The sequence below is a fragment of the Pleurodeles waltl genome, chromosome 4_2, assembly GCF_031143425.1.
Source record: "Pleurodeles waltl isolate 20211129_DDA chromosome 4_2, aPleWal1.hap1.20221129, whole genome shotgun sequence".
NCBI classification, from domain to species: Eukaryota; Metazoa; Chordata; class Amphibia; order Caudata; family Salamandridae; genus Pleurodeles; species Pleurodeles waltl.
Genome location: NC_090443.1, coordinates 378,266,963 through 378,339,051, shown reverse-complemented (window position 1 = coordinate 378,339,051; position 72,089 = coordinate 378,266,963).

The following is a 72,089-nucleotide window of genomic DNA, read 5'->3' as shown; positions in this document are numbered from 1 at the left end:
TTCCAACCAACTACATTTGCCCCATAGGAAGGCAAACACAGGAGATTTATTTCTTTGATTCCTGTTTTGTTGTCTTATTTACCTCAAAAGAAATGGACAAATGTAATCCTTGTGATAGACTGTTCAGCTGGATGCTTTATAGGGAGTATTTCTTTCTTTCTCAACTCTTCTCCTTGTTCTCTCCTCTAGGGTGGACTCCTGCTTTGGGTCCAGCTAGACAACGCAGCCAATACCTCAGGAAGAAGGCAGAAGGAGAGAGTTCTGTCAAGTAGTGGGTTTCTCTATACCGTGTGAGCAGAAAGGGGCCGGGGTTATAGGAAGGGGGAGTGATGGGGCTTCAGTGAGGAAGCACCCTTGCCCTAGTGTGCTGTTTATCTCTGGTGCTAATAGAGTTTTTCCACTCTCAAATCATGGTGATATCTCCATAAACCCAGCGAGCCCTAGTGTACAAACACACTGTGCAAAATACAAACAAAACTGAACCAATCAATGTGCCATCCCAACCTCCCGACTACTCCCGCTCCCTCCCTTCTCCACGCAAACCACCAGTACCGGCCACGTATTCGATCCCATACCTGGGAGAGCCACATCCCTCCTGGGACATGGCTGGATATCACGTCCATCTTCTATCATGTGCTGACGAGCTTGTTACCGCTGTGAGTGGTTTTCGGAAACTGCTCTGGTGCGACAGTAAGGATCACGCCGTCTACGTTCGTCACCTTCACTCTCGGCGACACTTCCCCTCCCCCTCTCGTCACTGTGCTCTCATCTGAATGTACTTGCTCCATATTTCTGGGTTCTTTCAGCCAATCGGTATAACTTGCTCTGCCAGTCCGATTCTGTCTGCATCGAGAAATCTGCTCACTCCAAGTGCCTTTCACATATCTTTTATAAGAGAATGTCACTGGTTTGCTAGAAGTGGAAGAGATGATCAAGAGTTCTGTGAACAGTAACTGTTCATAGAGATGACATAAAGGCTATCCATAGTATCACAAATTATTTATTTCATAGCTCGGTAGGGGCTCAATCCTGCAAAAGCAAATGCTGACATTCTATATAAAAGTAATAATACGGCTGCTAATTTTGATGAGAATAGTGTGTGTGCAAAGAATTAAAAATGACTGGTATTTGTGTGACCAGATATTTAGGTCCAGCATTAAGACCTTTTGATTTGACAAAAATGTACTTCATGTAGTTATTTATACAGGCTTTCCGCCAACCGTCTTCATCCATTGGTCTGTTGTGCTTTTTAGATTTTTCTTGAGTGGGTAACTTTCAGGAGTGCCATTGCAGTGCAGAAGCAGACATTCTGTTACCTTTTTATCTGTTGGCCATTTATTTTCATCTGTTAAAATCAGTACATTAGGCATCAGAAAGATTATATAGCAAGAGCAGCAAATAAATATTTACAAGCAAAAGTCAGTGCAATTGCATTTTTCCAGAGTCCTTGATAATAAAAGACTTGAGGCCTCACTTAGTGGCGGGTGGTAATTGGATATCCATCACACACCCTTAGATATCCAATTCGCTCACCTTTACTACTGCTTCGCCCATTTAGAGAACTGCAAGGGCAACAGTTCTTGTTACTGCAGAGCCACCATCAGGATACTGCTGTTTCATTTTCTGAAAGCAAGGACCTACTTTGATGGTTTGTCTTTACAAAATAAAAGCATTACAAAGGGTTCACCTATGACACCATGTCAAGGCCTTCCTTGTTTTCACTGAAATCACTCCAGCTTAATGGAGAAAGACAGCCATGAGAGCAGCAATTTAGAGCTTTTGCACATGGACCACCACTGGGCTGGCAAAGGTAGTGCTTACTCCACCACAGGCATTTTATGCTGGCTTGCCAAACTCCAGTGCAGTAGTTGACAAGGGCAAGGTTCCCTCAGGTGGAAATTGATGGTTCTTGATCCTGTCCATATCTTCAGCACAATTCAACCCCGATTAGTGCTCATGTGAGCAGAAATTGTATTTTTGTCCATTTCAGCACTAACACGTGGGTCCAAACAACCCAAAAGGTTTTAGCAAAAGTTCCCTTATTTGTGCAAGACTTTGGAGCTGATCTGAGTTTGAGGGGAGTGAGTCAGAAGGCAATTGAGCGTGCTGGGGATCATTACCTTCAGACCTAAGTCTTTTGTGTGCATGGTTCTTTCAAACAAGAGCCAGAGTCCAAAAGAAAGATGTGCTGTGTTTGTATTTGTTTGATCCACAAAGTTATTATCTCTGTGGTTGATATGCACTACATGATCTGGGTAAACATCCACAGTTTTTGTGCGCGTGGACTAGAGGTGCAGGGTTTAGATGCATTTTTAGGTCTGATCTAATTGTTTTTTACACAGTCAAGAATCTGTAAATATTGAAATTATATTTAATCTTTTGACTGTGTTTAATTCTTTCACTGATTTGTGAAATGTCTGGCTCTTAAGTATCTTGGCCAATATCACATTTACCCACTGACACAGAATGGGTAAATCCCTGTGATGCATCAATCCTCCTTTCTAAAAAGTCAATATTGGTAGCGCGTGAACTGTCCACCACCCGGGCTTTAATCATTTAGTGCAAGTGTAGTGACAGGTACCTGTGAAAAGAGTGCTGAAACCATGTGCATGGGATAATGTAAAAACATGACACAAGACTTTCCACAAACTAACAAAACTCACAGCAGTGTTAACAGCAGTTAACAACAAAGTTTCAAGTCCCAGAACACAATCTGATGCTTTTAAAAGGTTAAGGTTAGCTTAAGGTGACACATTTGCCATGGGAGACTTGGCAGCTATGAATGCCCACATTTCAGCAGCGCCGCCTTACTGAAGTTGGACAAGGAGTGCAGAAAAGCAGTGATTGGTATGCTTAAAGCAGCAAGCTTCAGGTGCCTTAGAATGCAGGGCTACAAATCAATCTGGTGTAATTCAGAATTTTACAGGTACCAGAAGGTTCCATGCTGTTGGGAGGTTTGACTACCTCTACCATGTTAATGTTCAATAAGGAGTAGGTGAATGTCCCCTAACTTTATCCAGGAATTTGTTTATTAAAATATTTGAACATAGCACTCTAAGGCCCATATTTATACTTTTTTAGCACCACATTTGCATCATTTTTGGATGAAAAAGCGGTGCAAACTTACAAAATACATTTATTTTGTAAGTTTGTGCTGCCTTTGGATAAAAAAATGGAGCAAATGCAGCGCTAAAAAAGTATAAATATGGGCCTTACTTTTTTAACCCATTAATTGTCCTTTGAACCAGAGTGAATCACTACAGTTAATTTGAGAGATATTGATATGTGAAAGAGAGTAATGAGACAGGAGTGTGGGTGTGTTGTAGGACTCGTACCATGGGGGTAATACTGCTTGGGTTCAGGTGGCAGCACCACTGCACGTGGGTGACTGAGTCAGACCCACACCGACTGGAAGCTGTAGGCCTGAAATTCATGGCTAGCTAGCAGCACCTCACCCAAACCTAGAAAGTAAAAGTAATTTGTGGCAGCCTGACCCATGACACTCCAGCTCCTCAGGGAAGCTGTGGTGGAACAGATCTTACCCCTTTCTCTCATTTAAAAAAGTCTCATACATGTGATGATAGACAGAGGAATGCAGGACAAGGTTCAATGTATTTTATTGTAGCAACTGCATTCTATGTAAAAAGGCATAAGCTACAATTATTAGACAGATGAAAGATAATATGGTTATGATTGTGACCTTTAGAGTAAAACATTTAAACAGTCCCAGCATCCTGACAGAACCCTAAGTCTAAGAATCCCTACCTACACTGTTAGCATTTAACATGAGAGCATAGCAGTGTTAGCCCGTCTGAGTATACTTAGTCTATGGAGGGACACCCCGACCCCAAGCCTGGAGAATACATAGAAGTCTGCCTGTTGTCTGCTGGCAGTCCTCCTGTTTGGCTGGAGAGACAAGGCCAAGATCAGCAAAGCTGCGATGAAGCGGCACACTGCATATGATGGCTGGCTGGAATGTCCCACCTAACCTCCTTAGGCCTGTGTGGTGTTTTTATAACAAAGCATGTTGTGTTCCGAGAAAAGGCCTTATGTGATAATATTTCTAGGTTTAGAAGGTTGGCTCTGTACTCTTGGGCTGGCAATACTAGGTAAACTATCATGTACTGCCTTAAGCAGAGGCTCAGGATGAAATACTGTGCAAAGAAACAGACAACAATGCTTTTGAAGAAAGGCAGTTGATTAGAAAATAAACACATCCCTGCTAAAAGCAAGCCAGGCTAAAATATAATAAAATGAATAAAACAAAATTAAATATGTATCTGGAAGGGCACAGGTCGCAGGACTGAATCTAAAATAAATGTGCCTAAGTAAGGCGCTAAGATGAACCTACAAGAGGTGAGAGTTCAGAACATGGGGGAATATTAACAAGCCCCTAGCACCACCTTGAGCCGTCCTAGCGTAATTTTGTTTTACACTGAGGTGTATTCACTGCACCATTTTTAACTCATGCTCAGAGCAGGCCTTAAAAATGACACACCCATTTTAATAAATGGGCCTCCCTTGGTTTTTCTGCACTAGCGTCAACATTTTTGACGCTAGTGCAGCAATAGTGTCCAAAATGTTGATGCTACTCTCCTAACGACTGCCATGGTGCGCCATATTGTAAATAAGGTGCAACATTGGGGTCATTAGGTGGAGTAGGGGTGACGCAAGAAAATTGGCGCATAGTCTTTCTATGCATAAAACAGTTTCACACAAGTCCATTGGACACACTACAAATGGGAAGCAAGTACATATCTCACATTCCTTTTCCTTTACATCAAATATGCACTTTAGAGCAATCACGGCAACAAAATAAGATGTCTTGTAAACACTGGGAAAAACTCAGTTTTCAGCTATTTTTGGGGTTAGGCAACTGAATAAACACTGATAAACACTGATTTCAAAAGGGTTGGAAACCACTGAGAAAATACCACTGAAATCCACAAAACTAAATCCTGAAAACAGGACAGCCTACCAATCGCATTGCTATTAGAGAGGTCTCTCAACTGTATGTGATTTTGGAATACTGTGTGACTCCTTAATACGTGATCAATTAGTGAGATGTGCAAACACCTCTAAGATTCAAGAGAAGTTATTATCCTGAAACTTATATTTAGAACCTACAATTAACACAGCAGAATGTGCAAGAGAGATAAAGCAACAATTTTAGAAATGCCGGTTTGTTGTAGATTGCAAGAAGTTCAGAAGACTATAAACGTAGAAAAAATGTAAGGAAAAGCATACATATGAAAGTTTTAAACCGATGTGCTACAGAAGTAATGTGTCATTACTTTGAGGTGGAAAAAGTGTCTGTCTTTGCAAATTCCTGTTGCATTTTACTATTATTGATCATACTTTGTTCAATGATTTCTTTGGGGATGAGGGATATTTTCTCAAACTTGCAGCTATAAACTCCGGAAGGTACAACAAAGACCTCATTCCTTCAGTAGGCATTGTGAAGAAGAGAAATTCATTCAAGGAAATTCCACACTAGATGAGATTGATATTGCTACACATGGCTCAGATTCGCTGAGTTGGAGACACCAATAATAACTGGGACTACAACTACACTCCAGTAATGATTATCAAGTCTTTCCTGTAGAAAAAAAACTATAGGTGAAGACCAAATTTGTAAAGATCTTTTAGATTTATTTAAAAAAAAGATAGGTCTAACTCAATATTTTTAACATAGAGTTAAACTTAAAAGTAACACAATGCCCTTGGTCTCTAAACCAAGATCTATTACTAATTTGATGAGAGAACCACTGGATATAGAACTAAATAAACTAACAGCACAAGATTCAAACATCTAGATTAATAGACACCCTCTTCTCAGAATAAATGACATGTTAAGGACAATGGGTGATGCCAGGTGTTTTAGTGTCATAGATTTGTCTATGGCTTATCCTCAGATGGAATTTCACCCAGGCTTAACATTTTTTACTTTGCTTATTACCCCATTAGGAGCATACCAATTGTGCAGGATGCCATTCAGACTGCCTCACGCAGCTTCTGTATTTCAGAAGATTATGACACCATACTTAGGAGGGTGTTACCAAAGCTAAGTAAAATTGTCTCACTATAAAAAACAAAAATGCAGGAGTGTTATGGGTCAGTGGAGTATTTGGGGCACACGGTTTCCAAGGATGATTTAAAACACAAATTCAGCTTGGTTCTAGCTGTTAGGTACACCCCTAAACCCACCAATAAGGATAGCTAAGATCAATCCTGGGACAATTTAGAGTACATGTCTAAGTTTACCAAACATTACTCTGATCTTGCGGACACTTTAAGAAATTTGTTGAGGAAGGGTGTTCCTTTTGCCCAGAGTCCAGAACATCAACCATCTTTTTCTTTAATTTATGAATCCATGTTAAAAGCATCATCTTTGGAAACATTTGATGTCAAATCAAGCCACGTCAAAATACTTTATTCAGTTAATAAAATTCATAAAAGCACATCATATACAAAAGAAAAACAAGAGTAAAATAAAACTCATATCATCTAAAAATACACACCCTCAGTGATGATTAAAATATAATAATAAGAATAAAAAGGCCTTCACATGCTTTCAACAAAAAGCCATTTTTCTATTTCGAAGAGTGCTCGATAAAAACTCACCAGATTAAAACAAACTAGAGGGAGCTGCACCATTTGAAGGAAGATCAGGACAGGTTTTGCCTTCAAAAATCCCTTCCCTCTAAGCAAAGGTAAAACTTAATGCAGTCTCGGAATACAATAATGGTCTCAAAAAAAGATAAAGTGCATTGTATCTTGAGTCGAAAAGTTATCACATGAACATGGCCCCTGTTCTTCCACATTATTATGACCCTGATGTTCTACTAACAGCCAGTGCAAAAGGTTCAGTCTAAAACATGTTAAGAGGAAGTGGTGGTGGGGATGTCACCACTCTCAGGTAGGGTTCCTGTTAGAAGTGGGTTTTTTTGGTTGGCAGTCAGGTTCCCCCCTATCCAAGCAAGGAACCTCTCTCTAGTCAGGGTATGTCACACACAATCCAAATTACCCTATGCCCACCCTCTGGTAGCTTGGCACTGAGCAGTCAGGCTTAACTTAGAAGACAATGTGTAAAGTATTTGTGCAGGAAATAATGCAATAACACAGTATAAACACCACACAGGTTTAGAAAAATATAGAATATTTAATCTGGATAAAATAAGGTCAAAACACATTAATATATCACTTTAGAGAATGATAAAAAGAGTCTTAAGTTCTTAAAAGCAATAAGGGCCATATTTATACTTTTTGACGCAAAACTGCACTATGTGTGGGTGATCTCCTGATATTCTCACTCAACACGGAGGAAGACATCAATTGGGCCAAGTAAATGTTATGTGGAGGACAGGCCTTCCGGCGATGGAAGGGGCTAGTGAATTTAAGGTAATGAGGATATGCTTGACTAGATGTCTTTAGAAGGCACGGGTCAGGGCCAGGTTTACCAATGATGATGCTAACAGCACTATCACAGGTGGGGGGCACTGGGGAGAAGTAGACGACTGGATGGCTGCAGGTACCAGTCAATTGGGGGATCTCTTTCGAGAGGGTTACTACTCCTGTTCGAGGAGTTTTGGGCAGACTTTGATTTCCCGCAGGGCCAATTCTTGCTCCATCAGGCAATCACAATGGCCATCTGTATACAATGGAAAACAGGCCTCACTGAGTCTCAATCTCAAAATAGTTGTAGAATCTTGGCTGTCTCCTCAGACACCTATAAAGCAGTAACTTTCTTATACAGAGCATTGAGAGATGACATAATCCAACCATATTGACAATGTACGACACCATTGGGAAGATGATTTAGGCATTCCTATAGCTGAGAAAGAATGGGACAATATTCTGGAGAGGGTCCCCAAGTTGTCAAGAAATGCAAGGTTTAAATTGATTAATTATTACATACTCCATAGGGCTTATTTTCTCCCTGTGCACCTCAATAAATATTTCCATTCAACAGGTGCTGCTTGTCCCAGGTGTGGGGAGGTGGGGGCGGAACTCCTACACACGCTATGGTCCTGCCCCTTGCTGCACCCCTTCAGAGAAGAGGTAACACAGGTATCATACAATGTTATTGATACAGAAGTTCCCAGTTACTCCATCATTGCCTGTTGCATTGGTTCCTACACACTTCAGAAACCAAGCCTATGCGTAAGTTTCAGGATCTAGCATTGGTACTGGCGAAGCGTGAAATTACTCAAAACTGTAAGGCCCCAGGGGGCCTGAGAGTAATAGTCTGGCACAGGGAGCTAGAGAGATGGGCAGGCTATGAGGAAGCATTATTGTTGAGGGATGCATGTCGAGGCACCCTAGAAATGGCACATAAATAGGAGGCACTAGTAGATGGCCTGAAAGAACCAGAGCCCGAATCCTCGGTGACATCACCGAGAGACTCGCCAAAACAAGTATCATCTTAGCATAATGGAGATTAGGATGCCACCAACCCCCATGCTGCCCCTGATAATATACTTAGGCCCATATTTATACTTTTTGACGCTAAACTGCGCTAACGCAGTTTAGCGTCAAAAACTTTTGCGCCGTCTAACGCCATTCTGAAGCGCCATGCGGGCGCCGTATTTATGGAATGGCGTTAGACGGCGCAATCAGACCGGCGCTGCCTGGTTTGCGTGGGAAAAAAGCACGTAGACCAGACAGCGCCGGCGTAGGGGGAAAATGGCGCATGGGCGTCTTAAAATGGGGCAAGTCAGGTTACGTCGAAAAAATCGTCTTAACCCGACTTGTGCCATTTTTTAACGACGCCCATCCCCCATCAACATGACTCCTATCATTGTAAAGATAGGAGTCATGCCCCCTTGCCCAATGGCCATGCCCAGGGGACTTCTGTCCCCTGGGCATGGTCATTGGGCATAGTGGCATGTAGGGGGGCACAAATCAGGCCCCCCTATGCCACAAAATATTATTTAAAAAAAATAAAAAAATACTTACCTGAACTTACCTGAATGTCCCTGGGGTGGGTCCCTCCAGCCTTGGGTGTCCTCCTGGGGTGGGCAAGGGTGGCAGGGGGGGTCCCTGGGGGCAGGGGAGGGCACTCTGGGCTCATTTTGAGCCCACTTGTCCCTTAACGCCATGCCTGACCCAGGCGTTAAAAAGCGGCGCAAATGCGCCGTTTTTAGCCACGCCAACTCCCGGGCGTCTCTTTTGCCCGGGAGTATAAATACCACGTAAAGGCCTGGGAGTCATTTTTTAGACGGGAACGCCTCCCTTGCATATCATTAACGCAAGGAAGGGGTTCACGCTAAAAAATGACGCACATTCCGGGAACTTTGGCGCTATTCGCCTCTAACGCCATAGTATAAATATGGCGTTAGTTGGCGTTAGTTTTGCGTCGAAATTGCGTCAAAAAAAACGACGCAATTTCGGCGCAAACGGAGTATAAATATGGCCCTTATTCTCAATCACCACTCTATTTAGGAGATCATCAGTACCTTGCACCTTGAGACAGGCCTCCAGATTACGATCTACAAGTAACTGTTACACTGCGCACTGAGTTAGTTGGACTCATTGGAAGGGTGAGGAGGGCGAGGGGAGGGAGATTGGGGGATGGGGTTAAGTTGCCTGGCATTGTAAAAATAAAGAATCTGTTCCCATTTCATAAACATATCCAGCAATGCCGACTTTGGGCGATTTGAGTATGCTTGTACTTTCATATGTTTTAAATCCACCAAAATCTGTTTACAAAAATTGTAGTTCCAATTGCAACTAAGATATTTTTACTTGCCATTCCATAATAAAAGTTAACACTTTTGCAACTATAACAAATCTATCAAGATCATACATTTTAAAAATGTAAGTTTTGGCCCGTGGGGGAGCAGGGTGGAGATATATAAATTCTGAAAACTGAGTAAATCAGAGGGGTTGCTTTCAAAAAGAGAGTTCTGCTGTCTTGGAAGTTTACATAATCCTATACTTAAGTGGTTTCTATTATGATTCATTCATGGGATTGATATTTTTAATTACTAAGGCCAATGGTCACATTGCCATCCTCAATGAGCTCCTAGACTCTACACTTATCCTCTGTAGCGGGGTAGTATGTACAGCAGCACACCATTCTGTAGATAGAAGAAATATGACCACTTCACCTCATCCTGATGGACCTCCACTGGCCTGACTCCCCTTGCCATCCTACACTATCTTCAAACTCAGCTGCATCATTTACAAAACAATCAGAAACAAGCATCCCTGCCTATCTGGGTGACAAACTCAGCATCTCAAATGGGCTCTTGCCGACTTGTAGTCAGGACACCATCAGACTTCAGACGCAAAAGTATAAAACTGAGAAAACAAGATAACATTTCTTCACTTGCTATGCCCTCAAGATCGAAGCAACATCTCTGTTTCAGGGAGCAAAAGTCACACCTCTATAAAGGACACTACCTCACAATGTAGTAAGAGTTCACTTCTGTTCCAAGAACCTTGCTACCTCTTTAATCATTTGTTGAATGCATCTTTACATTTGACCCATTACAGTGCTCTGCTGCCCCGTTGCTAGGTTTGCAGCATACAAATACCACATACATAAATACATCCATACATACAAATAATAGTACGAACTATTCTTGTCTGACTAAGGGCGAGAGTAGGCAAATGTTCATATGACCTATTGCTAACATCCAATAGCCACAAGATTTTTCACTCCTAACAGCATGCTTCCATAATTTGTGAAATTATTAGAAACATTAATGTTTTTTAAGGTTAATTGTAGGTGGACCAGCATTATATCTAAGCACATATACAATGATGGATGATCTGAGTAACCCTACAGAGGCCCTCATGACCCAGTGCTTGTTGGGATAATTATTGCATCCGATAAAAAAATTACACATATGCTTACAGAATGTATCAAGTGCATCTGTACTGCAAGTGTTCCTGTCTTTTATATACACATTGCCCAATCATTTCACAGTGAGTGTGCATCATCAGGAGCTGTGCATTTCTTGTACTTAAAAGCAAGAAAATATGCAATAATGATCAGCAAAGTGAAACGCATTCCTGCAGTTTGGATAAACCACTGTCAAGTAGTCACATTTTCTGACTTACAAAATAGTCATGAAATGACGATCCCTTAATACTGGAAGTCAATCAGCAACCACTTGTTTGTCAAAAGGGTTACTAAGAGGATAATATGGGAAAACAATGTATGTATGTATTTCTTTTAGTTCTACGTTTCCTAGTAATTCACAAATATTCAACTCTATAGTTCTGTTGAATGTGGTAGCCCAACAAAAGGTGGTACTGCATTTTGTTTTCAAACAAATATGAAAACAATATACCATATTAATTGTAAATAGTAGTGGTTTCCCTCTAATTGTGTATAATGTATTGCATCCTATACATGCAATTTTCGAAAAAAATTAAATATGGATAAACATTTAGCTATTTAGAGTCACCTTTAGTCAGTCCCCAATCCTTGCCCTTCGTAATCTAAATTATTCCGTTCGAGTCCATGTAATGAGCCAAGATTGCCAATGCTGTATTCATGATCAAACCATGCTTATTTCTTGTTTTGTGGTCCCTTTATGTTCTATTGTGGTTTTGTTACATACTGCATCTATTTGTCCTCTCGACCGTCTAAGCTACAAAACATGCTACTTTTAGTTTTTGTATTAACCATCAGGGAAGAGAAATCATTGCATCTGAGTAGGAATTTAAGCGTGTTGCCGGGTTTTAGGGCAACTGTAAGCCGATGCAGCCGTGATTACTTTCTCATGAAAAATTTGTGAAACTACATAAATCATAAGGGTGATTTGATTTTACTACTCTAACTCCAATCCAAATAAAATTAGAGAAATTAGACAAATTATAGAGGTGATAATTACTTTTCTAGCTCCAGGATTACAAACATTGGAGAAAGTGTATAAATTAAGGGGTGAGAATTACTGTTCTAATTCCAAACCAATTAACATTTCGGTAAGTGCATACATAACAGAGATGTGATTTACTATTCTAACTCCTGTCCAACAATTATTAAAGAACGTGCTAACACTAAAGGGGCTGAAATTCACTAGTCTAACGCCAATCTCACAAATATTGGGGACATGTAAAATTATATGCTTATCCTTTATTATATGATCCTTTTGTAGTAATGCCATTTTTATCATAATAATATGGTCAAACTATATTTTGGAGTCAATGTTGACCTATCACATCTTCCCATCTTCCTCAGAACAGCAAGGAGGCCACCTCCAACATGGGTGTCAATGAGTCTAGAAAGGTCCTGCAAAACAGTAAGAGATACCACAAGGGTCCTTTTCACCTTCTTATTGTTTCCTGCCAGTTGGTCAAGAGGTACATTAGTGGCTCTGCCATTCATCACCCCTCGGTGGTTAGTAGCAGAATGTATTGAAGAAGCAGATGCCTCTCACAAGAGGATCATGCAAATTCTATAACCAGGTTTTCACACCTGAACCTAACCTGGCCTTTGTGTTCTATTCTTGACAATGCCTGGGAAATGGAAAAACATTTTTGTTTTCCAGTCTGCTGCATGTATAAGTGGTTGAGAAACACCATGAGGAGGCTACGGTAGGCTCCAGGGAAAGTATCCCACTTACTCCTAACCCCTTATAGCATAGATCGACGTATGACAAGGGTTGGTAAAGGGTTACTCTTCAACAGCTTTTTTAAATGACAATGCCAAACAAGAGGACTCATCTCCCATCAGCCATCTGCATAGGAAGTGGCACCACTGGTTTTCCCATAATCTATCTGCACAGGAAGAGACATTACTGGACTTCGCATCATCCATCTGAACAAAAAGTGACATCACTGGTTTCCTGCTCCCCTAATGTATGCTGCAGTGAGAATACATGCAGAGGACATGTGCAGTGGACATGAGCAGTGAGTGTGCCACTAGCGAGCTGAAGGTGCATCAAAGGCATTCAAGAAGCAAGCATGTTTGTGCACATATGTGCTCCGTCTGCACCCAGCACCAGGAACATGGATCTCCACCCACCCAGCAACCAACCCCCATTGCTACTCCACCAAAACCCTCTGTGCCCTGAACCTAGGTTGCATTTCCCAGCGATTCTGCCACACTTTGCCGCCCAAGGTGAAATTGTCCTGGCCACCAGCCATTTCACATGTACTCTCCAGCACCCGCTTCTCTCTGCCGTGCACCTCACACACCCAACAAACGCAACACACATGACCACAAGCATCTGACCTCCACCACACCACAACCCTCCCTGCCCTGCATACTCCTTAACACTCACTCCCTTACTAAACAAGCCACCAGCATTTGGGATCTACCACATGACTGCTCACCAGACCGCTCATCCTGACAAAAACCTAGCTGACTCCCTGGTCAGCCATCACCTTCAAGCAACATGGAACACTTGAGCTTTATATTCCTTATCACCACCAACATGCCAACTTTGGCAGCAGTATCGCAGACTTTTTTGCCCCCTTGATCCTTCACTACAGCTGCTTCATCCTCCTAGGTGACCTCAACTACCATCTGGAGGACCTCATAAATTCGAACACAACCAACTTCCTTGAGGACCTGTTAGACCTCAGACTCACCTAGCAAGTAGAAGGCCCCAAACATGCCACTACACAACTAGTGGCCCTATCTTCACCAGCTTCAGCAACATAACAGTAGACATGCCTTCACCATTCACCTGGTCTGACTGCAACCTCATCAACTTCAGCATTCACATCCCACACCACTGCAGAAAGACCATCACAAAATCCTAACAGTGGAACAGGAACATGATCTCAGATACATCCTGGTCTTCTGAACTCCTACGCCACCTGCCTTGACACAATAACAACCTCTCCGATTCCATCTACAACTTGAATGGCTGGATCACCACTTGCACAGATAACCTGGCTCCTTCCAAAGCCAAGAAAGTTTTGAGAACCAGATCACAAGCAAGCTGATACAGGGAAGAGCGTAGGCTCGCCAAATGCCACAGCAAGCAACTTGAACTCAGATGGAGAAAAGTCAGATAGACACTGATAAAAGCAACAAAAAATCTGCTCTCAGATGCTACCATCAGCAAATCAGAGCCATCAAACCACCCACACTCACTGACCACATCGAAAGCAGCACCAACAGCACCAAGAAAATCTTTGACCACACTGAGAGACTTCACCTCTCTGACAGCAGGCTCCACCATCCTAGCTCCTATCAGGCCCTCTGAAGCCAACTCTCCATATTCTTCTGCAACAAGATTACTAGCATCTATGAAAACCTCAGACCTCAATTGGACCCTTCCACCTTTACAGCACTCCTGAGCATCTTTACCAACATCCAGAGGACTACCAAGAGCACATGGCCAACCATCACCACTCAAGAGACTGGAACGACCAAATAGTCCATACAATGCAGCACTCCCTATAGACCTCTTCCCACACCATGCCTTCATCAAGGAATGGACCCCATCAGCACATCCCTCACCCCAATCCTGAATGGCTCAATCATCACAGCCAAGTACCTGGATGCCTTTAAATATGACACAATATTCCCCTTCCTTGCAAAACCTCCAAATGTAGAGTTGAAGATGCTAGCCAACTACTGGCCTTTCTCCTTGGTACACTACCAGCTAGGCAAAAGTGATGGAAAAGAGACTACACAAATGGCTAGCCACCCACCTCCCTAACATCCAACTCCTCAACACCACTCAATCTGGATTCAGGTCCAATCACAATATAGAGACTGCTTTTGTCGCCACCACTGGCAACTTCCAGATGATCATGGAGAGAGGTGACTATGTGGCTCTCATCCAACTAGATCTTTCTGTAGCATTCAACACCATCTCCCACCCCATCCAAATCCAGTAACCGCCCAAAGCTAGCATCTAAAGTCTCACACTTCACTGGATTTGCTCCTTCCTGATAGGCCACATCCAGTCAGTCAGCCTGGCCTCCTTCATCTTAGGTGCCGTCAACCTCATCTGTGGACTTCCACAAGGATTCTCACTCAGCCCCCTCTCTGTTCAATGCCACTATGACACCACACATCGCCATCATCCTGCACACAGACTCAACATCATATTCTATACTGATGAGAACCAGCTCATGCTGTGCCTCTCTGTCAAGATACCAAACACCCAGACCAGTTTCTCCATCTGTATGACCGAAGTCACCAGATGGATGAAAACCAACTGCCTCAAGTTCAACACATACAAGACAGAAGTAGTAAACTTCAGCACAGACACATCTCTCTGGGACTTCACCTGGTGACTGACGAACTCAGGGCTATACCCCTCCTGGTATCACATGTAAAAAAAACTCTCAATAGTAATCAACAACCAACTCAACATGACTGGCCAAGTGAATGCAGTCTCCTTCTCCTGCTTCCCAACACTCAAGATTCTCTAGAAGATCATCACGTGGCTCCCCATCAAGACTCACAGAACCGTCAACTAGCCCTTATCACCAGTAATCTGGACAACAGCATGAACTCAATGCTTGAATCAATGCTCAACTGTCCAGATGCCTCTACACCATACAAAACTCAGCAGGCAAACTCACCATCAAACTCCCACCCTGCATTCACATCACCCAACACTTCAAAGATCTCCACTGATTTCCACTCCACAAACAAGCACTCTTCAAACTTCTCATGAATACATACAAAGCCTTATATTCAACCTACATCATCAACCACATAAACTTCCACAAACCTACCAGACACCTCTGTTCAGCCGGACTCCTACTCGAACAAACCCCCTGCACATGCAGAACAAAATCTAGTGGTCGTGCCTTCTCCTACCTTGCACCTAAAGCCTGGAATGACCTACCAAAGCATATCTGAGCTCCTCCTCAGTTCTTGAATTCTGCAAGAAACTGAAGGTCCAGCTCTTCACTTGGCCTCGACCCTTACTCAGCCCATACAGTTCTTGTTAAGAGCCAGAATACCCTCCTGAGTTGGTTGCTGAACTATACAAATACACATAACATAATATAGCATAACATATAACATAACAGGAAAAAGTCAAGATACTTTGCCTCTGCAAACACAGGTGACGTTTAACAACTTTCCTGAGGTGAAACAATCTCCTGAGGCATTTCCTCTTTTTATGTATGCTGCAGATTGCAGCACACATAGTAAGAGGAAATACTGAGGGGAAAAGATTTGTCTCCTCGTTACTCCGTCCTCTGGGAGGAGTAGCAGTTTTATGCAATCCCAGGCATACAAACCTTTGTAAATCTGGGATTGAGCGACCTCCATGTGTTGATGCATGCAAACGCCCATGTTTCGCCCATAGAAAGCCTCCCAGAATGAAATGTATTGGAATGCCGCGCAAGTCACTGGATTGCATTACATTATTTAACAAATCCACTCAAGGAAACACAAATCGCCCATTGCTTGGCATTGTAAATATCTACTAGCAGTTTGTGTCATGGATGCCCACAAAAGTGGTGCAACCATGAAGCAAATTGTTAGTAAATCTTGTCCAGGATATTTACCCTACAAATGGTGGGATATTCTGCTTCTGGTATTGTCATACACAGTATGGCAGGAATCAAAAAGGTGCTTGGGCTGAAAGTGTAGGGTGGTTCAAGCTCAGTGATGTTGTGCAGCAGTGTAGGATTAATTGGATTTCACAGGCAAACTGAGCTTTCGAACAGTGGTCAATGTAGATGTAGGTCTTTGTTTCTCGAGGACAGCTGTCAAGCAGCAGTTGTCCAGCCACAGCTCCTCACGACCCTTAACTGAGATGGGCCACAGTTCCATTGGCACAAACCGTAAAAGTTCCCTTTTTTTAAAGTTCAAGAAGCTTCTAAAGTTGTAGAAAAAGTTCACATGAATATGTGAGTTACTCAACTTTGCCACTTCAGACATCTCTATACATCATTAGTCAGGACAATTCCTTTACAGGAACAGTCAATGCAGGGTGAATTGATTATTAATACTTCAAGGCTCACACATACTGCTCCTTAAACTGTCAATTTGTCATGTTATCCCCATTTGAATAAAGTGCTGTGTGAGAAGGACGGGTAAACCGTGGAAAAGCACATGATATGGGATCTAGCACGATTGCCACGAAACCTAATGCAGACGGGGAAACTGGGCTCCAGAATCACATGGTTTGGCTGTGAAAAGTAGGCACTAGCTGGCAGGAAGTGGGTCCCCTCACACCTCCAGGCCCCGGTGCCACTGCACCTTCAGGCCCCGGTGCCACTACACCTCCTGCACTATTGAAGGACTAGTGCATGTTCATGAGGCCTCGGGCTCCAGCATGGGTAAAAACAAGGGGAAAAGGCATGGGCTCAGAAAACAGAAACTTGTGAATGCACTATGCAGATGGAATTTCTTAAACTGTCTGAGGATGACCCAAAGTCATTTCCGTCCTCCCTAAAGTGTACATAAACAATGTTTATTATTCTAGATACAGAGGAGCTTGAAGATTCAAGAAACAACACGGTCAATATAATCAGTATGGAGTACCTCTTTAACTTCACATAGTTTGCCTTTAAGGTTGAAGCTGAAATTGAGCTTGCTTTAAAGTTGACAGCCAAAGCTCCCTGCTGGATCACTGCTGACAGCCAGAGTCAGACAGCATACACAAAGGCATATATTAATGAGAATATGAGCACGAAAATACCTTGGTTTGAAGATGTTTATGAAATATTAAAAGGGTGATTTTTTATTACACCGTACACACCAGCACAGTTGAAGATAAACTACACATATTTTTAAATATACTGTATCCGTTTCTAACCATGTGTCCTGCTTAGAAAAATCACATCTCATCTCAAAGTATTACAAAACCACAACGCCCAAGTAATACAATTTTCCTCAGAGCAAGATGGGAAATATGTCAGTAAAAATAATGAAATGTAAGAGAATCTGGTAGCCAAAATTAAAAAAAAAAATGTGTAATGCCTTTTAGACGATCCTGGTACCTGGAAGAGAAGAAAAAAAGTCATACATTTCGTGTTATCAAACAGCTGTAATAGTGTTGAAAATGTAATTTTCTGACTTTAGACAAGATTCACTAATGTTAATCTTTCAAGAGGTATGTCTCATTCTGTTTCTCATGCTAAACGCAGTGCTTTCTTTATGTACAATAATATAATAACTTGTTTTATTAGCTAGTGCTGGCTTCCACTGCAATTTATTCCATGTGAAAATGTAGGCCCCTATTCACGGAGAGTTCTGCCTATATATTAGGTAGATATCTGCTAGTGGATAAAATTCACGGGTTCCAGGTGAACAATCTCCATCAGAGCCTCCTTCCCCTCAAATGCGCGGTAGAAGTCTCCCATGACTGGATTTATAACCCTAGCACCCTGCTAGTTACTATAAACACAGGGCCAGATTCATCATGTTATTGCATCGCCCTTGTGCCACACAAAGGGGCACAATGGTGACGCAATACCTAAGGGAAAATTATCACGCTATGGAAGCCACCTTAAGGGAACAGGAAACGAACATTTCTGAATTAAATCACTCACACTTCACACTTATTAACCTACTAAACACATTAAGGTAACCCACACCTTAGGCTCTGTTCTCTTCCACTACACAGCATGAGTCTCCATACTTTCTGAGCCCTTCTCCAGCCACAAGAAGGCAACCAGAACCGTTGAAGATAAAGTGGAACTTCTGTGAGGAGAAGACATAACTTGTAGTTACCTTTGTGGTTGACCACTATAAGAAATTATACGGTCTGCCTCGAAGCAACCTCAATGGGGCAGAGAAGGTGGCCAAGTGGCAGGACATTGATGATAGGGTGAATGCATTAAAGGTGGGGGCACACACTGTAGCCAACCTCGAAAAGAAGTGGCAAGCTGAGAGAAGGTGGGTGAAAAAGTTCACCAGAAAAACAGAAGGTCTACAGAAGGTCAAGTCTCTTCCTGGAGGCAGGCCTAGATGCTGTTTCACCCCACTGAAGAATGTGGCCTCACAATGCACCCTGACCAGCTATGTTACCTGCTAGCCTCAGAGCAACTCAGCGTAAGGCCATATAAGAATATCTTCCTTCAAACTATTCTTTCTCACATAACTCATTCCACTCTGTCCTCACTCTATCCCTGTAACACACCTACTGTACAGAGGACAAACTAGTTCTGATAATTGATACAGGTGCTTAATTTTTCCCACACAGTCCCCATTACAAGTTTCTGCAGCTAGGGCAGCCGTACCAACTATATGAGGACTAAATACAGGGGATTTCAAACAGACAGGACAGGAGCAGCAACTGTTCACAGCACCTGGGTTTTCTGAGGTTTTTGTATTTGAGACCTCACATTTAAAATTGATGAGAGGACACATTTCATGTTAAATTATAGTGCAAAATGCCAGATTGTCATTTAGCACAATTTCTCAAACAATTTATGTAATGTGAAAGAAAATTATGCAAATTTCACAGATCTCTGATATGTATGTCTTCTGTCACCCAACAGTCTATCCACCCATGTTGGAAATTGGGTGGGAGGCCATGTCCAAGATGGCGACCGGCTCGGCAGCATAATCTGCGGCTCTGCTCCCGGCCACCTAATCATCCGTCATCCAGGCATCCCCCGACCAACTGGGGGATTGCCGTGTGCCCTGCTGCTCCAGCAAGGCCCTAGGGAGCATCTCGGCTCTGGAATTGAGTGGCAAAGCCACACTACTTGGGCGCTGCCCTCGCCGCGAGGAGAGTGGTGCCCCGACCGGTGTTGCCAGTGTGAGGTCCTACACCCTCCTAGACATTGGGGGAGAATGCGCCGCAGGGACCGGGCGGCCTCGTCCACATTACAGTGACAAGGCACGAGTGCTGTGACCCTCGTGACGGGAGAAGCCAGGGGTGCGACGAGAGCTTACGGCTGGGAGCACGTGGGCTCCGACTCGGCAGCACTTTTCGAGCCGCGACTCGGACTGCGCAAGGCCCGTGAGGCTCCTATTTAATCTATAGCTGCACATGAGCTCCAGCCCGCATACATGAAGGCGCCATTCACTCTCCTGCTGCTCTAGCATCCTATCATAGCAGATATGGGACCGGACTGACGATTTCTGTTCTAAGCCTGTCACCTTGGGGCCTTGATTTGACAGACACATTGCAATATTCTTCACAGACCACCTTCTTGGAGCTACCAGCATCTGCCAGACTCGGGGGGACATTGGGACTGCGCCCCCTAGATTGTGGCAGTCGCTATATTAGTGTGGCACTGACTCTGAGACTTAATTTCTCCTTCCAGCATCGTCTTGAGTTGCCTTCATACCGCATAAAGGCGGGTTGCTTCTGTGCTGTCCCCAAATTCACATTGTGCTACTCCACGGGGACATTATACTATACATATCAGTGCGCTGGCGCCGTGCATGGCAGTTCACTTACTGGAGGCCTCTTACCTAGTTGATATAGCGTCTGCCTCCTCCTCCTTGGGCGCTCGTCTCCAGGGTTGACCTGGAGGGTGCATGCCCGACTGGGTGCTCCTATCGGGGGTCCACCCATGGCCAGGGAGGCCGGATGGGTAAACTGAGACCCTCCAAGAACCCTGGGACGACCATAGAGACGACGGAGACGTCGGCTGTGAACCCGGACTCGACCTCCCAGGCATTGCGCTAGATGGAAGTCACCCTGCATAATCAAACATCACAATTTGAGCGGGTGTTACAGGCCATGCTGGATACCAAAACCACTCTTGAGACAAAGATTGATGCCGTTACACTGGACGTCAACCTCCTGCGGACCAACCACTGGGCATTGGCGGAGAGAGTGACGGAAACAGAGAGCGATATGGCGACGCTGTCCCCCAGTGTGAAGGCCCTTCAGGAGAAGATGACCCAACCAACTACGGAGGTAGACGAGCTCAGACGCAGGGCCGAAAATGTGGAGGGGAGATCAAGGTGAAACAATATACGCCTGGTAGGATTCCCATGGAGAGCTGAGGGCCCCAGCGTGGAATTGTTCTTGGAGGGTTGGCTGACATACACCATTCTATGAAACAAAGTTCCAAAATTCTTTTCAATAGAATGTATTCATAGAGTCCGGGCAGGCCTCCGCCGCCGGGTGCTTGTCCTCGACCATTGATAGCTCATTTCCTCAACTACCGTGACAGAGACTTGGTGTTGCAGCTGTTCAGCAAGGAGGCCCCTCAAACGTTTGAGAACTCATCAATATCTGCCTATCCAGACATCACTGCCGTAGTCCAAAAAAGGTGTGGTTCCTTCTACACAGAGAAACAACGTCTCCGCTGGCATAGTATCAAATATGCCTATGTCTTCCCAGCGTCAAGACAGGGCATATTGTCTCTAACCCATTCCCGATCTCCTGGGGCACTAGGCAGGGATGCCCGCTGTCTCCCTTGTTGTTTGCCATAGCTCTGGAGCCCTTAGCTGCCCACCTCAGAACACATTCACAGCAATGGGGTATACCAGAATTACACACTCATAACATAATCTCCTTGTACGCAGACGATGCTCTGATCTATTTGCGCGACCACATGACATCCGTGAGTTGAGTCTTGGAGTCCTCGGACTCTTATACCGATATCTCCGGCCTGTGTGAAAATAGGTCTAAATCTTGCATTTTCCCCCCTGTTTCCTATCCCCCCGGAGCTCCAGTCGGCAATACCGGAGTATCACCTGCCATGGTGCCATACCACCTTTAAATACCTGGGCATACAGATATACCACTCTTTGGAGGACCTCAGAGAGGGCAATTTGGGCAGAGTTCTTCGCTCCATACGGAGCTCCCTGCCCTTCTGGGGGGCACTCGCCTTGTCACCCATGGGAAGAGTTTCCATCGCTAAGATGCTCATCCTGCCTCGCCTACTTTATTACTGTGCAGCGCTCCTGATTGTCTTGCCACGCACATTCTTTAAGACACTACAGGGCATGGTAACAGATTTCGTGTGGTGTAAAAATAGACGCCATATGGCTTCGTCCATGACACAATATCCGTTGGGCGAGGGTGGCTTGGGTGTATCCAATTTTGAAATGTATTATGCAGTCGTCCAACTACAATGGCCAGCTGTTTGGCTGGGCGAACATTGCACAGCAGAAAAAGCAATCCTGGCTGATGTGTTGCCACTGTTGCCACTGTTGACTTGGTTGTCAGATAAATCTCTCCCCTCTCCACACAGCAATGTTATACTAGCTGCTGCGAAGTCATGCTGGCTATGGTATGTTCATGGTAGGAGTCCCGGCACACCATATTCCCCTCTATATCCTCTGACGCTTCTACCTGCATCGCGGACATTGCTAACACATCATAATATGTCTCCATGAGGGGAAGCAGGCCTTGTTACTGTTGGGGACTTTTATTCAGACAATACATTATTGACTTTTGACAAAATGTTGGTGAGTGCAAGGATACCGACTGGTAACGTTTTATCATATTGCACTATATGACACCTACTTCATTCCACATGGGGCATGGGCGATGTTGAGCCTTTGTCGTCACAGATCCTCACACTGGTCCTTTTGATGGGTGGCACAAGAAGAGCAATATCAGGGTTGTATTCCGTACTGCTGCCGGGTGCACTCCAGGGCTTGGACCATGTTAAATCCCGTTGGGACGAGATGTTACCCGCGCCTCTGTCCTCGGCGGCATGGTTGTCTGTGCTCTCCTCTGTTAGGAATGTCTCTCGGAATGCTAGACTCCGCTACACCCAATTTAATCATCTACACCACTCTTACCTGTCTCCCTCTCGCATAAAACGTATGTTCCCTGAGGTGGACCCGGTGTGCCCCCACTGTGCGGACCCTCTAGCAGATTTCTATCATATGGTGTAGAGTTGCCCTCCGTTATCCGTGGCTTGGCAGCGCATTACTGATGCGGTATCTGACATCACTGCCCATGCCCTGCAGGAGACACGTGAGTCCTGTCTGCTAGGTCTGCGGCATCGTGCCAGTAAGGACAAGCAACTCCATAGATTCATTGATTTAGTATTTATTGTATCCAAACGACAAATAGCCACCCACTGGAAGGCACCACACCCCCCCAATCACAACATTTGGTTGCGAGTCTTGTTACAACAGTCCCATGCGGAGGCCCAGACACTGCGCAATTTACAGTAAGGAGGTCTAGTTATGGGTGGATCGGACATTTGGGATACCTTCATCATTAGCATGGAGACCAAGGACGGCACAAGCCCACCTTAGAATTATTGTAGACATTGAAGCATGTGATAAAATTGTGATCCTCTAGAATTGCATGCTCTTTGTGGTTGGTTGATGGGGTTGTTGCTGCCTTCATGCTCGGTGTGGTGCTAATAGAGGGGTGGCGCGTAGGAGTCCTTGACACACTCATCGCCCTTTCCATTGAGTCTTGGTCCATCCCACTCTTCACTTCATATTACTATTGCTCGACGCCACTCCACAAACACATCATGCCCTTTTGGCGCATTTGGGCACCCAGCGTCCCTCCTCTTTCTTAAGCTCTCTGCCTAGCACCTCCTCCACTCTGTAGAGTGACAGCGTAATTCTAGACAAGTGGCATAGTTTACTGTTGTTGATTTAAATTGTATCTCTGTTTATATGATATATGGATTGTACCAATTCCCGTGTACCTAAACAGTTGATGCAGGAGTGTTTCACCTTGCGTATTACTGTTGAAATAATAAAGAGATTTAAAAAAAAAATGTTAGAAATTGGGTCTCTAGTTGGCAGTGGTATGCACCCTGTCCAAGTAGGGAACACAATCCTAGCCAGGGTAAGTCAACACCTACGCCCTAAATTAACCTATGCTCACCCTCTGCTACCTTGGCTCAGAGCAGGCAGGCTTAACTTAAAAGGCAATGTGTAAAGTATTTGTGCCACATACACACAATAATCACAGGAGGTACACCACAAAAAGACTCCACAAGGCTGTAGAAAAATAAACTTGTTTATCTGGATAATTCAAGTTCAGAATGATAGAGGTTTCATTCATCAATAGTTAAATATTCACTTTACAGGATTAGGTAAAAACAAGGTTGATAACAGATGATGGTACAATAGGTTGTGCCAGGGATTCCATGGCACAAGTGTGCGTTGATTCCACAAACTGCGGTAATGTTAGAGATGTGCTCCTCTCTGTGAACGGCTAAGTGAGTCCTTGGCGCGGTCATCAGAAAAGTAGGTGGGGACTGCGGGGGAACTGTGAGGTGGCTGAGTTTAGCAAGGCCTCTCCGGGTGTTTGAAGAAAGTGAGTGGCAATGCCAGCAAGGCCTCTCAGGGTGTATGAAGCTAGCAAGTGGCAAAGGCTAGCAAAGCAGCTGGGGTGATTGAAGAAGGCTAGCGTCAAGGGTTGGCAGAGCCACTCTGGGTGTTTGACAAAAGAGGGCAGCGAAAGTTAGCAGAGCTGGTGTTTGACAAAAGGAAGGGGCAAGTACAGCAAAGCCGCAAGGGGTGATTGATGAAAGCGGGCGGCGAAGGTTAGCATAGGCGCTCTGGGCGGTTGACGAAAGCCAGCAGCAAGTCCAGCAAAGCTGGTTTGAGTGATTGATGAAAGCGGGAGGCGAAGGTTAGCAGAGCCAGTCCTGATGGTTGAGGAAAGCAAGCAGCAAGGTTCAGCAAGGCCTCTTGGAGTGATAGATGAAAGAAAGTGGCGAAAGTTAGCAGACCCACTCTGGTTGATTGAAGAAAGCAAGAGGCAAGGTTCAGCAAGGCCGCTCAGAGTAACTGAAGACAGTATGCAGCAAAGGAGAGCAAAAGCTGCTCTGAGTCACTCTGGATCTGGTGGATGATTCTTGGGCTACCAGGCAGAGATCAGCGGGAAGCACAGCACCACAGGGCAACAGTTCCTGGGAGCAGTTAATCCTGGCAGAGTGACAATCCTGGCACACAGTAGTCTTTACTCCAGCAGTGTTTCCTTGAGTCCAGAAGGATACTGATTTAAGTGGGTCGTGGACCCAGTACTTATACTAGAAAGTGCCTTTGATTTGGGGGGGTGACTACAAAGAGTTCTTGTGAAGTACACAGGTCCCCCTTTCAGGTCAGCCTCAGATTCAGGCTATCAATGGGAGGTAATCAGCCTCTTTGTGAGGACTCTGGTCACTACCCTTTGAGGTGTAAGTGGAGGCCTTTCCCACCACCCACCAAAGGAAGACCCATCAGTATGCAGATGCATGCAGATGCAACTAAGTATCCTGTGTTGTGGGTGTCTGAAGGGAATGCTCCCCAAGCCATACGTGTATTGGGGATAGGCTGCAGGCACACAAGGCAGTGAGTGCTGAGAAATGCCCACTTTCTAAAAGTGTCATTGCTAAAATAGTAATAATAAATCTGACTTTACCAGTAAAGGAGATTTATTACTACCATTCCAATGGTACTAAACATGATGCAGCTACTCCTCTCAGATCAGGAATTACAGCTTAAAGGTGTTATAAGAAATTGACAATGGTGGCCTATGAGAGGGGCAGGCCTCACAGTAATAAAAATGGACTTTGGGAGTTTTTTCATCATATGTCCTGCCTTTTGCTTACATGGCACCCTGCCATATGAGCTACCTAGTCCCTACTTTAAAGGTGGATTATATTAAAAGAGGAGTTTAAGGCTTGGCAAGAGGTTTTAAATGCCAAGTCCGGGTGCCAGTGAGACTGCACACACATGTTTACAGAGCTACTCAAGTGGGTGGCACAATCAGTGCTTCAGGCCCAGGAGTAGCATTTATTTTACAGGCTCTTGGTATATGACATGCCACTTTACAAAGGACATACAGGTAAATTAAATATGCCAATTGTGGTTACACCAATATTAACATGTTTTAGGGGGTAAGCGCATGCACTTTAGCACTGATCAGTGGTAAAGTGCTCTGAGTCCTAAGGCCAACAAAAATATCCAGCAACTAAACAGGAGTTAAAGGAAAAGTTGCTGGGGTAAGACCACCCAAGGATGCCAGGTCAACCCATTTTCCCTTTGTAGCCAATCTGCGACTCTGTTATCCTTTGTCTCTGTACCCAAGCCTCCGAGATGTCATTGTGTTTTCAGCACAATAACGATTTCATTATTCCAGATAATAATATTATTTGTATTTGTATTTTAGTATTTATAAAGCGCATTCCAGCCGTGGCATCGAAGCCCTGAAGAGGACACTGTGTTGTTCATGTATTGTGCATCAAACATGTCACAATGCCTTCATACTGTTTGTGTTGGGATGTCTCATTACTCTATTCATGTCTCTCTTGTCAGCTACAATGATACAACAGCCCCTAATGCACACACTGAAACCAGCTTCTCAGGTGGCAACATGGAACATACTGGCAATAGCAACTAAACCCTCTTCCATTTGTTGATCAGGTAGAGTGCGGCCAAATGACATCCTCTACTGTATGTTATCACATGTATTTTCACATCATTATTTCACCTTCTTACAAATGTATGTTTTTGACTCTTAACTGTTGTGTATGTGCTATACCTTATGTCTTATGTACATCTATCTGCATTGATATCATATGTGTCACCTACCAGTGTTCTCCTCTCTACTCTGTACTCATATAATGCAAGCGCCGCATCACTCTTCTCTCCAGCTGCTGGATTGGGCAGACATTTGCAGCACTGTCTTCGATGCTCTAGATCAGCAGCTAATGTCTAGGAGCCCACTCTTAAAACAAGCATCTTTGGCAGTAGCAGGTGAGATGCTAACATGCAACATTTGTAGGGCATGCATGGTTAAATTAATGATGTAATTTGAGTAGGAACTCTGTCATGTAACTAAGCTAAACTGACAATTCTTACTCTCTCTTTCTCTCTTTCACACTATGCACGTTTCTACTCTTTTTGACCTGCCTCTCTCGCTGAGTGTTCTATCTTTTGACTCTGTGCTTGTTTCGTACTCTGCACTCGTTTCTGTACTCTTGTTCTTTTTCTCTTGCTCTACTTTCACCTCTTTTGCCCTCTCCTGCCTTTTACCTTTTGCCCTCCTACTCTGACATCTCATGGTGCTGGTTTTTCTTGCACCTCCTCCCACGCTCCATACCTGCTTTTCTGCACCACCACTCCTTTCCAGTGCTCCTGCTAACCCTGGTGCTCCTCAGCTCTCTCAGAGGACCTACTGAATGGCGACCTTAGAGAAACCTGCCGACTTCCAAATAGTCACCCAACATTGCCAAGACTATCCCAGCAGGGTACAAGCTTGCATGCCAAGGCTGCTAACACAGACCAAGAAGAGGAATTGTGACAATATTCACAGAATCATCCAACACAACAACAGAGAACTCAACCTCCTACATGGAGCACCTACACTTTACCTGCACCTCAAGTTTCGAACCTCACCATCTTAGACCCTGAGAGAAACCCTCATCTACCTCTTTTAGTGACATCACTGAATTCATCCCCTCCCTTCATGATTGACTCCAGCAACTTCATTCTACTGGGAGACTCCAATATCTGTCTGGAAGACTGAAGCAACACAAACAGGAGCACGTTCTAGAGTCAAGGAATAGGAGTCTGATGCAACATGTCAGAGGACCCACTCTTACTGCCAGACATATCCTCGACCCCGTCTTCACCACTTTCATGGGTATTGAAATCACCTTAACCCTGCCTCTCACCAGACCAAACCTGCACCAAAAGCCTGGCCAGATGCAGGTGGAACAGTATTTTGGAATCCACACCCTGCATTGGAATCAACCAAACCCTACCTACAACCTCAACAGCGACATGTTGATGAGTGGATCACAACATGCGCCAACTCACTGGTACTCTGCAAGCTCAACACACAGAGGAGGACACAGAAGCAGGCCAGCTAGCACACAGAGGAACAAAGGTGGAGAAAAAAACACCTTAAAAACAACAAAGAGATATATAAAAGAGCCATGAGATGATGCCACTAGCAAATCAAAGAAACCAAGAGGAAGGCCCTGGGACAGCACATATACAACAGCTCCAATAGCGGCAAACAAATCTTCAGGATCATCAAAGACTTCACCTCACCAGCCTCCACCCCAAACAGCATTACTCCCTCACAGAAGCTTTGTAGCAACCTCTTGAAATTCTTCAGCAATAGAATCAAAACCATCTACAACAACTTCGACCTCCAACCAAACCCCTGCACTCTCACCCAGAACCTACTCAGAAACAACCACAAAAATACTCTGCATTCCTGGGAAACACTCACTGTTGAAGAAACAGCCAACATCACGAGGACCATCCTTTCTGAGGCGTCAAAGGACCCCTTACACCACCATACCTTCAATATGGACTCCCCACCTATCAGCGAAGTCCCCACTTGCATCCTGAGCAACTTATCAGCACCAACATGGTCCCGGATGTCTGAAAATACAAAATGGTCAACACACTGCTAAAGGACACTTTTGTAGACCCCACTCAATTAGCCAACTGCCACCTGATCTCCCTTCTACCCTACCCAGCCCAGGTCATGGAGATAGCTGTCAACAAGCAATTGGACCACTACCTCAATGCTCACTAGCTCCTTAGGCACCTTAGGCACTACACAATCAGGCTTCAGGCCCAATCACAGCACAGAGACTGCCCTCATCGCAGCCACTGGCAACATCAGGATGATCCTTAACTGTGGAGACACAGCAGCCAAAATGCTGCTCGGCCTCTCTGCAGCCTTCAACATGGTCTTACCTTTGATCAGAAGGCTACATGAAATGAGTCTCCAAGGACCTGCCGTCAACTGGATCTGCTCTTTTCTCACATAAAGAACACAAAGAGTCAACCTGCCACCCTACACGTCAGAGACCAAGAACCTCATATGCGGAGTCCCCCAAAGATAATTTCTCAGTCTGAGGATGTTCAACATCTACATGATCCCACTGGCAAACCTCATGAGATCACCCAACATCAATTTACTCTCCTACGCAGATAACACAACTAATACTCTCCCTGTTGAATGGGACACCCACTACATAAAACAACTTTACGACCTGCATACCGGCAGTAGCCACCTGGTTGAAATCTAACTGCTTTAAACTCAGCACAGGAGTAGCAGATGTGGTGATCTTCAGAAGAAAATCATCCGCTTGGAATTCCACTTGTTGGCCAGCTGAACCCACAACTACCCCCACTATCCACACAAGAAATTTGGGAATCATTCTGGATGACAAATTGGACATGACAGCCCAAGTTAACACAGTGACTTCCACATGCTTCCACATTCTGGCGATGCTGCAAAAGATCTTCAGGTGGCTACCAGAAAATTCCAGGAAAATGGTTACTCAGGCCCTAATTACCAGCAGACTCGACTACCGGAACCCACTCTAAGCAGGAATTACCAGAAAGCTACTAAACAGGCTACAAATCAACCAAAACAAAGCAGCAAGGCTAATCCTTAACCTCCCTCACTGCACCCACATCACCTCACATCTTAGAGTACTCCATTGGCTCCCCATATACAAACGCACCAAGTTCAAACTGCTCATACACACATACAGAACATTACAGAACACCGGGTCGGTCTACCTGAACAGCCACATATATTTCTACTTACCTCCCAGGCTTTTCCGCTAAGCAGGGCTCTCACTAGCACACGTATGCCACATCCACAAAGCCACACCCAGAGGCCATGCCTTCTTCTACATCTCCCCCCAAACAATGTACAACCTCCCACACCACACCAGAGCCTCCTAATCGCATCTCAAATTGTGCAAGAAGATGAAGACATGGCTTTTTGCATAACCTCACCAATGAGACAGCTGCCTAAACCTCCTGCAAAGTACCTTGATACCCTCACGGGTGATTAGCATGCTATAAAAATATACATAACATGCCATAACATAAGGGAACATAACATAACTTATACAAAAGTAGGAAGGGGCCAAGTGACACCCTGACCAACTACCCTGTGCCAGGCCTAAATGTGGCATCTCCTGGCATCCACTGTGGAAGATCAGAAGAGGGTTGACCTGCTGTCTGTGACCTGCAAGGAGCCCAGAAGAACTGAAACAGTTTCTTATTCCCAGGTCAAAGAAATGGACTCCAGGGGTCAATTGACTCGCCTCTTGTGCGGCTATAAGGAGGCAACAAGCTGCAAGTGGCCTTTCCTGGAAGTACAAAGCTGACCAGCGCCAACTGGACCTGGACTGGACTCCTCTGTTGGCTTCTGGCTGTCACCCTGGGAGTCTTCAAGTGCCTCCTCTGAGGTCCTTGGGGGACCTTAGAAGTGTACTCTGGTGGTTGATTTAAAAACTAAGGGCCAGATTTATTATAGACAGTCAGGCTGTTGTTTCACCAAGGGAACAGAGCAAATTCCTCTGTTGCCCTGGCAGAGGTCCCAACTGCACACTTATAAATGACTGCTGAGCTGGAAGTCATTTATAAAAAGCATTGGCAGGAACCACAGTCATCGCAGTTTCTGTCAATGCATTTCACTGTTTGATTCAAGGGTCTGTCAACATGACAGAAACTTGCACCAAACAGTTTTCTTTTTTTATTTTCAAAAAGAAAATCCTGAAATGTGATTTTCTTTTTTTAAATAAAGACATAAGGCTCCCTCATCATGGTAGTCATCTCCCAGGGCAAGTGGTGCATTATTTACTTTTACTGTTCTTCCGGACAGTAAACAATGGCTATATGTTTTCCCCTTCTACCAATAGGCAATTCTACAACAGCCCTTACTCCAACGGGCCATAGGAGAAGTTTGTCTGTGGTAATGATGTAGTAGTCACCGCCATAACCATAACCAAACTTAAGGTCTATCCGCATCTAAATTGGGTGGATGGTCATCCATGTTGATGGGGATCGAAGTCAGTTTGGAGAATACCCTCAATCATTGGAACAGTATGGTGAATACAATTCTGCTGGGTAGGACAGGAGTTGTGCTTATCTTTGTACGGCACTGAAGACACTGAAAGAAGGAGAACAAGGTGCTTATTTCACAGTATTTATGTACCGTTTTAAGGAAGAGGACATATATTCCTATCATGGCCCCATCAGATTCAGCCTTTTCACTAGCCTTTAAAGGTGTGTCAAGAGCAGTTGACGTTTCAAGTACAGTGTTGACTAATGGCAGTCCCTGATCTAGTGTATTTATTTATTTTGTATTTATTTGCTTATCATTTAGGAGTGCCAGCGCACTTCACAGTTCACATAACAATATTATCTAATATATGAAACAGATAGTATAGAACAAAGAGCACCAGAAAAGCCAATATGTTGCATCTTTCAAAGGCTGAGATATTGACTTTGCCATTGTGTTTATTAATTTCCATTAACACAAGAATGCATGCATCATGAAACATGACAACCTGTGTTCGGAATTCTAACAATCTGTTTCTTTTAAAGGAAACCCATCCCAAGATCACCAATAATGTGTATGTTGTTATGACGTTTGTGTCCACATCAGTCAAAACACATGGCAGCAACTGTATATTGCTAAATTAAGGCCCATATTTATACTTTTTGACGCTAAACTGCGCTAACGCAGTTTAGCGTCAAAAAGTTTTGCGCCGTCTAACGCCATTCTGAAGCGCCATGCGGGCGCCGTATTTATGGAATGGCGTTAGACGGCGCAATCAGACCGGCGCTGCCTGGTTTGCGTGGGAAGAAACCACGTAGACCAGACAGCGCCGGCGTAGGGGGAAAATGGCGCATGGGCGTCTTAAAATGGGGCAAGTCAGGTTACGTCGAAAAAATCGTCTTAACCCGACTTGCGCCATTTTTTAACGACGCCCATCCCCCATCAACATGACTCCTATCATTGTAAAGATAGGAGTCATGCCCCCTTGCCCAATGGCCATGCCCAGGGGACTTCTGTCCCCTGGGCATGGTCATTGGGCATAGTGGCATGTAGGGGGGCACAAATAAGGCCCCCCTATGCCACCAAAATAAAATATAAAAAATCAAAAATAAAACTTACCTGAACTTACCTGAATGTCCCTGGGGTGGGTCCCTCCATCCTTGGGTGTCCTCCTGGGGTGGGCAAGGGTGGCAGGGGGGGTCCCTGGGGGCATGGGAGGGCACCTGTGGGCTCATTTTGAGCCCACAGGCCCCTTAACGCCTGCCCTGAGCAGGCGTTAAAAAGTGGCGCAAATGCGCCGTTTTTTGCCACGCCAACTCCCGGGCGTCTCTTTTGCCCGGGAGTATAAATACCACGTAAAGGCCTGGGAGTCATTTTTTAGACGGGAACGCCTCCCTTGCATATCATTAACGCAAGGAAGGGGTTCACGCTAAAAAATGACGCACATTCCGGGAACTTTGGCGCTATTCGCCTCTAACGCCATAGTATAAATATGGCGTTAGTTGGCGTTAGTTTTGCGTCGAAATTGCGTCAAAAAAAACGACGCAATTTCGGCGCAAACGGAGTATAAATATGGCCCTAAACGTTTTAAAAGTTAAAAACAAGTGTGCACCAATGTAAAAAGGAAGTGAGCAGTCTGGTAAAACCTTCCAGTTGCTAGGCCGTAAGACAACAGAATAAATATATAAAAAATATTTAAAACTGGGAGCCTAGGCTGGGAAGCAGGACAAGGAGTGGAACAAGGGACATTGATGAGAGGGAGAAGGGAGGAAAAATAAAGCAAATGGGTTGAAAGCAGAACAACTACCAGGAGACAGAAGAAAAAATATGTACTTCAATGAGATCTCATTTCGAACGGAGCCTCGGCTATGCCTGTGCTGCCACTTGTAAGTGCCCCTCATAACAGCTGACCCCAATTTGATTACTGCAGCCCTTGGAGATCCTGTAGCTCAGCTTCAGCAACATCTTTAGTCCCATGGGACTCTTTCCTCACAAATGTAGAAGACTCCTTCAATAGGCTTTTAGTTGGTTTGAGTAATGGGTTTTTGAGCCTGTGAATGCCACAACAGCAACTACTACCAATCCAGGGCCCATCCACTACCACTATGTTAATCTCAGAGGCGCCTGGGAAGAGGCAGAGCCTGGCGACGGCAGTGCTGGGTCTGGTAGGCTGCAGCCTGTGGTTGTCATCCATGGATTAAAGACACTAGTGCAGTACTTTTGAGGTAACATAGTGCTGAGGCTCACAGAAATATTGGGTGTATCTAGGCAGTTTAAATTTTGATATAATTGTACTGCAGGGGCAATAATAGGCATCAGAGAGTATGAATGTGGCGATCTGGCTGTCTCTCCGATACTATGATGGTCGAGAGGCCGCCGACAATCCGGGGGCCCCTCGACAGCTCTATTATGATTTCCCTGCTGGGCTGGATGGCACAGACAGTGGGGCAGCATTGGCTTCGGCTCTCAGGGATAGACGCTGCCAATGCCGCCACACTGTCTGCGCAGTTAACACAGTCGGAATGAGTACTGCAGCTATTGCAGACAGTGCGCATTCTGAGTGTGCTGACAAGGGGGTCCTTGCACTGCCCACAGTATGAGCATGGGCAGTGCAGGCCCCGCTGTGGCCCCATTTCTGTCTTTCTGCCAGCCTTTTCATGGTGGTGACACATCATGAAAAGGCTGGTAGAAAGGCAAGTCATGATCAGCATCTCGATGCCACCACGGGCACCGCCATGCATGACCACTGCTTTCCCCACCACTGGTACCACGGGATCTTCAATCCTGGCAGTGTCGGTGGTGTTGTGGCAGTCTGATCGCCAGCATCCTAATCTGGCAATTGGACCACAAAGGATGCGGCAGTCGGACCACCATACTTATAAGGAGGCCCATAGAGACTAACCAAAGGGTCAAAGTTTAGGATGGAAGTCAAATCACTTGATCACTCTAAGAATTGACAGCCTCTTAAGAGAAAGAACTGACCGGGCAATTGATTTATTACGGGCTATTTCACACGTGGCAGAGTTCTGTGTGTCCTATTTACGAAGGTAAATTTACACATGAGTGAATCTGCACATGTTAATTTATACTGTAGTCTGTAGAAAATGTGCTTCTTTTGCTGTTCACCATTTTTGGGCCTTTTTTACAAAGGTAAATTACAGTTTTGTATATGTTTATGATTGTTTGTTATCCACCAAAGGATTTAAGGGTAGTACCGTTATGAGTGCAGAGTCTCTGCACATAAAAAGATACATCTTTTTATGTGGGGTGACTCCACACTCCTAGAGATACTACTTGTAAATACCTTCGTGAATAGCAAGCAATCATAAACTTATACAACAGTGTAAGATTCACTTTGTGATTCAGGCCCAAAGGGTGAAAACTTGCTACAAAGTGTGACTTACATGGCTCCAACCCCGAAACAGGAGCCAGAACCAAATTTATCAGTGTAAAGTTGCTAATATTAACTTTTTACACCTAGGCAGAGGTCTCCAACACCGAGGCAGAGATCTTCTTATGAGAAAATTTAGCGACATGTAACAAAATGAATAGTGCCTCATTACAAGTTTGCTGGCCAGAAGACCACCAAACTCACAGTGGTGGTCGAACTGCTGCACACCAGAATACAACCCTGGTGGTCGTACCTACAGGAGACCTCTGTCACCTCCAGGATCACCGATCCCGATGGGCTGTCGGCGGTCGAAGTCGTGGTCAGCCACAGCAGCTCTGAGTTCAGCACAGCCATGCTGATCACAACATCCCTTTCCGCCAGCCTTTCCATGTCGGAGTCCCTACCATGAAAAGGCTGGCGGAAAAACAGTGCTGGGGCCCAGGGGATCCCAAAACCTCGCCGCCACACGGTTTCCACTGTGCTGACCAGCGGAAATCTCCTAATACGGAGGTTTTGCGCCAGTCAGCCTGGTGGAAACATTGTAATAGGGCAGGGGAAATATCCAGCTTTGCGGCAGTCCCCCCCCCAATGGGTCTGGCGGGCCGATAATCGACCCACCAAACTCGTAATGAGGCCCTTAAACTTCAAAGAAGTGTAAAAATATTTTCATGCTAAATATTAATGTAAATATATTTCATATATCTGTTTTAAATGTAGAACAAAATATAAAATGCCACAGCACTTTTAACTTAATCTTGAATTAACTATGTATTTAGTTTAAGTATATTAAATTTAAATTATTTTTCAAAGATATTATTAAAAAAATCCCAACAAAATTTAAATTGTTTGATTTATTGATTAATATATAACAAATGAGAAGAACTCATGTCTGAAATCAATTTAAATGAATTTAATTATTTTTTGAAAAATGTAAAGTTACATTTTATTTTTGAGTTGAAAGGTTATTGAAATATTTAAATAAATATTTACTGTTTTTTATACTTCATTTTATGGCACTAAATTAAATTTACACATATTTTCTAAAAGTCCAAATATATTAATGTATTTTAACATTTTTTTCTACAGGTTTCAAAGTCCCTGTATCCATTATCTTCTATGGGAGGGTGCTTCAGTGTCAGTGGTGAGCCATGAGTGGAAATAGATGTACTCCAGGTCTGAGCTAGAGTACATTTGCGACATTTTTGGCTCTAGTCATTTTAGAAGTGAAATTTATGGATAGGAATGGGGTTACTCTTTTGTGGGTGGTGCATGTTATTCCCTAAACCCCCATTTACGCCTCTGTAAACTCCTCCTTACGCCTCTGTAAACTCCAGCTATTTATCCATAGGAATTCCATATTTTCCAGCCACTCCCACCGTCCCCCCACATTCATAACAAGAACATATATGGACATGTGAGCAGATTTTCAAAATGGAGGAAGAGATCCCCATACAGAGAAGGCGGAAGAGGTAGATGGGGAGACTTCCACATGTAGGTTTGTGAATATCATTCTGTGACATGGGAGCAGTGATATTGTAGTACTGCTAAACATACGACAAAATGCAGTTTGTGGATAGGCCCCTGAGTGTCTTATCCCACACAACTTCCTTGAGAAAACCTTTCACTGTTCAGCCCACTACCCTAAGATTTAAGTACTACAGGGGTGAACTTGTTGTACAGTTTTCATTGCTCATTGTAGAATAACGAGACGCCCAAGGGAAATGGACTCAGTCACCACGATTGACTCCCAGTAACTCTTAAGTGTGCCTGGTCTCTCAAACAGTTGCTTTCAAATACTGATAAAATATTTGCCACACAATGAACATTTTCGTTGCTTATAAGAGCTTTTCCAGATGTGTGTATTTACAGGTATCCACAGAAGTATTCATTGTTTGTACTGTGTGGGTGGGTTAGCCTTTATACAGTTTCACTGTCTTGTTTATTCATGAGAACTCTATTTCAACTCGGAATGCATGGAAATATGAGCAGGTGTGTGCTTGAAGCCCCACTGCTGGTGACATCGGCCTGACAGGTAGATGTCTGTCAGGTCACAGTTAGAATGATCAGTGTGAAGTTGCCGTTAAACTGGAATTCTTGGCAGCTGGTAGGTGTGCAGATGTTTGCAACCACACTAGGTATCCTGCGGAAACCAAGACCTAAGAAGTTGTTAAAACTACCGTGAGGTACTTCTCATACTAGACAGAGGACTGGGCAAAAGATGGAACCTGAAATTACAAAATCGGAGATGAACCTTCATAAATACATATGGTACTGCTAAAAGATTGGTGTCACTCATTTTAAGAAGCCATTCGACAGGAAGGATTTTTAGAACACTGGAATGTTAGGAGCTCCATTGAAGAAAATGAAGTGGCTTAGGGCCTATAGTGGCTGGTACAAGCCTTCTGCTCCAATATTCCATTGTTTGTTTATCTGTTTTCCCCTTTTTAATTCAGAAAATTCTACCCTAAACGAGTGGAATATTCTAGTTGCCTCATATCCCTTTGGCCTCAGGCTATAACAGTTGCTAAATGCCCTCTCCCTCATTACAGGGTCTCACTAATGGCTCAGGCCTATAACTCGGGTTCAGGGCCATTAACAACTGGTATAGCCCTTGTTAAGGTGCAATACGGCTATAGTCAATGCACAGATTAATCATGAAGTATGTGTGAATCTATAAGGAAGCTCAGTTTCTGTGCTGATCTCAAGAGGTGAGCAACTTAAAATCTAAGGTGCCAAATTTACTAACATTTGGTGCAATGTAGTGAGGCTATCAACAATGCATCATAGGAAGAGAGAATAACAGAGCCACGTCTTTTAGGATATAGGCCCAGATTTCAGAGGACCGAGTGCCTCCTTGCCTCATTTTGTTTTTACGCTAATGTGGCCCAAAGAGGCCAAAATCACTGCACCAGATTTACAAAGTGGTGCAATGCATGCATTCCGCCACTTTGTAAACCCTTGCACCACATTATGCCTGCGTCAGTCATAATGAATGCAAGGGGGGGTGTTCTGACACAGAGAGGCCTGACAAAACGGCGCAATGAAATTTACAACATTTTACTGCGCCATTTTTTCCGTCATTTTAACGCCTGCTTAAAGCAGGCATTAAAACGACGCACCCATATTAACCTATGGGCTTCCCTGTGCTTTGGTGCACTAGCGTGAAAACTTTTGACGCTATTGCAGCAAAGCGCCACAATAGTATCAAAAAGTCTGAGGCTATAGTGCTAACGACCGACATGGTGCGCCATATTATAAATACAGTGCAACCATGGAGTCATTAGGTGGCTACTTTACTCTACTTTCTTGTAGATCTGCCCCTTTGTATATGTGTGTATGTTGTACAATGGAACACATAAGCAAAGTTGGAATCATTTCTAGACTTAAAACCTGCTCTACTGTTACACCAGCATAAAGAAGTGTTACATTTTGACAACATAGGGGCCAAAAAATGTTAGTAGATCTGGATTTGCATCAAAACCCATGGGTGGCTGCATGGAAACACCCACTTATTACCTGTGGAACACCTCCCCCCCACAACGTTTGTAACACAAACCCAGCTGAAAGTATTAGTAATCCTCCCCCAAGGTGTCTAGTGTAAATCTATTTACTCTTTTGAAATCAAGAAAGGATATGTGATATATTTATTGTATTTTAGGAAGTCTCTGACTTGCTTCCCTCGTCGTAACATCATAAACATGTGAAAGTTTGTGTTTTAATCATCTGTCAAGTAACAGAAATGTATTGTCTACTGTGTTCACGGAATAAGAGCAAGGTGCATTGTGGCTCTCAAGTTGTTGCTTCTATGAATTACATCATCAGTTGTTGGTCTTCGTATCTCAGCCCACTTATACAAAAAAATCTTTCACTTTTTAAAATTCAAAACTGTATTAAATGGCATGCACATAGCTTTGTTTGAATTTGCTCTGAACCCATAAATGTTCCTCATGGATTCTTAGATCCTGGCAGTCTGGTGGTGGCGGTGATCCTAATACGCCAAGGCAGCGCTGCAAGCAGCACTGCCCTGGGAATTACAACCACGTTATCTGCCAGCAGTTTCATGGCAGTAGTACCGCCACGAAATGTCTGGCGGAATACAGGTGCAGGGGGCCACATGGGTGGTCCCTGCACTGCCCATGCACTTGGCATGGACAGTGCAGGGTCCCCCCCTGCCAGCACCACCTCAATGTTCACTGTCTGCGTTTCAGTGAACATTGCAAAAGTGCTGGTACACCATGCAGGCGACAGCATTGCCACCAGCTTGATTATGAGCCAGAGACAATGCTGTAGCCTGTTTTCAGCTAGGCCAGTGGACGGAAACTTAGGTTTCTACCGCTGACCTAGAAGGAAACCCATAATAGCTTCGGCAGGGAGGTCGCCGCATAAGTGGCAGCCACCCTGTCGGGAGTTTGGCAGACTGGGCTTTCCGTCCGCCAAACTCATAATGGGGCCCATAATGTCGATATTGCGATATATGTTGTGTAAACAGGTGCTTTTAGTGACAAAGATGTGCTCTGCATGGACCTTCTTTTTGCAGTATCCTCTCAACCGCTGCTTCCGTTGATACAGTTCAGTTTTAGACTGGCCTTTCGGGCAGTCTTGCACTCCTAGATGGGCCTTCTTGAAAGGGAGAATGTGTGGGGGCTGTTTTCTTTTGGTCACATGGGCTAAGACGGGACTGAAAAAACAACCCCAGATTTGCCCACCTCTGAAATATTTTAAATCTTAGTGTGAGGAATGGGGCCTTGGAGGGGTGGGGTTTTTCACCTAAAACTTCCTGAGGCACATTTACTTACTAGGACCCACCTTCCACAGCAACAAAGAAAAAAAGCCACCCATGTCCTGAGGAGGTTTCACGCCACAGAATAGACATTAGTTGACCAAACACTCAACACAATGAGCTGGAAACCTGCTTTCTACAGCGGTTTCCAGCCCATTGTGATCGTGTGAAAAGAGCAGATATATTGTGTGACAGTAAGTGGCACTATGTGAATTGGAAGGCCAGCATCCAACACACTGACACTTTCAAGCTCACCCATCTGGCACTGCCAGACTCCCAGACTGAATGAAAGGTCATTTCAATGCTGCAAAAGTCCCCCAGTTGGTCTATATAGGCTGCATGTGACAATTCCAGCTATATAGATGCTGTGAATTATATCAACTTCTTCGGATTTGTTTTATTACTGGTTGATACTTTTGATCATTGATCTATGGATGTGTAACTGAGATGCTGCGAGAACTTTACATAGATCAGTTATCTTTCTCCTCTGGCTGTTTTGATTGCTGAAAAGTTAATAGGATAAAACAGGCCTGACGTGTTCCTTGCAATATGCCTGAATATTGTAAATAAGAGTACTGTCTGGGTGTAGAGTTTCTATTAATTACTGCAATATTTCTGTAAGTAATATTTAGGGCACAATATTTACATAAGACAATATTCTGTCTAGATATTTACATGGGGTCCAGATGTATGAAGTTTCCATTCACAAAAAGTGGCCACAAATTGTGCATCAACTTTTTGCAAATGGGAAGAATTTTTGTGAACCAACCCATGTACCAATAAGTCAGTTCATAAAATTCTGAATCATAGGTTCGGAAATTGCACAGCACTATGATTGGTGGCCTTCACAGGGATGGTGACATGCTGTGATCAACAGGATACCATGTTTGATCATCTTTTACATTTTTTAAATATAGATTTAAAGGAAACGAGCTACATTTAAAAAAAAAAGACTTTTTAAAAGTTTGTTTGAGAGTAGACAGTGGTCCCCTGGGTCACCACCTCCTCCCCAACAACGTATTTTTATATTTATAAAGTGAATGTGATCCCAGAGGAACCCTTTCCCTTTTACCTTTTTTGAGCTGTCTGTAACATTTCAGTGTTATCAAACTGGATTTCGGTTGCAAAACATTAATATATATATGACGTTGACTCTGTATCTGGAAGGAATGCCTACAATAGTCTCCTCCCAATATCCATTTGATATCAATTTTAGGAGTCAGAAAAACCTTTCTGACTCCAGAAAGGGGATTAGTATGTAGAAAAAAACATTTTAGCAGCCACAAGCCCCAAATATCAGAATTTGCTTCCACCAAATCTGTGACTCCTTTTCCTGTTCTTTTCTACTGTCACAGCCACATCGTCAGTTTTACTTATTTGTAACTTTTTAACTTTTTTTACACTATGTCTTTGTTGAATTATTGACATATAAAATATTCCATCCACAATGTTGACTACCACTAGGTTGTCAATGTAGTTAGATGTAGAGTCAAGAATACTAAACCTATACTTACCTGTATATCATAATGTGAAAATGCATTGGAGGCTGACATTATAAATGATTTCATTTTAAAGGTTGATATTTCATCCACGATGATGTGACATAACCATTCACAGAGAGAACAAATCTTTTTTTGATTCACGAATGTACGATAAAAGATAAACAAAAACAGAAACATTAAGAACAGATCATAATAACATGAAAAAAAAACAACAACCAATAAAACAATAAATAAGACATCCAGGAACCATTGCCTCCGGTCTTGGATCATAAGCATCTCGTACTGCCAAGAACTTTTAAAAGCATGGGCAAGAAATATTACAAAAGGGAACATAACAACTGTACAAAACCCATTATAACAAATTAATACTCATTATTACAAACCATACATTATCAAAAAAGTCCAGGTACCATCCCCCAACAAAGGAAACTTGTCCTGTCAACTAGCCCTAAGTTTCGCGCAGCTTGCTTACACAACTTAAAAATTTGGCGACACTCACACAAGTGTGAATGTCCCTGAGCATCATAAGGCAATACATAACCGACCTGACATGTATGAGCTTATTTTTTTAAAAAAGGCAATCAAAAACATTTTCTCGGTAGAGAGTAATGAGGAGAAAACAATATAGAGTGCTTGTGTTTTGGTGCAGACATATGGTCACATGTGCAAGCACCCAATGTGCCCACAGTGGACAATGCCTTAGAGGAGCTAATAAGATGAACTAAAAGATTATACCTAAGTCTAGTTAACAGCTGCCGGTGATAAACATGAATTACCCTAGTAAAATACCACTCTGTAGCAGGTACTGTTTTTATCATACATTAGGAATGGACAGACACTTTCAGCAGTTCATTGTTTTCACTGGAGGCTTTTACATGGGTATAAAAAGAGCATTAGGCCCACTCACAATCTGCTTTGACAATTTTCTATGGAGAGGAAAATAAATCAGGGTGGCCCAAGCTGGTGACTTTCGATTTGACTTATCCAAACCAAGGAGCTACCTTCCTGTTGCCTAAAGATAAGCAATCCTTGATGATAAGTTGATTCAAAGATGGCTCACTCCTACACCACACAGAGATCCACTGTAACAAAGCCCTTAAATAAATGAGGTCTAATATACGTTTAAGGCCCACTTCTTCATGAACATCAAAGGTGGAAGTACTCCGCGGGACACCCAAAACAGGACGAACAATCCTTATAACCCCAGATGTCACTACCAAAGATTTTAGCCAACAAACATTTAGCAAAATAAATTTGAAGGAGGGGCTTGACTAACTTTCTACGTAACCAAGCAAAAAGGTCCATTGACAACCCTCAAATCTGAGCTAACAGAACTCTTTTAAGCCTAAGAAGATGAACCCCAGGTATTCTTGTTATCAGCAGGATGCCCACATAATTGAAAGGGGATACTTGGTCGATTTTACTCTTATTACAGTAAAAAGTATTAGGTTTGGAGGGCATTCGACCAATAACCATGGCATACAATTTGTACTGGTTTATAGAGATCCATATTGGCTAAAAACTCAGAAAAGATGTCAAGCAGGAGTTGCATCCCTGCTACCGTCCTAGAAATAAGGATGGTATCATCTGCATAAAGAACAATCTGGACCTCCTGCTGGCCCATCCAGAGCATGTCACAATTCAGCTCAGTTAGCACCCTTTCCAGGTGGTTAATATAAACTGTAAACACAAAAGGTGCCAGGATGCATCCCTGTCTCTCAAAGTATAGGTTCAGGGAACGACTGATGATATTATGGCCCAGTCCTGAACCCATATTGCAGCTCCCAGATTATATTCTTCTTGTCCCATGAGGAGAGCCTTTCCAAAATCACCGGACCCACAACCTTGACGGTGGTATCAATCAGTGAAATGAGCTTATAGCATTTCAGATAATCTTGATCACCCTTTTTAAGCACAGGGATAATGATAGATTGTGTCCATGAGCTGGACAGGCCAGGTGTTACAGCAGCATTTAGGACCCAAGTTAACAAAGGAGATCAAATAAGGGGGTCGGACCTAAAGAGGTCAGCAGGTACATCATCAGGGCCTGGGTCCTTGTGACTAGCCAGTCTCAAGATGGCTCCTGTTACCTTCATAACAGAAAAATAAATGTTTAACCGGGTTACTGAGGGCGAATGCATGGCAGCTAACCCAGGCTCAGAAGAGTAAATCTGAGAGAAATGGTCAAACCATTTCTCTTTGCCCATTACAAAAATCATACAGGGGCCGACCTCAGCCCCTAAAAAAGGACAGCTAACAACCTGCCGGAAAGTAGCACTATCCTGAGAATCACAGGAACTCACTAATTTGTCCCAGGCCTCGTCCTTTAAAGCCTCTTTCCTATTCGTAGTACCCACCTTATAATGTCTACAACATGACCTCACCTCTGCTGCGCCTCGTGGGATACAACTGAGTGCCTACTTTAGATCCTGGTGCTCTTTGGAACAGGCCCCATCAAACCACTGAGTTCCCCTATCATGAGTGTATGCTTTACTTGGGACAGTAAGAGTGGCCATAACCTCTGCACAAAGAGCAGAAACTGCACTCAACATTTGTTGGGGATCAGTATCCGGGCTTAAACAGTGTTCCAGCACCTGTCTACTCTGAGAACACAGATTACTAAAAAAATAATCCGGGAGTATTTCAGACCATTTTAATCTCCTATCTTGATCCCTCAAAACCATAGGAGAGGAAGGAGGAGCTAATAATGACTGTTTCATAAGTAACATCCTAAGGACAGAACTAAATGATTATGGTTACTCCAACCAGACTCCAATACCCTGGACTCTTTTTTTTATTATCTTTATTTATTCAGCAGGTGGTATTGGCATTGCATAAATTCATCCAACTTTACATCAGAACCCTATATATTGATGCCTGACATATTTATTAGAACACAATGTCCATGGATAAAGTCTTAGACTTACTCCCTCTGCTACCTCTCCCGTCCACCTAATCTACCGCCAAAATAGTAATTTTTGCCCATATCCCTTGATATCTTTGCATTGTTCCTATCCGTTGGGCATACAACTTTTCTTTGACCGTAGTTGTTTCCATTTTCGCTTCCCATAGTGCGTATGTCGGAAGATTTGATGATTTCCACGCCTGAAGAATAAGTGATAAGGCTATTATAGTACCCACAAATACCATTCGCCTGGATGAAATAGGAAGATCTGTGATTTGCGTAATGCCCAAAAGTGCCACCAATGGGCTAGGGGCTATTTCATAGGCTATCAAAGTACTCAACCTCTGAAAAATCTACTCCCAGTAATTTGCCAGAAATGTACATGAAAAGTACATATGTACCCAATCCCCCTGGAATGTTTGGCAGCGTGGACAGAGAGAGACCTGATGTCTCTGGGTGCATTTCTCTTATCCTAGCGGGGGTATAATAAAGCAACCATTTAGAGAATAAAGTGATACTTTTAAAATTTGCCCCTCTAAATGCTGTATGTGACACCTCATTGTGCTTTCTCCAGTGCTGTACCTCTATCTTACATCCTGTCATGTTTGCTATTCGGATCAAGTGTTGGGAGATTGCCGTAATAGACCCTGCGTCCTGAAGTAGTTTATACCATTTACCGATACCTATTTGAATGTCGTAAAAAACCTGAGCAATGTCTTTGTTAGCGCCGTTCAGTGGTTGTCTTGTTGCGTGTAAGGAATGCTGCATTTGACAGTAGGAAATTTCTTTATTTTCTGGAATATCGCTTGCACTCACTACACACTGTGCCCATGTTTTGAAATGATCCGCTAGGTAGAAATCTGCTAAAATCTTAAAGCCCAGCGCTTCCCATTGCTGTAGGTTGCTTTGACTTATTTCTACTCCTAACATCCAGATGTCCCTTACTCGTAGCGCCAAATATGTCTTATCAATTTGGTACTTAGCATATGTCTGTAATATAGCGAACTGAATCATAACTGGTAATTTATATCTAACCCTTTTTTGTAGGCGAGGGAATTTTAGAAAGCGTGTAAAATGAGTATTGGTTTCTTCAAGCATCTGATTAAGATAGAAATAAAGTTTTGTTTTTTGTGCTGCTCTTGACGCCCAATCCAATAGAGCTGCTTCACAATAAGTTGTAATATTGGGAAGAGCTAGTCCCCCATCTCCTGCTGCCAAGGTTAACTTAGCCAGCCGGAGCCGGGGTTTCTTATGATTCCATATGAATTGTTTGATTAATATGTCAAGCTTTAAAGTAGTAGGGGGAGGATCATCATTTTAACCAGTGCAGTCCTTCCTTTAATGGTCATAGTAGTTTCCTGCCATTTAAGAAATAGTCCTTGAATCTTTTTGAGAACATTCATGTGATTCAACTGGAGCAGATCTGGTGAGCTCCCAGACATGTAAATGCCTAGATATCTAATGGGGTGAGAAGATGGAGGTACAACACGGATATCTTTCGGCAGGACCGATGTATCAGTGTTATACAACAAGGCCTCTGATTTGGATTGGTTGATTTTATACCCCCCTAGCTCTGAAAAGGCCTTGATTTTTTGCAAACATTCGGTCTATATTATACTGATCCGCGCGAAGATAAAAGATCATATCATCTGCAAATAACTGCACTTTGGGGGACAGAGGCAGTGGCGCCTGAATATGTGAGTCTTGTTGACTCGCTGCAGCCAGGGGCTCAATAAAGAGTGCAAAGAACACTGGAGAAAGGGGACAGCCCTGTCATGCACCATGTGAGATTTGTACTGACCCTTCTATTTGAGTATTGACTGAAACTTTGTTGTGGGCCCCTCTATAAAGTGTCCGTATTGCCTGATTAAACTTCCCTGGAAAGCCAAACTTTGCGAGCACTGAAAATAACACTTGCCATTGGACTATATCAAATGCCTTTTCGCAGGATGGGAACTATACAATAAATAGTCTATTGTCTGTACCAAAAAATTCGTATTAGTGGCCAATAACCTACCCGGCATGAATCCGCACTGGTCCTCATGTACCAGTGCTTGTGCCACCTGAGTTGTGCAAACTGCCAGAATTTTGGTAAATAATTTATAGTCCAGATTTAACAGGCTAATTGGACGATATGAGCCGGGATAGTCAGACGGTTTGTCTTTTTTGATAAAGTTAACCACTATTGCTCGTGAAAATTCGGAAGGAATTTCCTCTCCTGCTAGTATTGCACTGAATAAGTCTACTCATATTTTGGCAATTTGCTCTTCTAGAATTTTATAGATTTCTGCCGGAAGGCCGTTTTCACCTGGAGCTTTACCATTGGAAGCGCCCCTTATTATTTTAATAACTTCTTGAATTATAATTGGCGATGATAATATATTCTGTGCTGCTGCGTCTAATCTTGGTAAAGTTACTGTATCCAAGTGTTGTGTAATTTGGGAGTTATTTACTTGTGTCTTTTCTGTATATAGTTTGCGATAGTGTGAAAGAAATACTTTTTCGATCTCTTTGGGGTGTGGGACCGTTCTGTCCTGCTCTTCATCAAAAATAGCTTTTATCAAATTAATACTGGATCGCTTTTTGATTGACCAGGCAAGGAATCTGCCTGCATGCTCGCTTTCTTCATATTGTCATTGAAAACTAGTATGTCTATTTAATATCTCCCTTGAAAGAAAAAAAATCCCTTAGATTGGCGTGAGCCCTTGCCAGCCTTAGTGCTGTCCCTGGATTAGAAAGTAATTGATTTCTTTTTAATGACTGTTCTAGCTCATTTTGCAGTATAATACTTCTTTCGCGGGCAGTTTTACCTAGAAATGCCTTGAAGGAGATTGCCTCTCCCCGTATGAAGGCTTTGGTAGCCACCCAGATATAAAAAAGAGGGGCGGACGCCTTGTTTGTCGCTAAAAATTCCATAACTAATACTTTAAGTTTTGCTACCCAGTCTTCGTCTGCCAAAAGGGATCTATCTAGGTGCCATTGCGAGCGATGCTGCTGATTACCAGGCTCCTTAAAGTCATTAAAATCGACCCAAGGAACAGAGTGATCCGAAAAAGAGTTTGCAAGTATTCCTGTTTGCTGCCATTTTAATGTGAATGAAACTAGAATATAATCAATTCTTAATGCCGGTTTGAACCTTTTGGAATAACATGTGAATTCTTTAGCATAGAGGTGGTCAGCTCGCCATACATCTACTAAGGCTAGTTCATGCATCAGTTTTGCAAGCAACTGAGAAGTTTTTGGTTTATTCTGAGCTTTGTTCTTCCGTGATGTGTCCCACAAAGTATTTGATATAGTATTAAAGTCCCCTCCTATTATAAAACAGCCTTGGAGAAGAGAGTGCTGTATATACAGTGCCTGCATTGGCTTTATATCATCTTCTATTGGGCCGTAGTAACTTACAAAGTGGACCTCTTTGCCTGCCAATATGGCAGTAACTATTATCCATCTCGCTTGAGGGTCTCGCACAACACTATTTATTCTCCCTACAAATTTTCTAGAGAACAAAACTGCCACCCCCTATACCGCAGCATCCGCATCTCTCTATCCGGGAGGACCGCTTTATAGATGAGTTCTGAGACAATATTAGCCACTGATGAAGCTGCTTCGATCCCCTCTGGGACCCCTACAAATCTGAGATTGGAACGCCGGGACCTGTTCTCTACTTCATCCAGATTTAACTGAAGGTCTTCCAGTTCAGATTGAATCTGAGACGTTGTCTGTTTGATTCTCTGCATCCTCTAGGTCAGAGACCCTCTACTCCACCTGAGAGAGGAGAGAAGAGTTAAATGAGTGTTCAGTTGAGTAAACTGATTTTTTGTCTCTCTACGAGCCTGTTCCTGGGAGAGTTTTATAGCACGAAGTTCCACCAGAATCTGTCCCATCAACTCCTCCACCGCTGACGAACCCTTAGTTCTGCTTACTAGGTAATCTGAATTAAAGAGGTTAGAGGAAGAGCCCGGAGGTGACTCCGTATTTGTATTAGAATTCACTCCAGATGAAGCGGCAACTTCTACACATGGTCCTTCCGTCGCAGAGTCTAGAGCCAAGGTGAATGATTCGCCAGTGCTTGACATCATTTCTTCACTTGAGAGAATTCTCCTCTCCATCCCTCCTTCTTTTGCCCCCCTCGTATTCGATATAGGTGCTTCTCTAAGGTTGCTATTAGAGCTTGAAAACAAGGGATATGCAGGTTTCACTGATTGTTTTGCATTCGCCTTAGGTTGGGAGGGAAAGTTTAAGATGGTCCGGAGGGAGGGTGACTGGTGATGCTGAATTGGGTGGTACTGAGGGGGATTCAATGGCTGCACCTACCGGGAGGGTAGAGAAAGATTGAGAGGGTAGTTGAGGAGATGACTCCTTAGATCATAACAAGCACTCAGCAGACCCTTCCATGGTATTAAGCGCAGACATGAAAGTGGGACCTGGGATGGGTAATAAAAGATCCTGAGTCTGAGGAGATTACCTGAGAGGGCTATCGGGTCCTGTTGGCTAGAGCTTTGCCAGAGCCTTCCCGAAGCTGGGGTCAGGGTCTTAGATTTATGTCCTTTCGGAAATCTGCCCATTGTCCGAGATTTACACCCTGTATCTCGTGTCATGCGTTTCATTGTAGTGAGGGAAAAAAAATGGTGAAGTGGAATGAGTCAAGGAGGTACTGGAGGAAATACTGCCATATCCACTTGGGTAGGGACCATTTCTGTTGTGCCCCAATGGTGGGCTAGAGATATGATTGGCTAGAACCCAATCCAGAAGTCTAATGAGCCCTCAGAAAACGTGTACTTTGTGTAGTTTTATCTAGAGTTTTTTTTCTCTCTTTTTTCCCCTTTTTTTCGGAGGTCTTAAAGCAATGCAAACCAAAAGTCAAAGAGCCCCTTCCAACATGCCTACCAAAAAGGGGCTTCACTCCAACCCCCCCTCCTTAAGCACTTAACTGGACATCTGGAGGCTGCACACTCCCTCCTTCGGTGGCCGTGGGTGGGAAGGAGTTTCCCTTCTTCCAAGACAGCTGCAGAACAGAAGAACGAACATGAGCCGGAAGCCAGCCCCGCTGAGGCACCTCTCCTGGAAGCGGCGCGCGTTTCCCAATCCAGCGTGCCTGCAGGCACGAGATAATCCATTCCCCTAGCCTCCCGCCAGTAGCTGTATCGGGAGGTGAGGGGGGGGACAGCTGTCCATTCAGCGTGCATCGTGTCGGTGCTCTGAGCGGCGTTGCAAGGCTTGCCGCTCGGTGCTGTGCCTTGTCCGGTGGCTGTAGAACCATAAAGCTGCTATATTTTGCTGGCAGTGAGGTGAGTTTCAGCAGCGCGTCCTGCTGCCACATGTTGCTCTCAAGGTCCCTCACAGACGCGGAGCATGACGGGAGCTCCCAAACCCTCCCTCGTCTGGAATATTCCTCCAATACCCTGGACTCATTTAAAGAAGTAATTAGAATGTAATCCACTATCATCTTATGGCCCCTGCCCACATAACTAGGAGCATCCAGTGTACCGGTTACAAGCAAATTCAATGACTACTAAAAAATTGTCCTGGTTGCCCTTAGGTGAGTGTTCAAAAAGAGAATTAGAAATTTGCTCTCCCATAGTGACATCCAGTGAAAATGGGCAAATCTGTTTACAAAGGTGAAGATTAAAATCACCCATAATAACTAGTGGGGTGACCCCAATGGGACTTGGGGTGGATTACTGAGACTGAGAATTCCAGGCATCCAAGGGCATGCCCACAAAGGTGATAGTATGAGAACTGGGTGAATGGCCGTTAGACTTGTAAATATTAAAAACCAAGACGTTCGATCTCTCAGGAAAAATCAGAAAAACTGCACCTAGGTTAGGAGAGTTAGTGGTAAATGCAACCACAGAGCATTTCAGTGATAGGGATTTCAAGGTACATACCCTCCCTTTGCTTGGCCCGCTGGTCATGGAGTGGCAGGGCAAAATAAGTGGGTAAAACCACCCAGAAAAGAAGTCTTCCTTCTTGACCAAGTTTCTTTAAGGGCCAAAACACTGAATTGTTTAATAAAAGCAAGCTACATTGGATCCTTTATTTTCTCCTCCAAGCCTGCTATATTCTAATACAAAAAACTGACCTCTTCTTTGGTGTCACCCCCTTCAGGTGTGGAGAACCTCCCCTACCTTTGACAATCTTAAGTCAGGTTTCCCGAGACGTTCAGTTGGGGATAGTCAATCCACTTCTCCCAGGGAAACAAGGGGGTCAAAAGTATTCAAGAATGGGAGCGACATTGCCAAGTTGTACACAAGCCCCTGAGGAACCCCCTGCTGACCCCACTCCTTCCATGCTTCAGTAGGTTTTAAAGAAACTGCTTGGTAAAAAGGAAACAAGTGGTTGAATCCCAGTGTGCTCATTCTGGGTAACCTTGTTTTGACAAGAAGCATGAATTCTACCTGCAACCTGAGTATTCCCAAAATTGACCACAATATAATCACCATGAAATGTTTTGGGAACTTTTTCCCATCCAATCAGTTCTCCAGGCCATAATGATTTGCTTAATGGATATTAGGCGCAAACCCACACTTAAACCTCAACCAATAGGAGACTTTGTTTCTCAGTTGGTGAAAATGTCCCATACCAGGGTTCTTCAACGGGGACACATCACCCAGAGCAACAACAATCTGGAGTGCAGTCAGGGGGGAAATCCAAATGAGTATTGTTAGGTAGGGGTACATTAGGTGGTTCTAATTTGGCATTAACTACAGGGTTCGGAGCAGCACTACCTTCTAGATTTCCTTCAGGTCTCATTACGTTGCCCGCTGAACAATAATCCCCTCCTGATTCCCCTGTTTGCCTAATTCATTTCCCCCTTGAAGCCTACTACCCCCCTCCAAGTTTAAGACAGCTGAGCCAGAGTAGACAAGGGGCTCAGATAGGGGGGCAAAGAAGAAGCCAAGACCGATGCCACCCCAGTGGTTAGAGCCACCTACGGTTCGATCACCATCAACTGAGCAGACAGGGATAAACTCAGTTTAGACATTTCATGCTCAATTTTCCCCAAATAAGCCAAAATGGGATTATGCTTATTAGTCAGAAGATCAGCAACTTTTTTCCAAATAGCATCACTTACGTCACTTATATCACAAGAATCTATGGGGTTACTTCTTACACCAGTCCCTGCATTCAGTATAAGGGAGGATGTAGCTAGACATGGACTTTTTTGATTTACCCCACCTTCAGTTCTCTTTCTTTTGGCCGTGATACTTCTGGTTTTAACTCCCTGCTGACGGTTTTGAGATGACCCTTCCTGAGGTGTCTCAGTCGAGAGTTGTTTGAGGGCTTGTGTCAAGGCCCCAGACGAACATGCCAAGGTTTCAGCCACCCCAGATTGTAAGGCCACATCTGGTGTCTCAGCCATAATAGGGTCATCCTTTGTAGCCCCTACCTCTCTGGACAAAGAAAAGGGTGGTGATGAGAGGGACAGATTGCGTTCAGCCAATTCAGTCTCCCTATCAATGACCCCAACAGCTCTCTGAAAAAGCCTTCCAACATTGGTATGGGTGTTCTGGGTATGGGCGTAACAGGCTTAATGAGGACCTCAACCACCTTGAGCTTAGCCATAATGAGGGGCCACAACAGAGATGCAAAAAGCGATCACAGGGTGAATAACAGGATAATAAGTGACCAGCTCTACCTTGTCCATAATGAAAGAGGAGTGGCCCAGCCCAGTCTTCGAATGGCAGGTGAGACTGGGGTCACGGGCCACCTGCTGGAGCCCTGTGCAGTCTGGAACATGCAGTCCCTCTGGTTCTGTCTGCCTAGCTCAACCTGCGCTGAAGGAATTGTAAGCACGCTATAGAGTGCTAGTCAGATGGCAGGTGAGACTGGTGTCAAGGGCCGCCTCCTGGAGCCCTGAACAATCAGTCCCTCCACTTCTGTCCACCCGGCTGGACCCACTGAAACTTCTCCTACAGTAGCAGGAACCTTTTAGACATATCAGTTTGGTTCTGGTCCTTGTCACATCCTCTGAGGCTGTAAAGCCTGGACTGATCCCCCAATCCTCAGCGAGAGAGCCTGAGGTCTGAATGTGATGATGACTTCACTCAGCAGCCTAAGATCAACAATCTCCAAGGCGCCAGCATCCAGAACCTTCCTTACCTAACGCAGTAATGGAATGTGGCACTTCAGAACAATGCTCCTTCTCCTTCACTTCAGCCCTTGTACCTGTTGTAAGAATATGAATGTTTCCTAAATCAGGACTTGCCTAGGCGGGAATGTCTTCCATCAACAGATCCTTTGGTTTATTTTCAGTATCAATACTCTTTGCCAGCACCGCTGTTAACATCCAGATGAACAACAACAAGAACCAGGATAAATTGTTAACCTAATTAATCTTGCCAGGCAATGGCATCAAGATGGAAAGCTGCACATGGCCAGCAGCCATATGGCTAACAGGCGCACAGACATCATCAGCAGCTATTGTGTAGGTTCTGTAACCACTATTTTTCCTCACTGCTTTTCCATGTTATTTAGTGCACTTAGCGGTGGTGCCCTAAAGCAGCTGCCTTAACACTTCACATAGGGGTTCTAAGCTTGGCTAGGGCAGCGAAAGAATTTCTGGGGGTGTTAGCTCGGAAATAAATGAGAAAGAGGGTTGGAGGCAATTAATGAAAGGCATTGAAAGTGTGGAATGTTTACATTTCCCCAAAAGTAATGCCCTCTTAAGAGGGCAGTGCTGGAAATTCCCACTGCTGGAAAATAAATGGGTGAGAGTCCCTGTAAAACATATGAGTTTGCACTCAAACGGTTTCCATTAAGGAAAGGGAGAGAGTTTTTCTTCACTAGAGTTATAGGCAAGTATATGTCTCATTTGGGTCTCATATTCCTGCCAAAATAGGTACATTACAGTCAAACAGGGTACCTTGACATACATTGAATTCATAAGAATAATATTTCCAACTCCTTTCAACAGACAAGAGGAAAACTATTTCCTGAACCGGAACAGATCGGTTTGACCCAATGACGCATTAATCCTTAATGTAATCTAGCATTTCTCACATCATGCATGCCATTTGTAGTTAAAGCTTGAAACTTCTACAAATCTGGAGACATATTTACAACACCCCTGGGGCACAATAACACCTCCCGGGAATCCGTTTTCTGACGCTCCGTTTGCACAGTGCGACCGCACGTATTACAAGGCCATGTAAAGCCACCATCATGGGCTTGTAAATATGGCCCCTTTTGATGCATAACTCTGCGTGTAAAGAGCATTCCATGGGTGTTGATGTGGGTGTTCCCATGCTACACCCATGGAATCTGACGAACCCAGATTTACGAGATTTCGTATACCTGGGAATGCGTGAGATTCCTTTGCCACCTCAGGGGTGGCATAAAAGTGGTGCGAAAAGGAGAAATATAATTATTTCTCCTGATTTTTTGCACTTTTTATGTGTGCTGCAGAAACACCCTTAATGATTGTTTATGTGCAGGAAAGGTCCCTTCCTGCACGTAAACAATCATCCCTGCAACGCAGACACCCTTGCACCATGGGGCAGCCGATTGTGTGCCAGTGCAGCACAGGGATGTGTCATATTGCTGTAAATACAATGTATCCTTCCACTTTCCTAGCAGCTCTGCGCCTTAAGCTGGCTTGTGGCACCACACTGCATCATTTTCTAGTAAACATCGGCCCTGATGTGTAGAAAAGTTGGTGGTTTCCTACAAAATGGTTTTTTTCATTTGTTTACAGTCATTTGAGGGTCATTGTTGTGGCCTTATGCAAATTCCTGCTTCCCCCTTATACCCACACAGCACAAACTTTGGTTATGTTGACTAATCGGATGATTTAGGACCTTATTCTGAGCTGCCCGGTTAATTGTTGTCACACTCATATCGCAACTATGAGCGACCAGACAAGCCTTTCATTCCATGGAGCATTTCCCCGATGGGCTGGACCTCTTGGAAGAAGAATTTGCAAGACCAGTGCCACTGCTAGTGCCTCTGTCATCTTCTGCAGCTCGCCAAGGTTAATTCCCTCTCAGGGGGCTTCAAAGTGAGAAAGAGGGAGAGAAGGATGGGGAAAGAAAGAGAGGACACATGGGGAAGAGAAAGAGGACAGGACAAAGAGAATGGATGGATAGAAAGAGAAAGAAGAAACTGAAAGAAATGGGGATTGATTTGAGCATTTTTACCAAGACTGCTGGGTGTCCATCTTACCTTATTCATAAGTTTTGTGCTAAGTATCAGCAGGTCCAAAGTGGTGATATTTCTCAGGTAAAACATGCTTGTATTTATCAAAACATGCAGATTTGGAGCAGTAAGAACAACAATCCATGTTTGATTCCCCAAAACTCGTATTTGGGTGGTATCAGTGCTTTAAATGGGCAGGTACTGTCCAGTACTGAGTACGTGTGCTTCATTAATTTGGAAGTGAGAGCACCTGCATTTCTCAGCACTGCTCAGTACATTTAATGGGAGTGTACCAGTAATTCTCAAGAGAAAATAGGCACTCAGAAAAATGAGTACCTGCATTTCAGCATTTCCATTTAAAAATTACACAAAAGGTACAAATAAAAGGAATTTTTAAAAAACGTACCTCCGGTCCGCGGGCCGCTCCTCTCCTCTCCGTCGTCCGGATGATGCAGGCACAGGCTCCCACCCTGCCCTGCGGCCAGTCCTGACGATGCTCAGAGCAGCGTCAGGATTGGCTGGGAGCGCCCAGCCAGGGTGCTCCCAGGCAGACTGGGAGCCTGTGCAGGCTCTCTCTGAGAAAGCCGATTACGCATGTGTGTTTGACCGGCCCGAGACGGCCGGCCACACATACATGCACAATAAGGGAATTGCACAGTGCACTCACCTCACTACTCGTCACCCCACATGCCCTGCCCTTTAACAAGGAAAGGATAATAAACATAGGGGGTTATTACAACTTTGGAGGAGGTGTTAATCCGTCCCAAATGTGACGGATATACCACCAGCCGTATTACGAGTTCCATAGGATATAATGGACTCGTAATACGGCTGGTGGTATATCCGTAACTTTACTGTCACTTTTGGGACGGATTAACACCTCCTCCAAAGTTGTAATAACCCCCTTAGTCTATTATGTTTATTATCCTTTCCCTGTTAAAGGTTTGCAGCTGTCGCTGCTGGCGGGGGGGGGGCAAAATTTGGGGTACATTGTTAGTACCCTAGTACATTTCTCCCCAAAATGCTGTGGGTGCTTCCTGACCTGCTAGGCAAACTATACTTATCTCTCCATGAAAGTCCTCTATACGTTTTTAGGTGACCTTTCTAATGGCCTTCTCTTCCAAACCAATTGGCAGCCCAATTACCGCCCTGTTCAGAATCAGGCAACCGAGTCTCACTATGGCTGCTTGAAAGAATATCAGAAGAGTGCTGGGTTAATTCATAAATTAATGCGTTCTTGGCAGACTGACTTGAAGCTTGTACATGTAATTGGTTATCATATATTTCTCCAAAACAGAAACACATTTGCCCTGCTGCCTCATCAATACTGCTTCAATAAATGTCCATCTCACCTGAAACAGACAGCAACACTTCTCTTCGAATCAATTGAGCTTCCTTTGTAGCTTATTTTCCCATTTGGTTGCTAGGCAACCGTACTAGTGTTAGTGCCCGTGCAGTCTGGTATTAACCGCTGTCATCGTGCTTCATTTTATTATTATTTTTTAATGAAACAATGGCCGTAGCTCACAGTTGGATGTTTTCCTATTGTAATTTTCACGTGGGCCTGCAAGGAATTCTAAGGCAGCGTCCTTGTGCTTTCCAACAAGTGAAGCTTGGTATTTTTATGCTAATCCGCCAAGTAACCAGCTTGAGAATAGCCTGGAAATACGACACCATCGTGTTATACCCCAAATTAGAACCACCGTTTTGTGCGCCATGTCTAATCAATTTGTAGGTAAATTATGCTGTTCCAACAACAATAAATATTCACATGGGGCAGTATCATGAACTGTTGACTGTAGCAGATTTTTTTTTGCTTTTAAGGCATTGATCTGTCTAAAGTGCATACACTTAACTCAGAAATTCTCAGATTTCGTGCATGAACTATAGACATCATACGCCTCGACAGGGGGGCCACTACAGCTTGCACCACCCATTTTTTCTGCCGATGACAGAGCCAGCACAACTATCAACCATATTACCCTGCAAGTATGACAAATCAGACTATTCCAGGCCCCCAAAGCTTAAAGGGTGGCTTGACCAGCAGGTATGAGTCATTTTAATGTATATTGAATTAACAAATACATGTTATTGAATTAAACTCCAATTTAAGCAAACAAGGCCAGCATTTAGCAGACTGTCATAAGTGCCGGTACCGACAAATAAATACCAGTGCTGAGCACCGGAAACCACCGGCTCAAATTAAGTGCTGGACATCACAGTTCAGAAACAGAGAGTACTGGTTCCTTCTTCCTGTTTCTGAGCTGTACGATGTCTGCAACTCATGAAATTACTATTGCAAGTCCCTTGCATTCGAAGTTGCATTTAATTCCCTTAGCACTTGCCTCATATAAATCTGATCTTCCTGTTTGAAGGCTTTCAAAATTATTATTTGGATGCATCTGTTTTCATGTGGAATAGAGAGTGAGCCCACTGATCACTGGGCTCTAATCAATAACACAAGCGTTATTCCTTTCTGGGGTAAGTGTCACCCATCTCTTTGCAACACTTTTCGTGAGTCAAAAGATTTTCAGATTTTTTTTTTTCATTGGTAATGTTTTTGTAAGTACAGCGGCGGCCGCTGCAAATCTCAAGGGAAGGGGTGGGCGGGGGAAGGGGGAGGGACAAGGACGGGGATAATAAAAATAATAATTAAAAAAATAGTACTTGTTCCTGTTGCCGCCACCTGCCGCCACGCTCCTCTGCTCTTCTTTGGGTGTCCCAGCATTTACTGGGACACCAGCACAGACTCCTCAGCAATTCTGGTGCTGCTCTCATGCTAAACCTAGCATGAAAGCAGCCCCTGGATTGGTCTGAGCGGTTTCTTCTGTCGCTCAGACAGAGCATAGGGTCTGTGCAGTTTCTCCGGCCCGGGTGTGTAGCACACCTCAGTTGGAGAAACCTAAGCGTGCATGTGTGTTTGGGCAGCCTTAGACGGCCGATCAAACACACAAGCGCACTTAGAAGTGCGCAAACTCCACTCCCCTTCCCCTTCCCCTCTCCCCCCTTCTGAGGCCCAGCCCAGCCACTCTCCGCACATAATCAAATATTGTGTTATTTCACAGCTCCTGTCTCTTAGCGAGGGGGGCAGCACTCCTTACTCATTGCAAAGGAGCCACCCCATGTAAATAATTAAATTCTTCTATTATCCTCATTTTAATGACCTTTGGAAAAGCCCTTCATCAGGGGACAATTGTCAACCATCAAAAACCTGCAAAGTCTTAATATATCTTTATTACATTAAGCTCGGTAGTCAAATAAGATTAAATCATAGGAATTGACAGATTTACTGGATTTCTACATAAGATACATTTGCATGTAACAAATCGGAATGGAACTCGTTTGCATATCTAGTGCTCCATCCTGGACATACTTTGGGCACCCTTGCAAAAATGCTAATAATGGGCAGACACCATCAGGCACTCAGGCCCATATTTATACTTTTTGTGCGACGCATTTGCATCACTTTTTGACACAAAAGTGGCGCAAACTTACAAAACACAATTATATTTTGTAAGTTTGCGTCGCTTTTGCGTCAAAAAGTGTCGAAAATGCGGCGCAAAAAAAGTATAAATATGGCCCTCAGTACCTGCACTTGTTTTTTAATCTGGAAGGGATAGTACAGCACTTATAAGCACTGCTTCAACAACAAAGCAGTAGATTGCATGAACTTTTTATTTAATGACCGGTATATGTGCCTTCTTTAATTCCTCACCACAAAAACAACCTCAGGTTAAACAAAGGTTAAAGAGGTCTTTGAAGAAGATGATGATGTTAACGCAGATACATCTGGTTGACTGATGATTAAAGCGGCATTTATTTGTCTTGGAGGCACGAAAAATGAAGAGAGCGCGAGGGGAAAAAAGAAAAGGTCACAGACTACATTAAATTATTTTCTGCTTAATTTATCCTAGTGGCTTTCCTTTGTTATCAGGACAAACATGAGCAAATCTATGTGACGTCTGGCAAAGGGAGCCCGATAAGTCAAATATTGGAGCAGCAATTGAATCACAATGGCTAACAAGCATTTTTAGAAAGTTATAGCGTCGTGCTGACAGACGATATTAAATATTTATTCTGCGCACCGCGGGGACGTCATTAGATATGCGGTTTCCAGAGCGCTTGTGTTTGCAGAAAGTTTGAGGTATGCCTTTCTTATTGTTGTCATTATACAAGTATGCTTCCAAATAGCCACTTTGACTGAATTCAGTTGGGCAAAATATTTTAACTCAGCAGCACATTTCCGAAAATTGTATTTGCGTGACCCTGAAATCAAGCAATAAAGCCTAAGCTTTTACAGCACCTTTGTCAAAGGTCTAGCGTCACATGGCGCCAATAACAGGCAGCTGCCTGGGACCTCACTGCATTGGCGGCTTGTGTTCATGGACTTTTTTTTAAGTGCCTGGGCCCTTTTCAGGAGGCTACTGCATCTCTCACTACCTATTGCCCCTTCCAGCACTGCCCCCATCACCCCCTAAAAAAAGCTATAAGAATGCCATGGGCGACAGGTATTCATTTGTAAAGTGTATGAAATTATTAAACAACTGCTGTATTGCTCATCTCTAAATTAGACAGACATCACCACCATGTGGCAGACTGTGATAAGTCATGGTGTTGACAATTGAGTGCTGGTGCCGAGCACTGGAAACTACCAGCTCAAGATAAGCACTGCATAAATGCAGCGCTCCGAAAAGAAGCATGCTAGGTAAGTGAGCATAGGCAGCAACATTGACCATCTAATGGAAAGCCAGGAATGCAGCTGAAGTGGAATTTTCTCTTCTTGCACAAGTTAGTATTAATTGAATTCAAAGATGAATTAATCAGTATTCTAAACATAATTACTGAAATGCCAGTCTTTCAAATGTCCTTGCTTGGAAGTGCAGCTGTCTGCATGGCCTATGGCCTCCAGTTCTGTGTGATATAAAAAGTGTGAGCTTTGGCTTGCCCAGAGGAGTAAACCTCTTTTCTCATGACAGAGGTATAAAGAGGACCCCGAATTGTCATGGTTCCTGGGTCCCCGGTGTAAGCCCCCTCCAGCTTCCTCTGCAGAAAGCATGCAAAACTGCAATTAATGTAGAACACTTAAATGCTTGGGAAAAATTACAAACATGGCAACATTTTAGATTCAATGTTGCTGGTATAAAAGAGCTCAACAAAAAGGTACCTCTTGTCTCTTTCACTGTCACTTAGAGGTGGGCGTGTTCGGTCTGGCCAATAGGGCAATCTGGTAGTGCCAAAAAGGCTGGTCTGATAGGTCAGTGTTGAGGCAGTATCTTGGCTTTTGTAGACCTGTTTAATGGTCTGGTGGGCCTGATTATATCGTTGATTTAACTGATATTACCATAAACATTGGCTGCAACAAGCACAAATGCATACAGTTTTCTGTACCATGCAAAATATCTCTACTGCGTCCTTCAAGCTCAAAGCTGCAAGAGTTGCAGAATATGAACTGTTTTTGATATATGACTGACTAATGGGAGGCACTTTCATTTTGGTGCTCTGTCATATTTTCTGTCCCCGTTCAACACTGGAGGTAGGCACACCAACAAATTAACATGATGATACAAACCAGAGCTTAGCCAAGGATGTAGTTGGGCTCAAACAGCCCATGAATGAACTTAGCTGAGAAATGTTTCTCATGTCATTTGTACAACAAACATCATAGAAAGATATGATAAAGTCTCTTCAATATTCAAAAAGTGTATTTCTTCAAAAAGCAAAAAAAGTTCACCTTCGTACATCAGATTATATCACTGCATTGAAAAGCATTTATTAAAAGTCATAGTTTGCACTTAGTTTGAACTAAGAAACCTTTATGTTCTCTCCCACACTGATAATAATGCCATTGGCGAAGAAAGAGGCAAGTGGGCTGTCATGTGCACTCTATATGTGGTCTAGATTCTTCTTCTACAAAGAACAACATTATATTATATTCTATTAAATCAAACACAAGAGAAAGATTTTTCCTAGGATCACAGAGTTTGATCAAGCGGGAAAGCAAAGATTGATCCCAGTTTTTCTGGTTTTACATTATATAATTCAGCTACTAAATGAGTATCTCTCTCTTCCTCCTGTTTTACATAAACGGGCAATGCTTTGTCTCAATTTCTTGGTATATTAGGTTAGAGCAGGGGTGGCATGTTGAATCCACATGAAAGTGTAGCTTTTTTTGGGTTCGAGGGTACAAGAGGACCTGAGACTGAGCCAGAGCCAGCCATCTGTCTTGAGCCTGGTTTGAACTTTGAGTGGCCCAACCACCTCTACTGTTTGTGTTCCTTAAAGCTGAAAGACAAATAAAAGAGAAGCATGGGGCAAAAAGACCGAGACAGAAGACCAGCAACCAGAAAAACGTGAAAGGGCTGGCAGAGAGAAAAGTCCAAAAGAAAGGGAGTCAGACTTGGATAAGCTGGGAGAGAGAGAGAGAGCCCAAGATTGCAAGAGACAGAGGAGAAAAGATGTAGAAAAGAAAGAGGGAAATACAACAAAAGACAGAGAAGGAGAGAAAGGGTAATGAAGAAAGAGTCAATATAGACAGAGGTCAGTTTCAAAGATGTGGCATACAGAGAGATGGCAAAGAGAAAGAAGAAAGAAAGACAGGCCAGTCTTATAAGAGGAATCCACCCCCTAACTATGCAGGCCCCCTCGGGGTTCATAACGCTACTGCCTTTCCGATACTCTGCATGCATAATCAGTAAGCTTATAAAAGGATCCTCACCCATGGAATTTTGTGACATGATTCATCATTGGAACATCATTGTAAAATGACTGTGCATTAAACTGTGCTCATCCAGAGTTCTGGGAGCTCTTTGATATTGAAGGAAAGAGGGAAGCTAAGATTATCTGCGATGTAACCATATCTACATTATTTAATAAAAGTCATCCTGATGACTGGTGTTATAGCATTTTACTGGCCTCACATCCAAAGAAATGATCGCTCATTTATTTTGATTTTTTAAAGAGCGGAGATGGGTGTTTAGGCTTCTGACACACAAAAGAGGTTTAAACAATGACATTCCCTGGCTAGCACTCAATAAGAGGTAGACAACCATGAGTATGTATGGGGATAAATATTTAGGGGGTCATTCCAACCCTGGCGGTCGGTGTTAAAGCGGCGGTCAAACCGCCAACAGGCTGGTGGTAAAAAAAATGCAATTTCGACCCTGGCGGAAACCGCCAACAGAGACCGCCACTTTAACACACCGCCCGCCACGGCGGGACAAACAAACAGCGCGGCGGTCACCGCCAACAGACAGGCGGGAGACAATGTACCGCCCACCCTATCACAACCCACCAATCCGCCACCTTTTTCGGGGCGGTAGCCCCGCCGATAAAAACATGGCGGAAACAGACATTTCAAATGGAAAAAGCTCACCTCCATACACCCCACGAGGAATCTGGACAGCATGGAACCCGAACTACACATCCTACCAGCCATTGTCTTCCTGGTCCTCTACCAGGAGCACGAACGCCGGCGCAGAAGACAACGGTGAGTACTGCACCTACGACACAGGGGAGGGGGAGACAAAAAATTACGGGGACACACATTTGCGACACACCCACCCTCAACCTCAACCACTACAACACACACATCAATGCATAGCAACACATCACAGTTACACCCCCAAACCCCCCGCAAAGGCAAAAGGAAATGATTATAAATATAGAATTATATTGTAAGACTGAGTATAAAATATATCACACATCTATAACTTTATATACATAAATTGTCCAGTCCGATATGTCTATCAGCCATTGTTCGTGGGCCACTGGGCCAAAGCACATGGGCAAAGCCCATACAGGATACCTGCCTCCAACGGAGAGAACACTGCAGGGGCATCAGATAGGAAAACTACAGGCACCTCAGGGGGAAGGGAAGGGGTGGCACCTCAGCCAGATGAGTCCACGACGCCAGATCCACGAGGGGCCTCCATGGCCACTGTGCCATCCTATGGAGTGCAAAGCCACAGTCTCACAAGTCTCTACAGTGTGTGGGTTGCCCACTGTGCCATCCTGGGGAGTGCAAAGCCACAGTTCCCTGGGTCAGTGCATGACGCCTACATCCTGCGGAATAGCAGCATCCCGTATGTGATGGGTCTACTCCAGAGGCACCGGGTGTGGCTATTAGGGGACTCTGGTTACCCCAACCTGTCCTGGCTACTGACCGCAGTGAGGAATCCCAGGACAAGGGCAGAGGAACAGTACAATGAGGCTCATGGGCGGACTAGGAGGGTGATCGAGCGAACCTTTGGCCTCCTGAAGGCCAGGTTCAGGTGCCTCCATATGACAGGTGGATCCCTAATGTACTCACCAAAGAAGGTGTGCCAGATCATCGTGGCCTGCTGTATGCTTCACAACCTGGCTTTGCGCCGCCAGGTGCCTTTTCTGCAGGAGGATGGTCCAGATGGTGGTGTTGTAGCAGCTGTGGAGCCTGTGGAGAGTGAAGAGGAGGAAGCCGAAGAGGACGACATAAAGAACAGGAACACAGTAATACAGCAGTATTTTCAGTGACACACAGGTAAGAGTAGACACCGGCATATTACATTTACTTAAAGACTCCTACCTCTCTACTGTCTGACTTTTTCCCCCAGTGTATGGTAACTGTGTTGTGACTTTCCCTTCCGTTTTCAGAGCTGTGGGCCCCACTGCGTGACATCTGCTTTGTTTCCCCATGGACTACAGCTGTGTGACAGCAGTTTGTTACCATCACAATGTGAATGAACATTTTGGCACGGTCATGTCTAATACATTTGTTCTAAATCACAGCCAGACTCCAGATTGTTTTGTGCAATAAGTGTTTTTATTCAAGTGCTCTAAATTGCATGGGTGGTTGCAAATCGGTGAGAGGTGATGGTGGAGGATTGTCCATGGCAGAGTCCAGACTATCAGTTTCACAGGTGCATTGTCCAAATGCCTGTGGGAAGTGGAGCAGGGGCAGTTTAAGGTTGGACAGGGTGACAATGTGGGACAGTGGGTTGACAATCAGGGCGGTATCCTTTGCTGGCGGGGGTCTTGACATCTTACTCTGTCTTCTTCCTGGATCTCAGGGCCCGCTTGCGGGGTGGTTCTCCTTCTGCAGGGGGTGGGGTTCTGGTGGCCTGTTGGTCTTGTGTCGGGGCCTCCTGTCCACTAGCGCCGGCAGAGGTGGTAGGCAGTTCTTGGTGCATGTTAGTGTCAGGGGCCCTTTGAGGTGCCACAGTGTCCCGCAATGTCGTGACTACCTCATTCAGGGCCACTACGATGGTACCCATGGCGGAACTGATGTTTCTTAGTTCCTCCCTGAACCCCATATACTGTTCCTCCTGCAGAAGCTGGATCTCCTGAAACCTGGCCAGGACCGTCGCCATCGTCTCCTGGGAGCGGTGGTATGCTCCCATGATGGAGGAGAGGGCCTCGTGGAGAGTGTGGTCCCTGGGCCTGTCCCCCCCCTGTCACACAGCAGCCCTCCCAGTTCCCCTGTTTCCCTGGGCCTCTGTCCCCTGGACCGTGTGCCCACTACCACTGCCCCCAGGTCCCTGTTGTTGTTGGGGTGGTGGGTTAGCCTGGGTTCCCTGTAGTGGTGGACACACCGCTGATTGACGTGTCCTGGGGACAGAGGTATGGGCCCGCTGGGTGGGTGCTGTGCTGGTGTTCCCAGAGGGGGGAAGGTCTACTGTGGCCTGTGGCTGTGTGAGGGGAACCGACTGTCCCGAGGTCCCCGATGGACCGGGCTGGTCATCTAGATCCAGGGAGACAGAGCTGCTGTCCTCACTGTGGGCCTCTTCTGGGGGTGGAGGGGACATTTGTGGACCCTCCTGCGCGGTGACGTGGCGTTCGGGTCCTGCAGGGGTATAAAAGCATGGTTATTGCTTCTGTGTGTGTCATAGCGTGCAATGGGTGGGTGCCCGTGTACCCCAGTGCTGGCATTCCTTTGTGGGGGCTTTTGTGATGGTGGTTGGGGAGAGGGGTTTGTATGTGTATGTGCAGTGGGCATGCTTAGGTGATGGGTGTCCATGCTTTGTGGACGCATGCAGGGCTAGGTGTTGGGATGGGTGGGTTGTGATGGTGAGACAGTTGCAAGGAGTAGGATGTGATGGCGGTGAGGGTGAGGGTGGGGGTCTGAGTTGGCATGCAGGTGGGGTGGGGGGGAGAAGTAGTTAAGATTTGCCTTACCAGAGTCCATTCCTCCGCCTACTCCTGCGAGGCCCTCAGGATGCAGGATGTTCAAAACTTGCTCCTCAAATGTTGTAAATTCTGGGGGAGGAGGTGGGGGTCCGCCGCCAGTCTTCTGCACCGCGATGTTGTGCCTTGATACCATGGAACGCACCTTCTCCCGTAGGTCGTTCCACCTCTTCCTGATGTCCTCCCGATTTCTTGGGTGCTGTCCCACAGCGTTGACCATGTCGACTATTCTGCTCCATAGCTCCATCTTCCTGGCAATGGTGGTGTGCTGCACCTGTGCCCCGAACAGCTGTGGCTCTACTCGTACAATTTCCTCCACCATGACCCTGAGTTCATGATCAGAGAACCTGGGGTGTCTTTGCGGTGCCATGGGGTGGTGTGGGTGATGTGTAGGGTGGATTGTGTGGTGCTAAGTGTGGTGATGTGTATTGTTGTGTTGTGTGAAGTGCGTGCAAATATTGCTGGGTGACAGTGAATTGGGCGTCTGGGTGCTCGGATGTCTTTTCTCGGTGCGTGTTCACGAATCTCTAGGAGTGGAGGTTTGTGGGTGATGTGGGTGTGTGTTTTATATTTAATTGGGTGTGTGGGAGTGGTGTGTGTATGTGTCTCAGGTGTGTGTATTTTGAATTGTCCAATGTGGTTGTATTTTGTAAGTGTGTGTGTATTTTGAGCGCGGCGGTGTGTACCGCCAATGGAATACCGCGGTTGAAAGACCGCCGCGTGGATTCGTGTGTCATGATAATGTGGGCGTATTTCTGTTGGCGTGACGGTGGAGGTTTGGTCATCGCCAGTTTCTCGCTGCCCTTTGGTGTGGCGGACTTTTGTGGATGTCTGTATTTTGGCGGTTTGCCTGTTGTGGGTCAGAATGACCGTGGCGGTTTACCGCAGCCGCAGCGGTGTTATGGCGGTCTTCTGAACGGCGGTAAGTGCCTTTTACCGCCGAGGTTGGAATGATCCCCTTAGTTTTTCATGGGAGGGGATGTGTGTGGGGCCAAATGTCTGCCCAGGGGACCAGTCCCTAGGGCCTGATACAACAAGAAGCAGACCCAACGCACTGGTTGCTGGGACCCCAAGTTCCCGGGGACTGAAGGGAAATCTGGATAGATGCACCTAGCACCACTCTGCCGCTTCCACTGGGGAAGCAAGGGCAAAGTTGCTCCTGCAAAATGGGAGTGAAGAACAGTGGTGCAGACTCTTACCGTTGTGAAGTACAGTGTGAAGAGAGCCGACAGGGGTTTGGGCCCCAAAGGTGCCATGGGTTTCTGGGTGCTCTGGGTGAGACCAGAGAAACTAGAAGGAAAACAAAAGAAAGAAGACAACATGCAGTGGGAGAACCTCCTGTTATATATTCACTGCGTTGGGGTCAGGAGCATTCCCTAATGCCCTGCAAATGCAGTTATTTGTCTATTCTTCTTGCTTATGATTCCCAAGGAGGGGCAGGGACACATCCAACATTGGGGCCAGGTAGCTGTAAGAAACTGCGTTACTGTTTGAGGGGGGTGAAACCCTACTCAAGCAGGAACCACAATTCTTGTCAGGGTGAGGCACAAGCCAACCCCAATTTAACCTGTGATCAACCCTTTAGTAGCTTGGCACAGAGCAGTCAGGCTTAACTTAGAGACAATGTGTAAAGTATCTGTGCAGCACTTCAAATAGTGATAAAGTTAAAAGACAACAAAATAAAAATCCCACACCAAATTAGAAAAATAGAGTACATTTTAATAAATAAAACAATACCAAAATGACAAAAATCCAACCAGTAGACCTGGAGATAAGCAGTTTTAAAGATTTCAGTGACTATAATGGCAAAGAGCACAAAGCACCAACTGTGTATGTCTGGTCACACTTGTGCGGGACAACAAAGTCACAAGTTCGGGCCGATGGTGAGTACCTTAAATCCTGTTTGTGAAGAGTTGCAGAGACTCAAATCATGGATGCTTTGCATTGCTGAGGCGATGTGAGGTCCTGGTCAGAGAGGGGTTGCTCAGCATCAGTTCTGAGGAGCTACAAGGTTGTGATGTGAGGTCCTGCATTATGGAGGAGAGGCCGTGGATGAGGGGGCTTGCAATTTGTACTCCTACAAAAAGAATGCGTTGCACACTGGCTGGTTCCAAAGAAGCTGTGGGGTTTGCGATGTGGAGCCGTACATTGTCCTCGAGGCAGCTATCCATGAGAGACTAATGATGCGAGGGCCTGCATCTGGGATGCGCCGTGCAACAGCAGTTTCAATGGGGGGTACAATGCAAGAAAGTCCAAGCAGCAGAGGAGATGTATCAGTCCTGATTGGGGTTACTCCACGCTGTAGAAGAGATGTGTTGGTCCTGCTGGACCAACAGATGGGCTGGCAGAGCACATTCAGGGCCACTTCCCAGGGTTCAAGACTGAGGTGGCACCACTTGGCACAGTAGAACTCACAAGGACAGATTCCAGGTGCTGGGATCAAGGTTGTTGAAACCTTCTGTCACTGAGGCTCTAGTCAGGAGGCCAGCCAACTAACCCTAGGAGTCACTCTGGGGGCCTAGATCCAACAGATGAAGGTCCAGTCTTTCTCACCCAGGCAAGAGGCCAGCAAGCCACAGGTCAGCATAACAGGACAGCAGTCCTTCAGAGCAGCAGTCCAACAGAATGGCAGGTCTTTTAGCAACACAGCAATCCTTTGTCCTGGCAGAGCCAACAGGTCCAGAAGTGTTTTGAAGATTTGGGGGATTAAGGTCCAACATTTATACCTCATGCCCACTTTGATGTGGAGGAAGTTTCTGGAAGATTCCACATCCCCCCCTCCACCACCGAGGTGTCAGGCATCCCCTTCCTCGCTGTCCTGGCCCCAGCTTATCTGGGTTCGCAGTAGACTAGTAACAATCCCTTTGTGAGAGAGCTCAGGCAGTGCCTTTGTGATGTGCAAGCTTGGTAGATGAAACCTCCTCCCTTTCGTGATCTCAAAGTGGCCCATCCTTCCAACACCTATCTACCCATTGTCTCACTGTCTGTGAGCAATACTCAAAGACCAACTGCCAGCTACACCTAGTAATATGTTCTGAGTCAGGAACAGGCTATAGATACCAAATGGGTACAACAAGAAAATGCAGACTTTCTAAAAGTGGCATTTTCAGAATTGTGATTTAAAATCCAACTTTACCACTAAAGAGTTTTTTAAATTACAATTCTTTAGACACCAAACTCGACTTGTCTATCTGTTTTCAATTGGAAGTTACAGCTTATTAAATGTAAAAACGTAACGCTGATTGCATCCTATTAAGAAAGTAGGCCCTGCAGTAATGATAAACAACTTTAGGATTTTTTCACTACCAGGACATAAATACACTGCACTTTGAACTCTGGGATATTCGGGACCTGCCATAGGGTGACATATGTATTTCAAAGGAAGGTTTAAGGTTGGCAAAAGGTTTATTTTGCCAGTTTGAAGTAGCAGTTTGAAACATCACACACAGCCTGCAAGGTTAGACCTGTAACATGTTTAAAGGGCTACGTAAGTGGGTGACACAATCAGTGCTGCAGGCCCACTAGTAGTATTTAATTTATGGGCCATAGTCAGATGTATTACAACTTTTCTAGGGACTTACAAGAAAATTAAATAGACCAAATAGGTGCAAGCCAATCCTACCATGTTTCAAGGAGAGAGACCAGGCACTAGTTGGCAGTGCTAAAGTGTGCAGAGTCTAAAAGCCAACAAAAACAGTTTGATGAACAGGAAGGTGAAGGCAACAAAAAAGGTTTGAGGAAGACTGCAGAAAGAGGCAAGACCAACAGTAGCCCTGTGCCTCCTTGGGCCTCACGAGCATGACTCCAGGAGAGATCTTACTAACTTTAAAGCATTATTAGAGCTGGGGCGTTGTGCTCTTCAGCTGGGAATGTGGGACCTCTAGTGGTTGATCATATGTCTATGTTATGTGGCCTGAAGTTAGAAACAAAGATTCTGACACATTGTTTTGATTTGCAATGCTTTATTCAAAAGATTTTATTGACAATTATTATAGAGAAGCATTTTTATGTATTTATTAATGATTCCACATAAATATAGTTCTTGATTACTTTTGATTTTAAGGTGGCTTTTCAGATGTAAGTATTGTTTTGCTGATGTGGTGATTCTCCTGGCAAAACCAATAGCCTTGCCTTCTATATTAATGTGATGACGACCTGACAACACCAATTGGCTTGCTTTAATTAAAATGTCACTCACTTACATTATGATATGGCATTTGATATAGGTGGGAGGTACTTTGTAGTGGTCATGACCCACTATTGGTCAAATGTGATTCAAGAATGCACCAAAGTTCTTTTCATCCACCTGATGAATATATTTGTAATTTAATGCACAGTATTTAGCAATGTGTTTAGTAAATATACTTTTCCCTTTTCAAAGAAAAAACAAGCACTGACTGGACAATGATTTATTGTGTGTTGCTGTTGAGCGCCAGAAAATAGAACTTGCTAGCCCACACTACCTACCCCGAGCAGGCCGTGGACTACTCTGCTGCGCTATCCTGAGAGAGTTAAATGCTACAGTGGGGTACTTGGCTCCCAGTCAGGATACAATTATGGGCCTATTAGTTGTGCAGGATTCACATCCCGCACAAGGAATAACCCAATTTATTACACCACTTTTTTTTTTTTACTTTTGTCACTTTTTTTACTGTGATGCCCGTTCCCATCCTTGGGTGACTAGCTCCTCATTTTTGCTCTTTCAGGGTGTTTTTTTAACCGTCTGTTTACTCTTCCCGATAAGACCTCTGGTCAAGTCAACATTTGTTTCAGCGTATTAAAGAAACTAAAAACGTTGTATAGTCTGCTCTTTTTCCCTCTCTTTCTCTGTTCTTTCTACTTGGTGGCTTACCTTTTAATGGAATTGTAATTCTATTTTTGAATTAATGGCCTTGCTTTAAACCTTTGCCTAATTCCTGGGCCACAATGGTTTAACGTATCCAAACAAACATTCTCTTCTGTACTTACACTCACCCCGAAGGAACCATTGCTTTGTTATATTTAAACTGCCCGGGTTCTTGGAGTTAAGGGTAAAGAGGAGTTTCCAGGGCTGGATAATGGATTGCCCCAGAGAATACCCTTCCAAGAAGCAGTGAACATTCCGATGAGCCCAACCGAGATTAGCCTGTTAATTATACACAGCAGAATAGACAGTCCTCCTAAATCCTGTAACGTTTAAATATTTGCATTCAAATCAATGTCAGCAGTCGGTGTTTTCAATTCAACAATTGGAAAACCAGGAGTTTACTTTTATGCTCAGCAATTTCTAGCTGCCTTTGTGGGTCAATTATTTTTTACAAACTGAAACTGAATTCCGGATCTGACAAATTTGACATTTTGTTACACCTTTCATGCACACAAGATAAGTTTTAATGATCAGAATAAACAATCATTTTAACTTTTCGCGATTAGTCCGCATTTAAAAAGAGCTATGTCAGCGAAATTGTTTCAAGACCACATTTCTATCCTTAATAGAAATAAACTGCAGAGTTTTAGAAGGAAATTTAGCTTTTTCCTATCTTCCTTAGCTTCACGTTTTCTTCTTTTAAAAGGGTATTCAAAGCCTCCTCACAACTTTTGATGTGGGTTTCCTATATTTGATAGACCTTTGAACTGTTACAGTTAGTTAAAGTGTAAAATAATTTCTACTGCACAATATGTCAAACTGCGAATCTGCAAAAATTTACAAGAGTGTTATATTTAGAAAATGGTTTGTTTGCAATGAGGACTGTAGTTATTTTATTTGCAGCATTTTCTACATTTCAGATAAATATTCTTCCCTTTCATTTCCTCTTCGTACTCTTTTATCAACCCTCTTCTCCGCCTCTGTTCTGTCTCGGGCTATCCATGGCCTTGACCATCATTTATCTAAGCGAAACTTCACTCTACTTGCAGGAATACTGGATTCCCTACCGGTCTTCCTGCTCTTCAAGAAGAAGCACACCTGTGGACGATCCTTCTCTGTTCAGGTAGCAAAGTTCTGGATCTCAGTACCAACAAAGATACGAAACATTGAGACCACCTGGAATTCAGGTAGAAAGCAAGGACCTGCTTGGGACCTCAGCTGATAAGTCCAGGGCAAAGCATTACTGCACCCTTAGCACCAGATAAAGAAGAATCAGTCTTTCTCCTTCATGCTCAAGCGCAGGCACAATATTGCCACAACATGATAAGAGCACCCCTCTGGTCATCAAACACAACACCAAAGCTTCGCAAGGAAAGCAACTCTATAAACCAAATCTCTATCAAACAAGCTAAATAATGGTATTTATAGATGTAAGTGACTTCACTCCTCTTTGCTCTGCTCCAGGCTGAAGCACAGCTATATATATGTTGTATCATCATTAGAGCTTCAACTAGATCCTCAATCACAAAATAAATATGTTTCACGCAGCCTATACAACTAACACTCTTCCAACCACACAACCAACAGTGAAGCATGCTAACCATCCTCTGAGTAGTACATTGGACTTTGTTTGGGTACAAGGTGCCATACAATAAAGTACAACACCATGCAATACAAACCTGCTTAAATTCGTTTTTGCCTCACCAACAACACCATAGCACATGCCATCTATTTTTTATCTGTTTTTCTTCATATGCATTTATTTTGAGTTTTTTGAGTTTGTACTAGGCTCTTGCAAGGTTTGGTTTTTAGGAAATGTAATTAAAAAGTGGAGAGTAAACGGATGTGTAGGGATGCTAAAACTTGGCATATATTGCCTGGATTATGATGCAATTCAGGCATTTTTGACGACAAGAGAATTCTAAAGCTAGTCTAGAAGGCGATGTGGTATACAGCTCATGAGGGAGTGCTTTTTAGATCCTGAGAAAGGGTTATATAGGTGTGGCTGCACAGTCTGGATTATTTTGTTCTTGTGTAACATGAATGAGATAGTGATATACTTTTTTGTTCTTGATTAATGGATGTACAACGTTTTGTTTTATATGTTTAGTCTTGTTCCCCTAAGTTTCCTTACTCCATGTTGTGCTTTCTAGAGAAGCACATTACAGTGGACACTTATCCCAATCAAAATCATATGAACGTTTGTTTTCAAGCCATGTATGTTACGTGTAGTACAACTGTAGTGAACGGTCTGGTATATTGATCAAATATTCATGCAACGCAATGCAGCAAATCACCTGGCTGCACTGCATGAAAGGGAGAGGACAGGAATGTACTGTATTTAACATTATACTGTGCATTCCTGCTCTCTGCGTGCACAAGGGCACAATGTGTTGTCTAGCGCCAATGCAGGCAACCTTGCACCATGGTGCAAATGTGCCTGTGTTGAAGGCAGGATTGTTTTTGTGCAGGAAGATACAAGAACAATCCTCTAAGATGTTTCCCTCTTTCTATGTGTGCTGCAGAATGCTACACACATAAAAAGAGGAAGAACAAGGGAGAAATAAGCATATTTCTCCTTGATATGCCCTGTGAGGCATAATGTTTTGACTCATTTCCAGGTCTACACTAATGGTAAATCTGGGAATGTGCCAAAGTCCATGAATGGATATGTGAGAACACCCACACTCCACCCATGGAAAGCCTTCCTGAGGCAGAGTAACACAAGACAGCGACGTACGCCGTATTGCACTACTCTACATCCACCAAGCTATGCAAGTGACCTTACGTGGCTTGGTAAATGTAATTCTAGATTTTGTGTTGCTCTTGCATCCCTTTGCGTGGCACAAGGTTGACAACGAAAACCATGATAAATATGGCCTAGTATGTTTCTGTTATCAACAATACCTGTATACCAAAAACATATTGCATCATATTTGTGGATACAGTTCAGATGTTACATGATTTGAAAAAAGTATTCCCAACACTTTTGAGTGTTTTCCTGGTGGGCTGATCAGTAGCCGGCAATACCATAGAGAGCCATGTACAGCATCTCACTGTCCTTGGACAAGAGTCTCTTAAAAGTATTATTTATTGAATTCTGAGAAGGATTGGTTTAGTTTATTTCTTCAAGTTTCTGATTTTTCATTCTTTACAACACATATATGATCCTGGGAAATTTAAATGTGATCATTGGATATTTTATAATGTTTGGATGAATGTTTTAGCATCTGGCTATCCTAAAGGCATATGCAGTTTCCTGAGGGTAACAATTTAGAAAGATGAGTACCTGGGTGATGTGCTTAGAATGGTTGGTGCTTGATACCAGACAGGTTGCTGCATGAGACACCACAGAAGTTAGGTATTTGTATAGCTAAAAGAAACAGAAAAGCTACACTCATGAATGAATCTCCCTTTCTCCTGGAGAGCACATAATTCAGATAGAAATTAAAACGCATGACGATTGATTAATAATAATCTTTTACACTGCGCAAATCCAGACGCTGCCCTCAAGCTGGTATTACCCAGCATGCTAGAAGCACAGGAATTAGACGGAGCGGGCTGTTATTATGGTTCAACAGGGATTGGGAGCCTGTACCTGCTGTTCTCCATGCAACAGCCTGGAGATGTTTTAAATGTGCATGTCGGGGTGGCTGTCCTGAGACAGCTGGCCAAACCGACATGCACCCTTGCAGGTCCCTGTGCCTCCTCCAGTTGCTTTGAGAGGATGGCCCTGCCCTCAAGACTCGGCTCCAGCTCCGTCATGTAACATAAAAT